Source organism: Silene latifolia, chromosome X (assembly GCF_048544455.1).
Source record: "Silene latifolia isolate original U9 population chromosome X, ASM4854445v1, whole genome shotgun sequence".
NCBI lineage: Eukaryota > Viridiplantae > Streptophyta > Magnoliopsida > Caryophyllales > Caryophyllaceae > Silene > Silene latifolia.
In genome coordinates this window covers 107,351,788-107,423,876 of record NC_133537.1, presented here as the reverse complement: position 1 = coordinate 107,423,876, position 72,089 = coordinate 107,351,788, and the positions used below count along the sequence as shown (strand labels likewise).

Genomic DNA, 72,089 nt, shown 5'->3' with positions numbered 1-72,089 from the left:
GTTCGCGAGGCGTGGCCTCGGCTGAGTGGGGTCACTTGCGGGAGTGACTTCACGCCCTAGTTTCGCCTTCTGTGGAACCCGCCACAGAAGGGATGTGCACATTAATGTACAGGGTTATCGCTCACTATGTGGAGCGGGGATTTGGTGGGTACGGCTGCGGTCCCCCATCGGGCTGGTCCGGTGGACGATCGTATTGAGATGATGGGAATTGGTTGGTTGTGAGTGTGTGTGTGTGACAGTTAAAGCTGTCTGTGTATCTTATTGTTGTTATACATATTGATTGTGTGATTAGTACTGACCCCGGTTTGTTTTGTAAACCTGCGGTGATCCATTCGGGGATGGTGAGCAGATATTGAGCAGGTATTGAGATGAGTACTGGGATAGCTGGGATGCCACGACATGATGATAGGAGTCTTCCGCTGTAGCCTTTAGTTTATCTACATTTCGATTAGAACGCAGTCATTTTGAAATAATGTATCGTACTTTTGGTTTGGTTTTGAGGATTGTAACTATTCGCTAAATTATTTATAATAAACGTTGTTTCTTTATTGTTGTTTGATTATCATTGCCTCGGGTAACCGAGATGGTAATGTCTTCATACCTAAGTGGTCCTGGTAAGGCACTTGGAGTATGGGGGTGTTACAAATGGTATCAGAGCGACGATCCTGAAACCTGTAACCAATGAACCTAATGAACATAGGGAGTCAATTAAAATGAACCCGGGGTAAAAGTTGTAGGAGCTAGTGCAAAGGCTTGGGAGACGTCCTAAAGTCGCAGGGGTCGCCCTACAACTTTGAACCGGTCACATGGGGGAAGTGTTTGTCGAGTCGTATGTGTGTTTGGTTAACTTGTGTACGGATGTGATGGAATGTGTTAATTGTTGGGTGTTGAAGTAGAAAGTTGAGAATGTGAAATAAAATGGTGATATGGGGGGAACTTGTTGATGAGATGATAACATGTTGGATGATTTACAATGTGGCATTTAATAACATGATGAAATGATCTCGTAGATAGTAGAAAAGATGCGTAGCATGTTTATTATGATATAATGTGGTTTATAAAGTTTAGCATGTTAGCATATGACGTAACATGCGGGTAGCTTTTATGAATTAGTGTTACTCGATCGAGTGGGACTGACTCGATCGGGTGGGTTTTTGCGATTTTGAGTCCGAATCGAGTTTTGGGGCACTCGATCGAGTAACTAGGGGTACTCGATCGAGTAGAAATCACTCGATCGAGTAGCCTAGATACTCGATCGAGTAGGTAAGAGATCGAAAGGTCATTATGGGTCGATGTTTGGGTACTCGATCGAGTTCGTGGGGCACTCGATCGAGTAGCCCGTTACTCGATCGAGTGTGTTTGGGAACTCGATCGAGTGGGTTCTGGGTGGCGTGTTTTCGTGTTTTGAGGTTTAGTACATATGTTCATATCTACCCTTTCTTATATATGTATAGTTTCAAGATGCCGCCCAAGAGAACTGCTTTGTATGCGAGAGCTGAGCTTATGACCGTGGATGACATCGTTAAGATGTTAGAGCACCAGGATGCTCTTACTGAGACCCTAAAGAAAGTGAATGAGGACAAGAATAAGGATAAGGAGAAGGAGGTTGATCATTCAAAAATCAGCCTTTACATTGCGAGGTTTAACCCGAAAGAATACAAGGGAGTTGGGGAACCTAACCTTCTTGATAGTTGGCTGAGAGAGATGGAGAACATATTAGATTTGGTTCACCATCACGAGGAGATGAGGTAGAACAGTGCGTTCTATCGAGGGAGGCGGCGGCAAGTGGTGGGATTCAGTGAAAGTGAGTGCTAAGGAGATATATACAAACCAAGGCTTACCTGCTATACCTTGGGAGGAGTTTCGTAGGGCTGTGAGGAAGGAGTTCGTACCGGAACATGTGAGGAGTAAGATGAGAGAAGAGTTTGATGGTTTTAAGATGACTGCTGAGATGTCTGTGGCTGAGTACTACAGGTTGTTCAATGAGAAGTCTAGGTATGCTGAGGATATGGGTTTGAGTGAGGAGAACCTGGCATTGAGGTTTGAGAGGGGGTTGACCCCTAAGATTATGGATAAGTTACCCGTGGGAATCCTTACGGATGTTAAGGAAGCTTATGAGAGGGCGGGAGAGCTGAGAGGTTGGTGGAGATGGCTCAGGAGAGGTTAGGTGGTGAGAAGAGGAAGTCTGAGAGCGAGGTTGGTGGCCAATCTAATCACAAGAAAGGCAACCACAATCGATCTAAGGGATTTTCTTCTGGGTCCGGGTTCGATCTTTGGGGCTTCCTTTGGGCGTGGCCGTGGAAGTGTGAGTAATAGTTGGGGAGTTACCTGCTATAGCTGTGGTGGTGTAGGCCACAAGAGACATGAGTGCACAAGTGCACCAGGATCTTTCCAGAGACCGGCGCAGAGCTTCGCGAGCAAATGCACCGGCTGGATCATGGCCAAACCGGGAAGTCGAGTTACAGTGGAGGCAACCGCAACGGCGGTAATTCTTATCAGAAACCACCTGCGAACAATAACAACAATCAAGGGTCGGGTGCTAAGCCGACCACATCAGCTAGTACTGTCCAGGGAGGTGGGCAGAAGACCAGTGGCAAGTTATTCATGATGGAGAAGAAAGCAGCTGAGGAAGATGCGCACGTTATCACCGGTACATTCCTTGTTAAGGGTATTCCTACCTTTGTTTTATTCGATTCGGGGGCTTCTCAGTCGTTTGTGTCTTCGAGTCATGTAAAACAGTTGGGTTTGAGAGTATATGAGTCTGTTAGTGAGCAAGTTTTCATACCTTCAGGTGAGTCTGTATCGTGTGGGAGATTGTTCAGGGATGTATCTTTGATAGTTGGGCAAGTTGATTTCCCTGTAGACTTGCTAGAGTTTCCTTTTAACGGTTTTGAGATGATAGTTGGGATGGATTGGTTAGGAAAGTATAAAGCTAGGATAGACTGTCATCAAAAGAAAGTGTCCTTAAGAGGTCCTAAGGGTGTTAGTGTGTCTTATCGTGGGTTTCTAGTCAAACCCAAAGTTAAGTTGATTGCAGATGTTACCTTGAAGTCTTATCTGAGGAAGGGATGTCCTTTGATCTTGTGCCACGTGAGAGATGACCGGATAGAGAGTCCGACAGTTGATGAGATACCAGTGGTGGGAGAGTTTGCGGATGTTTTTCCAGAGGAGATTCTGGGGTTGCCACCGAAGAGGGAGATAGATTTCACCGTTGAGTTGAAACCAGGGACGGGGCCAATCTCTAAGGCACCGTACCGTATGGGTCCTAAGGAGATGGAGGAACTTAGGAAGCAGTTGGATGATCTGATAGAGAAGGGGTACATTAGACCAAGTGTATCGCCGTGGGGAGCACCAGTTCTTTTCGTGAAGAAGAAAGATGGGAGTTTGAGGTTATGCATAGATTACAGGGAGCTGAACCGTGTGACGATAAAGAACAAGTATCCTTTGCCAAGGATAGATGACCTGTTTGATCAGTTGAGCGACGCAACAGTCTTTTCTAAGATTGATTTGAGGTCGGGGTACCATCAGGTGAAGATTAGAGAGGTGGACATACCAAAGACAGCTTTCACGTCAAGGTATGGCCATTATGAGTATGTGGTGATGTCGTTTGGGTTGTCTAATGCGCCGGCAGTGTTTATGGATTTGATGAATAGAATCTTCAGACAGTTCTTGGACCAGTTTGTAGTGGTGTTTATCGATGATATCTTAGTCTACTCTAAGACTAAGGAGGAGCATGAGGAGCATCTGAGGATCGTATTGCAGACTTTGAGGGATCATGAGTTGTATGCTAAACTGTCCAAGTGTGAGTTCTGGTTAGAGAAAGTTGCTTTTCTGGGGCATGTAATCTCTAAAGATGGGGTAGCTGTGGATCCGGCGAAGATTGAGGCAGTGACAAAGTGGGAAGCACCGAAGAATGTTCTTGAGGTTAGGAGTTTCTTGGGTTTAGCCGATACTACGGACGGTTCGTGAAAGATTTCTCCAAGATAGCTAGACCGATGACAGCGTTGATGAGGAAAGAGAACAGGTTTCGTTGGGATGAGAGTTGTGAGACGGCGTTCCAAACATTAAAGGAGCGTTTGACCACGGCTCTGTCTTAGCATTGCTGAAGGGAGCTAGAACTTTGAGGTTTATACGATGCCTCGAAGAATGGGTTTGGGATGTGTGTTGATGGAGAATGGCAAAGTGATTGCCTATGCTTCTAGGCAATTGAAGCCTTATGAGGAGAACTACCCTACTCATGATCTGGAGTTGGGTGCAGTGGTGTTTGCTCTCAAGATTTGGAGACATTACCTTTATGGAGCAATCTTTAAGGTATTTTCTAATCACAAGAGTCTTAAGTACATCTTCACGCAGAAGGAGTTGAACATGAGGCAGAGGAGGTGGATGGAGTTGATTGGCGATTACGACATGGAAATTATCTACCATGAAGGGAAGGCCAATGTTGTTGCTGATGCTTTGAGTAGGAAGAGTGTACATTCCTTGTGTACAGCTCTATCTTTGATGAGGCTGAGGGATGAGGTAGCGAGTTTTGGGATACATATGATGCAGAAAGGAGATGCCGTGGGTGATATGACAGTACATCTGGAGTTTTATGATGATATTCGGGATAAGCAGGCTTTGGATCCTAAGATAGTGGAGTGGAGAGCTGGAGTAGAGAAAGGGACAGTGTCCCGATTTTCTATTCATACAGACGGTAGTTTGAGGTTTGATGGTAGGTGGTGTGTTCCTAATGACGAGGAGTTGAAAAAGACAATCATGACAGAGGCACATTGCACACCATATTCAGTTCATCCAGGTGGAGACAAGCTATACAAGGATTTGAAGAAAACGTTTTGGTGGCCTGGGATGAAGAAAGAGACAGCTGAGTTTGTGTCCCGTTGTTTGACATGCCAGAGAGTTAAAGGGGAACAGCGACTACCACAAGGTAAGATTCAGTCTTTAAAGGTACCTGAGTGGAAGTGGGAATCCATTTCCATGGATTTCATTGTGGGTTTGCCAAAGAGTCAACAAGGTAACAACATGATTTGGGTGATAGTGGATCGTCTGACCAAGTCAGCTCACTTTGTTCCAATGAAAGATACATGGACTAAGGCACAATTGGCTATGGCCTATCGAAAGAACGTGCTTAAGTTACATGGAGTCCCTAAGGACATAGTGTCTGACAGAGATGCGAGGTTTATATCGAGGTTTTGGAAGGAGTTGTAGGAATCGTTGGGAACAACTTTGAAGATGAGTACAGCATTTCATCCCGCGACAGACGGCAGGCGATGAGAGAACAATCAAGACACTTGAGGATATGTTGCGAGCTTGTGTGATGGATTTTGGTGGTAGGCTGGGAGCAGAGGCGGACTTGATAGAATTTTCTTACAATAACGATTATCACACCAAGTATAGGTATGGCACCGTTTGAGGCTTTGTATGGGAGGAGATGTAGGAGTCCAATCTGTTGGGACGATAGTCTTTGAGGCAAAGGGTTTTAGGACCAGAGATGGTGCATGAGATGGTGGAAGTTAAGATGATCGGGGAACGGATGAGAGCGGCCCAGGATCGACAAAAGAGTTATGCAGATCTACATCGTTGGGACATAGAGTTTCAAGTTGGGGACAAGGTTCTTCTGAAAGTGTCTCCGATGCGTGGAGTTATGAGATTTGGGAAGAAAGGCAAGTTAAGTCAGAAGTTTATAGGGCCTTATGAGATCTTAGAGCGAGTTGGGGAAGTTGCTTATCGTCTGGCTTTACCAGCTGCGTTAGAGAGAGTGCATAATGTGTTTCATGTATCGCAGCTGCGGAAGTATGTGAGTGACCCGTCACATGTGTTGGAGGCAGAGAGCTTAGAGCTAGATGAGTCCTTATCATATCTTGAGGTGCCTAAGCAGATTCTAGACCGAAAGGTTAGAAAGACTAGGAGTGGTGAGACAGTTTTGCTCAAGATCCTTTGGTCTAACCACAAGACCGAGGAAGCTACATGGGAGCCAGAGGAAGCTATGAAAGAGCGTTACCCTTTCCTCTTTGATCAGGTATGTATGGTTACGGGGACGTAACCTTGTTTCTTTTAGGGGGGTAGGAGATGATCGCGAGCAGTTTTTAAGAGTTTTATACCCCTTTTATATGTTGTGTCGGGATGAGTCGGGTTAGTATCATGTTTTATGTTAAATTTTGTTTGGCTTTTGAGTCGGGAATGTTGTGGGAGTACCTTTGGTTAGTAGTGGTTCGAACTTCGGGGACGAAGTTCCTTTTAAGGAGGGAAGATTGTAATACTCCGTATTTATAAGTCTTGGGGTACTCTATCGAGTAGCCCTTACTCTGTCGAGTAAGGGTAAGTTGCGAAATAAAATAGTTTCTGACCTGTTGGGTACTCGATCGAGTAGCTGGGGCACTCGATCGAGTAAGGGGGTACTCGATCGAGTACCTTGGGTACTCGATCGAGTGTCCGGTTTTACGGGGAGTTTTCTCGGGTTTTGTTAATTATGCGATTAAGGTATTTAAGTTTCGTCGTCATTATTTTAAATCACTTTTACAAAAACTAAAACCCTGTTTAAGAGAGAAAGCAACAAGTTCATCTTCCTAATCGCATTCTTAGCAATTCCCGGAGTTCAGACGGTCAGTTCTTGTCGTTATTCGTATCGTTGAGTTCCTTGCGTCGAGGGTAAGATCTATGTACCCTTTTTATTGTTTTTCCCTTGATTTGGTTAAACCCTAATTTAGAGATTGGGGGTTTTTATGTGTAGTATGTGATTGGTAGCCTATATGTGTTGTATGATAGGAGGAGGGTTCATAGAAGAGGCTTTTTGACTCGGCGAGAGAGAGACCGTCGATTGTGTGCATACCAGTAGGATTTCCTACTCAGTATTAGTCCCATAATGGGATGATTGTTGATGTGTTGAGATTGATTGTTTGATATAGTAATTGTATTGTGATTGTGATTGTGATCGTTGTATGCGTGGTTCGCGAGGCGTGGCCTCGGGCTGAGTGGGGTCACTTGCGGGGAGTGACTTCACGCCCTAGTTTCGCCCTTCGTGGAACCCGCCACGAAAGGGATGTGCACATTAATGGACGGGGTTATCGCTCACTATGTGGAGCGGGGATTTGGTGGGTGCGGTGCGGTCCCCCAGCTGGCAGGCTGGTCCAGTGGACAGTCAGTATTGAGATGATGGGAATTGGTTGGTTGTGAGTGTGTGTGTGTGACGATTAAAGTCGCATGTATGTATCTTATTGTTGTTATACATATTGATTGTGTGATTAGTATCGACCCGGTTTGTTTTGTAAACTGCGGTGATCCATTCGGGGATGGTGAGCGGATATTGAGCAGGTATTGAGATGAGTCTTGGGATAGGCGGGATGCCACGACATGATGATAGGAGTCTTCCGCTGTAGCCTTTAGTTTATCTACATTTCAGTTAGAACAGTCATTTTGAAATAATGTATCGTACTTTTGGTTTGGTTTTGAGGATTGTAACTATTCGTTAAATTATTTATAATAAACGTTGTTTCTTTATTGTTGTTTGATTATCATTGCCTCGGGTAACCGAGATGGTAATGTCTTCATACCTAAGTGGTCCTGGTAAGGCACTTGGAGTATGGGGGTGTTACATTGTAAGGTAGGTTTGTGTTGACTTGCTCCTCAAACTCCCCATACCCCTTGTAGTCATACTCAAAAAATCTACCACATACTCAATGTGTGAAGTCTTAAGCCATCATAGCTAAGACAAGGAAACAACTACAAGCATGGAAACTACAATAAAATGGTAAGAACGAACCTTGAGGAAAAAGTTCCTCAAGGATAAAGCACAATCAAAATAGACAAACAAGTAAGAACTTAATCAAATAACACCGTCCCCGCAACGGCGCCATTTTGATGGTAGAAGCGAGTCGTTGTTCACTCCATCAAACACATTTATATTTCTCAACAAACAACTAGTTAGTGGTTAAGTCGAGGTCGATCCATGGGACGGTGTGCTTTGGGTTCTAAGTGTTGAAGATAAGAATCCGTCACATTAGCAAATCATATAATATCTTGTACATATTATCTACTTACTCTAGTTAGTTATATCTTATGCCTTAGTCAAATGTATATATCTTGTTGCCTTCTTTATCTCCTCAATTAGTGGAATTAGTTTAGCTATTCACACTGTAATCCTAGTATATAAATCCCTGTATAATCCTTTGATAATTATTCAATACAAATCATTCTCTTAATTTACATGGTATCAATTCCTCTCTCGATCCAAACCCTCATCTTCCTCGTTGTTGTACTCGGCACGACATCCATGGCCAACCACTCCAACGCCCTCATCCCGAACACGGATGAACCCAACAAACCCTTCCTCTCTGTTACCTTTCCCAACTGCACCCGCCTAACCAAAACGAACTATCGTTCATGGCGATTTCAAATAACACGATTCCTTCAAGGCCTTGGGCTCTTTGCCTTCTTTGACGGATCCTCAACTCCACCACCAAAAACCACGACACCACCAGCCACTGAAACGAAACCCAACCCGGACCCTATTCCCAACCCCGCCTACACCACGTGGTTCCGACAAGACAACCTCATACTCGGAGCTATCGCTGGCACCCTTCATGACGATGTTGCACCCATAATTCTCGATGCTAGTACCTCTCGAGAAGCATGGACCCTCCTTGAAACCACATACGCTAACCCATCACGTGGTCACATCCTTCAACTGAAGGATCGTTTCCGCAATATCCGTCATGGTGATCAATCTGTATCTGATTACCTTTTGTCCATTAAAACCTGTTCGGCTCAACTAGCCCAACTCGGCAAACCCATCGACTCTGAAGGCCTTACCCACCAAATTTTAAATGGCCTTGACCAAAACCTCTATAAATCCATTATCGATTCAGTCCGTGCCCGTGATACGCCAATCACCTTTGAAACCTTACATGAAAAATTAATTCAACATGAACTACTTGTCAAAAATCAAACCCCTGCCTCACCTTTCACACCCTCTGCTCATGCTGCTACCAACCGCACTTACCACCAACAACCACGCCACAATCAAACCCCATACCAACCTCGCGTCTAACCCAACACCCAACCAACCCAGCCACGATTCCCTGCCCAAAACCAAACCCATAACCAGGAACCGAAACCCTTTCTTGGTCGCTGTCAGTTTTGTCGATACAAAGGGCATGTGATAAGTGATTGCTCTGACTTTCGACGCGCCTATCCGACAGTATCGTTTCCGCCACCACCAACCAGACAAACCTCTCGACCCAATGCTCACACAGCCACTATACCATCCTCCTCATCCTCGTCCTTTCTTGTCGACAGTGGTGCATCCCACCATGTCGTTGATGACCTAAGCAACCTCTCGCTCCATACACCATATGACGGAGCTGATGATCTTGTTATAGGAGATGGCTCTTCCCTTCCTATCACTCATTCTGGTTCTTTCTCTTATACTACCCTTTTATTTAAAAATGTCTTAGTTGTTCCGACCATATCTCGTAAATTACTTTTCGTCTCTCAATTTTGCAAAGATAATAATGCAATTGCTATTTTCTCACCTTCTTCATTTTGTTTCAAGGACCTAGCGACGGGAACAATCCTCCTCCAGGGCCGATTTAATGACGGCACCTATGAATGGCACCCACCACCCATCCACCACGCCTATGCCGCCACATCCACAGCCTGGCACCATCGTCTTGGGCATCCTTCGGATGCAACCCTCAAGCTTTTGAATTCTACCTTTAATTTCCGTATTTCTGCTTTTCCTCATTGTACGGCTTGCTTGATGAATAAAAGTCACAAACTACCCTTTTCCGTTTCAACAATTAAATCTAGCGCTCCTCTTGATGTTGTTTTTTCTGATGTTTGGACCGCACCCCTTCTTTCTCATGATAATTTTAAATACTATATAATATTCATCGATCATTTTAGCCACTACGTTTGGATTTACCCAATTAAAAACAAGTCCGACACACATACAACCTTTCATCGCTTTAAAGCTGTCGTTGAAAAATTTTTCAACAAACCAATAAAACAATTTTATTCCGATAATGATGGGGAATACAAGAAATTAACTCCTGACCTTCTAGATGATGGAATCACTCACTTAAACTCACCACCTCATACACCCGAGCATAATGGGTTTGCGGAGCGTCGTCACCGACACATTGTCGAAACCGGACTAGCTCTTCTCACCCAAGCTCGCCTACCTACATCGTTCTGTCCCTATGCCTTCTCTACCGCAACATACCTCATTAATCGCCTTCCGACCCCGACCCTTACTAATAAATCTCCATATGAAGTTCTTCATCACCAAACACCAAACTACAATAAACTCCGTCCTTTTGGTTGCTTATGTTTCCCGTGGCTTCGACCCTACACCACCCATAAACTTGAAAGTCGCTCCACACCATGTATCTTTGTGGGATATTCGATAACCCAAAGCGCCTACTACTGCTTTGACCCGTCCCTTCGCAAGCTTTATACATCTCGCCACGTTCGTTTCGTCGAAACCGAATTTCCATATCCATCCCTCTCAAACACAAACCCCACGACTAACCCATCCCCTGATCACTAGTGCACACTAGCCCTTCCCCTACTTGATGTCCCCCTTCCCAACGTCACCCCATCCCCACGTCCTCCCTCCACGGCTACTGACCCTCCACCATCCTCCACGGCTACTGACCCTTCACCATCTTCTCCTCGACAACCCTCTCCTTCACCCCACACCCCTATCACAACAACACCCTCGGCACCCTCCACCACCGCATCCCCTTCCACCCCCTCACCACCTCCACCACCACCTTCACCACCTACTGTCCACAAATATGGTACCCGTCTATCACACAACATCGTCATGCCCAACCCCAAATATGCCAAACTAGCCCACTCGGCAGCCACCTACACCACCCCTACAACAACCAAACAAGCACTCATCGACCCACGATGGCGCGCTGCCATGGTCGACGAATACCAAGCCCTAACTAAAAACCAAACATGGATACTTGTCCCGCGATCTCAAGCACAAAACCTAATCGGTTTCAAATGGGTATATCGTGTCAAGTACAACCCCGATGGAAGTCTCAAACAACATAAGGCCCGCCTCGTTGCCAAAGGCTTTCACCAAAGACCGGGAATTGATTATTCGGAAACCTTTAGTCCTGTAATCAAACCGACTACAATTCGCCTTGTTCTACCGCTCGCGGTTACACAAGGCTGGCATCTTCATCAAATCGACATAAACAATGCCTTTCTTCAAGGGAATTTAACTGACACTGTATTTATGTCACAACCTACAGGTTTCGTTGACACAGACAAACCCGACTATGTCTGCAAACTACAAAAAGCTATCTACGGCCTAAAGCAAGCACCGAGAGCATGGTATACCGAACTCAAAACTTATCTTATTAATTTTGGGTTCAAAAATTCTATCTCTGACCCATCTTTGTTCATTCTTAATTCCACCACAATTAATTTACTAGTTTTAGTTTATGTAGATGATATAATAGTAACCGGACCAAACCACAACCACATTACTCAATTCATTACACAAATATCGACCAAATTCTCATTAAAAGACCTAGGCCCTCTTTCCTACTTCCTTGGCATAGAAGTAACCCCCGCCAAAACCGGGATTCATCTCAACCAAACCAAATATTTATCCGACCTTCTCCACAAATACAACTTCCATGAATGCAATCCCGCCACCACACCGATGCTTCCGTACCCACCTCTTCTACCTGACTCAACGAGTCCCATTGTCGATGAAGGGAACTACCGAGCTATCATTGGTAGTCTCCAATACCTCTTTTTGACACGACCCGACATTGCCTTCCCGGTCAATAAGCTAGCACAATTCCTTACCCATCCCACAACAACCCAATGGACTGCACTTAAACGGCTCCTACGTTATCTTCGTGGTACACTACACATGGGCATCCATATTTCGAAGTCATCTCCCCTATCGTTACATGCTTTTTGCGATGCCGACTTAGCTGGTGATAACTCCGACTATGTCTCCACCTCAGGCTATCTAGTATATCTAGGCTCGAACCCCATTTGCTGGTCCTCGCGCAAACAGCGAGCTGTATCTCGCTCTTCCACAGAGGCCGAATTCCGAGCTGTAGCCGATACCACAGCCGAACTTCTTTGGCTACTCTCACTACTCCATGAGCTTGGCGTCACAGTTACTAAACCACCATCTATCTATTGTGGTAATCTAAGCGCCACTAGCTACTCCGCGAATCCCGTGTTTCACTCCAAAATGAAGCATCTTGCGTTGTCCTTTCACTTTGTTAAAGAGCAAGTTCGCCTTGGGAAAATTCGAGTTCAACACATTAGCGGTGATGACCAACTTGCTGATACGCTTACCAAGCCCCTACACAAATCACGGTTCCTTGGTCTCATTCACAAGATTGGCATGCGCTCTCGCCCGTCCATCTTGAAGGGGCATGTTGAAGATAAGAATCCGTCACATTAGCAAATCATATAATATCTTGTACATATTATCTACTTACTCTAGTTAGTTATATCTTATGCCTTAGTCAAATGTATATATCTTGTTGCCTTCTTTATCTCCTCAATTAGTGGAATTATTTTAGCTATTCACACTGTAATCCTAGTATATAAATCCCTGTACAATCCTTTGATAATTATTCAATACAAATCATTCTCTTAATTTACACTAAGTCTATCTATCTCAATTTATGCTAGTGTCACAATTGATTTGGGTTTGTTGTCGTGTTCTAAACTAATGCGAGCAACAAAGTAAAACAAGCAATAAAGCAAATAAAGATGTAGGCAAATAATAGAGGATACTAGGATGTCATGGGATCATAGGGGATTCATGGGAGTTGATCATACAAACATGTTCTCAATTAGATGCAAGCACTTATTGTTGTGTTGGGATCGAGTTGGTATATAAGCTTACAATCCCTAAGAAGGTTTGGGTCCCGGAGCCGAATCGATTAGATTGTACAACACCGATAAGTTGACTTAGTCCTTCCTATTCAACTATATGCATGGTCTAATGAGGCTCGAGTTGGTGTATAAGCTTACAAGCCCCATTGAAAAGATAGGTGATGGGTAAAAAATGCAAGGATTCATAGGCTCGCATTTCATCAAACATTACATATGCATAAGTTGAAATCACAACAAGCAAGCGATTTAATTACGAAAACATATTAGATTAAGAATGAATCATTCCCCATGTTGGTTTCCCCTAATCCCCCATTAATCATAGCCAAAGAACTACTCACTCATTATCATGGGAAACATGTCATTGTAGATACCCAGTATCTGCTGAGACTCCAACAAACACCCGATGATTAACGGACTACAACATGTTTTGGAATCGCGGCGTTTGATCGACAATTTGTGTACAACTTTACGTCGGAAAACTTAAAACGATTTTGAAAATAAAACTTTTCAGAACATTTCAAAAATACCTAGAGTGTTTAATGCACGACGATGGGGTCGCAATGACACTAACAAGAGTCAAAACCGACACCGGACCAAAAACCGACTCAAAAATTCAAATCCTGACTCCAACAACGAGTCAAACCGAGTCAACCCCCAAAAACAAAACATTTCAAACCTTATACCTTAAGTTTTCCCGGATTTATGTTTGGTCAAGTACTAAACATATGACTACAAAACCTAGGATAGAACAAATCATGATTGCGTTTGTGTGAAAGCGACAACTCACCTCGAAGACCCGCGACGTGGCTCGCGCCTCTTTGAGCAGCCAAGGTGGCCACGTCGGTCAAAACTCACACAACCACTCATTTTCCTATAAATAATACCCCTCAAATGCCCCCTATTTGAGAGTTACGCGAGTGTCCGCCCCCTCTTTTCTCCCTTAAAATTCTCGACTCGACTTCTTAAGTCACAATCCGACGCGTATTTACGACCTACCGATCGTAAATACAAGCCTTACACATTATTTGGTTCCATCATCGTGCATTAAATCACTTGACCGACCACTTCGACCACTACACCGTCACTAAGCTTAAAACACTCTTTTTTACTTACCAAAACGGTTTAAAACCGAGTTTTTTCCGACCAAACGAGTTGCTACACTTACGTCGGTCACTCGCCATAACCAAACATGTAAGTATGAGGGTGTGAAAATCCTCTTTTATCATGTTTTCATTTGTTTCATGACTATAACATGCTAAAACGTGCATAACATAAACCAAAACATGGGATAAACGAGCCAAAACTGATTTTTGGCCTGAGACAGAAGCCCCTTGGTTCGCCGGCTTGCCCGCGCCTAAATGAGGTGTCCAGGTCAGAGATCAACCGTGTTTTTTCTCGTCATTTCCCTTTAATTAATTTTCATATTTGTAATCGGTTTTTACCTTTTCAAATATTTTCAAACCCTTTTTATTTTACTTCATTTGTTTTAACCATAAAACATTTTTCACCCTTGGTTCCTCATACCACGACGGTTAAATCCGTGTTTCGGTGATAATATTTGGTTAATAACATTTAAAAGGTATTTAAACCCTTTTATTTCATTTCTTTACATTTTGGGAGGTATTTTAAAGCCTTTCATCATTTCTTTACCTTTTCAAAATAAACATATTAGTCACCAACACAAAGTCATCCTTGGTTTTATATACCATGCCGGATTTTAACACGGGTACGATAACGAGTATCGACAAATTATATTCAAATGAACTTAAAACAATTAGTTCATAATCATTTTCAAAGCTATTCATGTCAAGTTTGTCAAATCGAACCCGACACCGAATATCATCAAAACAATGATGATTATTCGAGTCTAGTTCTTCAAATCAACAAATGCGGTCTAAACGACCCTTTCAAACCAAATCGGGTTCAAACACCCATTTTTACATACGTTTGATAACGTTTTCAAAAGGTCAGAACACGGCATATAACCGTAGGCCGACCCGCGCCTCAAGCAGGCCTTTTCTTTCTCATTTTCAGAACCAGGGGAGGCCCCTTTACACCGCCGGCTGGCTCGCGCCTCATGTAGCCGTCTGGTACAGGGTCTGTTCCCTTTCCAGCATTAGTCCAGGACGATCCCGACTCCGGTTAGCCCGGATATAGGACGGATCAGATGACTATTTGTTCATTCGAAATCGTATTTACAAAATGCCTTACTAAGACAAATGGATCACGTTATGCACCCTAAACCTAATATAGTAAATGGATGTTTAATTTCCGTCTTGCATGCAAATCAATCACTAATCCAACTCGACATCTTATACTTGATACTTGGATTAAATCAACCGACTTAGAAAGCTCTCACATGTTAGGTTTAAATTCTTCGATGTGCATCCATGCATTTAAACCGTTTTATCAACTTTTGCATTCAACCAACCAAGATCGATCAATAGAGGCCGCTACCGCGGGCGGGATGGGGTGTCTCACTAAAGGGCTTCCCAATACGTACCTTCATCTCTTACTAAGAACCTTTGGATAGTGGACGACCTTATCCAGGGCGTACGAGAGTCATTCTAGAGATAGGATGCTAAAGAGGGACGATTTCCTTATCTTTAGTACCTATGTCAAACGCTGCTTTGTGCTTCGATTTTACCGAGGTATAAAGTGGATTCGAACGGGTTCCAGGAATCCCACAAATGCTTGGTGGCGACTTTGAACATCTCTAATCGTTTCGAGACCCTTACCGAGACGAAACCGACCGACATAAAACGATCCGGTCGAAAGCATTTTTACGCCGCCGAGCGTGGCTTTCAAAAGACCGCTGCATGTCCACAGATTGGCCTGGCGTGCAGGTAGCCCGCGACTACGTACCGGTAGGTGGCCCCCAAATCCACAGATCGAGACGTGGCCCACGTCCACAGTTTGGCGACTCCGCTGGGAAAAACTAGGACACTTACGTCTTTGTGATCCCTTGATGGTGAGACTCGAACGAGGTCTTGGTTGGAATGCATTAATTGATATTACGGTCACGGTCGGGATCCTTGTCCGGGCCCACAACCTAACCCTTTTCGACCAATTGGCTCGTCTCGTCGGCGTGAGTTTTCTCATCCCCGCGTTTCGAATCCCGATTGAGTCAAGCATACCATTGACGTTACACATTTATGTTTCGTCAAAGACCTTTCATCACCTTCGAGCACGAAGCTAGGACTCCCTCCTCACACATTTTGTTTGGATTGGTATCCCTCTCGCAAATCGGGGTTTGACTGCTTGGTGTGTAACCCACCCTTCTAAGCCAAAACCCGTGTCAGCATAATGCATAATATAATGAACTGTGAGTGCTTATGTGCTATTTGATCATAAGTCCTTCCGTGTCATTTTCAAACTTTCAAAAACACCTTTTTGCGCCGTTATAATGGCCGTTTCAAACCTCGGTCTTTCGCCGACCGTTGCACGCCTTTCTAGGCCGTCGTAATGACGATTTTCAAACCCGGTTTTTACAACCATTTCAACACGCCTTTCTAGGCCGTCGTAATGACGATTTTCAAACCCGGTTGCACGCCTTTATATTAATATTTAACGCATTTTAAATAATTAATTATAATATAATTTATAATTGTGAATAAGATGGAATAATGAATAATATAATAAAATAACAATTAAGTCGAGAATGTGTAATGGGCTATTTGGACCTAGGGATGTGTGCTCGGAATTTCCGAGTAGTGCTAATAATAATAATAATAATAATAATAATAATAATAATAATAATAATAGTAATAGTAATAGTAATAGTAATAGTAATAGTAATAGTAATAGTAATAGTAATAGTAATAGTAATAGTAATAGTAATAGTAATAGTAATAGTAATAGTAATAGTAATAGTAATAGTAATAGTAATAGTAATAGTAATAGTAATAGTAATAGTAATAGTAATAGTAATAGTAATAGTAATAATAATAATAATAATAATAATAATTGTATTTTATAATAGAAATAGTTGCCTTAAAACGGATTTCCTAAATTGAAAAGGGATTAGCTTAACTTGTCTTATAAAAGGGAAAATAATACAACTAAATTGTCATAATAAATCGGGGATTTGAAGAGAGAATTGGGAATTTAGGGAAACGTGAAAAGAGACTCAAAATCAACAATTAACTCGAGGTGACGATTTGTGAAGAAATTATAAACGGGTCGGATTGCTTTAATTATTTGGATTGATTAAGCTGCATAATTGGAATCACTTGCCAGGTAGGAATTTCCTACTCAACTCGGTTTTATTGTTCAGTGAATGAATATTTAAATGTGACGGTCGATGAGACTAAAATTAACAATTATGATTTATTATTGGAATAGAGTATTTGAGTATGATAAATTGTTGGTTGAGCATTAAGACGGGATTGTCATTGAGTGTTTGATTGTTGGAGAGTTGATTGTTCAGTTGAGCATAACACGGAGGGTGTTACTGCCAGTTGTGCATAGCGAGCAATCGTTACTGCCAGATGAGCATAGTAAGTAATTACTACTGCCAGGTGAGCATGGTACGCAAGTACTACTGCCAGTTGAGCATAGCACGGTGTTAAGGGGGTTGTGCTACTGCCAGTAACGTAAGTGAGTTGTACGGATGAAGTGATGAGAATTTGAAGGATGTTTATTTTGGTTGGATTATTATTGTTGTTGTTTAGTTTATTCCTACTCAACCTCGCGGTTGACTGTGTATTCGTGAACACCTGCGGTGAACCGTTTTATGGGGAGCAGATTTGACAGGTACCAAAGTTTAGCTGACTTGGGAGCATTGAGATGAGAGCCAAACTTGGAACCGTAGATGAAGTCCAGATCACATATATAGTTATATCACTTATTTATTTTCCGCTGCGAGTTGTATTTATTTTTATATTAAGTTTTAGTTAATTAAGATTGTAAAACTTATGTAATCATTAAAGTTTTTATTTAAAGTACTTTGGTGAGTTGGACTTTGTTATCTACTACCTCGGGAAACCGAGATGGTAACAGTCATATTTATTTGGGAATGTCTAGCTAAAGGCTCCCGAATAAATGGGGGTGTTACAGGTCAAATACCAAACATATGACTACAAAACCTAGGATAGAACAAATCATGATTGCGTTTGTGTGAAAGCGACAACTCACCTCGAAGACCCGCGACGTGGCTCGCGCCTCTTTGAGCAGCCCAGGTGGCCACGTCGCTCAAAACTCACACAACCACTCATTTTCCTATAAATACCCCTCAAATGCCCCCCATTTGAGAGTTACGCGAGTGTCCGCCCCCTCTTTTCTCCCTTAAAATTCTCGACTCGACTTCTTAAGTCACAATCCGACGCGTATTTACGACCTACCGATCGTAAATACAAGCCTTACACATTGTTTGGTACCGTCATCGTGCATTAAATCACTTGACCGACCACTTCGACCACTACACCGTCACTAAACTTAAAACACTCTTTTTTACTTACCAAAACGGTTTTAAACCGAGTTTTTTCCGACCAAACGAGTTGTTACACTTACGTCGGTCACTCGCCATAACCAAGCATGTAAGTATGAGGGTGTGAAAATCCTCTTTTATCATGTTTTCATTTGTTTCATGACTATAACATGCTAAAACGTGCATAACATGAACCAAAACATGGGATAAACGAGCCAAAACTGATTTTTGGCCTGAGACAGAAGCCCCTTGGTTCGTCGGCTTGCCCGCACCTAAATGGGGTGTCCAGGTCAGAGATCAACCGTGTTTGTTCTCGTCATTTCCCTTTAATTCATTTTCATATTTGTAATCGGTTTTTACCATTTCAAATATTTTCAAACCCTTTTTATTTTACTTCATTTGTTTTAACCATAAAACATTTTTCACCCTTGGTTCCTCATACCACAACGGTTAAATCCGTGTTTCGGTGATAATATTTGGTTAATAATATTTAAAAGGTATTTAAACCCTTTTATTTCATTTCTTTACATTTTGGGAGGTATTTTAAAGCCTTTCATCATTTCTTTACCTTTTCAAAATAAACATATTAGTCACCAACACAAAGTCATCCTTAGTTCTATATACCATGCCGGATTTTAACCCGGGTACGATGACGAGTATCGACCTAATTATATTCAAATGAACTTAAAACAATTATTTCATAATCATTTTCAAAGCTATTCATGTCAAGTTTGTCAAATCGAACCTGACACCGAATATCATCAAAACAATGATGATTATTCGAGTCGAGTTCTTCAAATCAACAAATGCGGTCGAAACGACCCTTTCAAACCAAATCGGGTTCAAACACCTATTTTTCAATACGTTTGATAACGTTTTCAAAAGGTCAGAACACGGCATATAACCGTAAGCCGACCCGCGCCTCAAGCAGGCCTTTTCTTTCTCATTTTCAGAACCAGGGGAGGCTCCTTTACACCGCCGGCTGGCTCGCGCCTCATGTAGCCGTCTGGTACAGGGCCTGTTCCCTTTCCAGCATTAGTCCAGGACGATCCCGGCTCCGGTTAGCCCGGATATAGGACGGATCAGATGACTATTTGTTCATTCGAAATCGTATTTGCAAAATGCCTTACTAAGACAAATTGATCACGTTATGCACCCTAAACCTAATATGGTAAATGGATGTTTAATTTCCGTCTTGCATGCAAATTAATCACTAATCCAACTCGACATCTTATACTTGATACTTGGATTATATCAACCGACTTAGAAAGCTCTCACATGTTAGGTTTAAATTATTGGATGCGCATTCATGCATTTAAACTGTTTTATCAACTTTTGCATTCAATCAACCAAGATCGATCAGTAGAGGCCGCTACCGCGGGCGGGATTGGGTGTCTGACTAAAGGGCTTCCCAATACGTACCTTCGCCTCTTACTCAGAACCTTTGGATAGTGGACGAACTTATCCAGGGCGTACGAGAGTCATTCTAGAGATAGGATGCTAAAGAGGGACGAGTTCCTTCAAATGCTGCTTTGTGCTTCGATTTGACCGAGGTATAAAGTGGAATTCGAATGGGTTCCAGGCATCCCACAAATGCTTGGCTGCGACTCCGAACATCTCTAATCGTTTCGAGACCCTTACCGAGACGAAACCGACCGACATAAAATGATCCGGTCGAAAGCATTTTTGCGCCGCCGAGCGTGGCTTTCAAAAGACCGCTTCATGTCCACAGATTGGCCTGGCGTGCAGGTGGCCCGCGACTACGGACCGGTAGGTGGCCCCCAAATCCACAGACCGAGACGTGGCCCACGTCCACAGTCATTAATGATGTCAATCATCACAACAAGTATAAACATGATAAGAGAATGAGGAAATACACAATAAAGAGTAAAGAGTAAAGTGATTATACCAAACTTAAGATGAATAAATGGAGAGGAAAAGAATAATAGAAGAGAACTTGATTGATTCATGAAGAGTTGTCAATTCTACAATAATAACCCAATAATATTCAATTACCCAATAATAATAAACTTGAACAATAATTAAGGAAAGATTAATGTGGAATGGTTGAGATTAATCTATTCTAATCTACTCCTAATCTAATCTAAGAGGATTTTCTCTTATGGGATTCTCTCCCTTGATTATTACAAATGGAGTATATAGTAGTACATCATTAGGTTAAGCAAGGGTGGATTAGTAAATAACAATGCTAAGTTTTAAATAGGGAATTGCAAGTCCCGAGGGAGATGCGCATTTTGGACTGTTACTCCTAACACGATCCGCTCAAATCAGCTTGAAGCACGGTCGATTCTGCCAAGGGATCCGCCCATCTTGCAGGGAAGACGCTTGGATCAAAGATCCTGGATCCGCTCGTCTCATGCTCGGGCTGCTCGGATCTGGACAAGGGAATCCGTTCGTCTTGTGCTTAGGACGCACGGATCTTCATACAGTTTTCCACCTCTTGCTTTAGAAACCTATGATCTACGTATACTCTTTATTCTTGATTCATTGGTCATCGTTCTTGTCTCCTCTTCATACTAGTCCATCTAAGATCGTCAACAAGCTTCCGAATATGCGCGAGAGACGGGAATTCCGCCTCATTATCTCCTTTTCTATAAGACATATGAAATGCACTAGGAAAGTAAAATAGGAAGGAATTGACGGATAAAATGGTCATGAAATGCTATATTAGTATGCAAATGGGTTCAATTAGGGGACTAAATGTGTGCAATTAAGAGTCAAATCAGTTGCGACAGCCGTGTCAACTGACCATACAAACAGGATTTGGTACGGACATTTATCATACAGACACTGGCCTAAAACAATGAACTGGGGGTTATCTGCCACCTACCGAACTAAGAACGCCCTACCCTTCCAACCGGAAAAGAAAAGAAGCAACATGGAAAACAAAGGAGTAACAGCGGAAACAGAGGTGGTTACCATGGCGGTAATACCTCGTTCCTACTCCATGAAAAAAAGGAAAACAATGCCTAGCAGACTTCGGACGACATGACAATCAGGAATTGTGACTCAGTGCATCGCCCCGACGTTAACCCCCAATTGTCGGAATTCGGCGATGAGAAGGAGCCATGACATAGGGCGCTACCCCGATGTTGAACCCCAATCATCAGAATTCAACAACGATCGAAGACGGTAACGTAGAACAATGCACCCGTCCTGACCCCCAATCATCAGACGTCTGAACCTCTGCAGACAACAGCCAGTGATCGATACCCGATCACAAGCCGGACAAAGGCCACCAGGGAGAAACACAACCAAGCTTGTAACAAAAAACAGTCGTCTCTCCTCCTCCAGGGTCATCCTCGTCCTCCAAGGTCTCGGCAACGGACCCGGTAGGCCCCGAACATTCCCCTGCAATCGGGACAAAACAAAAACGTCAGCCGAAAGTTCGGCATTACGACGGCACAAAATGGACAAATCCAAAAAACAAAAACCTGCAAAACATAACAAGGGCAATCCCGCCCAAACCCAACCAACAAAAAAAAACAAAAAAAAAAACAAAACACTTCACAAAAACGCACAAGAACGACTCGCCCTTCTTTTCAAGCAAAAGACGAGACAAAACAACAACGAAATTTTCAAAAAAAAACACCCAACATCTCAAGGCCCACACAAGGCCCCCAAAACAAACAGCAAAAATCCCCGACACAACTGGGTATTTTTTTCAGAGCTCAAAAAGGCAATTTTACGCTAATTCGAGCACAGACAGGTCAAAAAAATTCAAAATACGACCACCACGAAACGACGTGATCTAATCACGTCCCCAAAGCGACCTAAACTACCAATAAGGTCCATTTCAAGACAAACTGACTCAATGGCTCAAGCAGACGCTCATTTCGACAGACATAAGACCGTCACAAAAGGTAAAAATTCCAATTTTGCCCACAACACCCAACGAAGGTTCAATATGGCAAACACCGCCTTCCCCAACTACAATACAACCTAGTGGGGCACACAACTCAAGCAAACAAACTTGGCATTGTGAAATAAGACGGTTTTCGCGTCTCATTCACGTTTTTCGAGCATAGGGAGTGAGAACAGGGACCAAAATGCAAACTAAAAGCACCCCTATACTCCTAAACAGGTTTCTAACCTACTGTAATCATCAATTTCACTCGAAAATGGGCTAATAAAAAACGCCCAATTCAATTTTCGAAAATCTAGGGTTTCGCCCTAATTCAATAAACAACAAAAACAAACAAATTCAAATGGATTCAAGAGGATTTACATACCTTGAGATGACATGATGATAAGAGCACAAAGACAAGCAAGGAACGAGATCAAAAAACGGCGATTTATCGATTTTTTGGTTTGTTTATCGAAGAAGACGAAGTGAAGAGGAGTCGACCTGTTTCTCGCGTCTTTTCTACAAAAATAGGGGAGCTCCCTTCCTTCGCAGCTATGCTCGCGCCTCAATGAGGCGCTCCCTGATTCATTCAGCGATATTTTGGGCTTTGGCCCAAATTTCCCACACAAACTTCAATTATTCAACGACGGCAATAAAAACCGTCATTTTACAAAAATAGTTAAATTCAAATTCGTTATTTTCTCGAATTTTCAACAACGGCAATAAAAACCGTCATTTTACAAAAATAGTGAAAGTCAAATTCGCTATTTTCTCAAGTTTTCAACGACGGCAATGAAAACCGTCACTTTTCAAAAATAATAGCGAAATTCAAAATTCGCTATTTCCACGATTTTCAAAATTTCAACGGCGGCAATAAAAACCGTCATTTTTCAAAGATAATAGCGAAATTCGAAATCCGCTATTTTCAAAATTTCAACAACGGCATTAAAAGTCGTCGTTTCTCAAATACAAAAGCAAGATAGCGAAATTCAAATCCGCTATTTTCACAAACTTTCAACGACGGCATTAAAAGCCGCCATCTGTAAAAAAAAACAAAATCAATAGCGGAATTCAAATCCACTATTCTCACAAAATTTTCAACAAACATTCACAAATCTCAAACGAACGGCATTAAAAACCGTCAAGCCTTCAAAAGGGGACAGTGAAGTTCGCTACCCTTCACGAATCTCAAATCATGGGAAGGCGAAATTAAATCGTCCTCCCTAAGCACCCACCAGATGACAGAGTACACATCTGTCCTTTTCCTACAAAACAAACGACAAAAAACCGCTATCTCTCTTAGAGACTCAAAATCATCGCCGACCACGAGGGCCAGGCTCACAAACCTATCCCTTTCCGGCACCACAAACATTCAACACAAACACCGAAATTCTCCAACGGGATATCGGAGGCTACCTCACGGAGCCCGCTAGTTCAGATAACTTCTCAAAATAGACCCATCTAACGCAGCTATTTCCCACAGTCAATCCATTAACATGGCTGGCGAGCCTCACAACGCACATTCAACATGATGCCAAGCCTCACTACGCACATTTGTCATGGCTGGCGAGCCTCACAACGCACATTCGACATGGCTGGGGAACCTCACAACGCACATTCGACATGGCTGGCGAGCCTCACAACGCACATTCGATATGGCTGGCGAGCCTCACTACGCACATTAGACATGGCTGGCGAGCCTCACAACGCACATTCGACGTGGCTGGCGAGCCTCAAAATGCATCACATTCGCCGCGGCCGGCGAGCCCCTTTCATATACGCACCGCGACTGGTGAGCTCCTTTCATATACGCACCGCGGCTGGCGAGCCCCTTTTATATACGCACCGCGGCTGGCAAGCCCCTTTCATATACGCACCGCGGCTGGCAAGCTCTTTCATATACGCACCGCGGCTGGCGAGCCCCTAATATACGCACCGCGGCTGGCGAGCCCCTCATATACGCACCACGGCTGGCGAGCTTTTGTCCGCAAATAAGAAACGACTCAAGGACATATCCCGAAGATGCCTCAGGTATGACTCCCTCTTCTGGCTGGCGAGCCTTCTTACGTAGTCTAACGGACTTTAAACGACCCGCACAGACAGTCGACAGACTCTAAACTGTTCCCGACGATAGGTCCTTGGCTTGTACCCTTGAGACGCCTTGGCGTCGCCCTTCCCGACGGCAGGTCCTTGGCCCGAATCCTTTCGAGCCGCCTCGACGTTGCTTAGGTCTCCAGGTTGTAATCTTCGATTGACCTGGGGGTTATACTTTGACTTTCGCTCTGTCCAAGCCTCAGTCAAAGTGGGGGCTCTATAGATACCCAGTATATGTCGAGTCTCCAACAAACACCCGATGATTATCGGACTACAACATGCTTAGGAATCGCAGCGTTTGATCGACAGTTTTATACAACTATACGTCGGAAAACTTGAAACGATTTCGAAAATAAAACAATTCAAAACTTTTCAAAAGTACCTGGAGTGTTTAATGCATGACGACGGGGTCACAATGACACTAATTAAAGTTAAAACCGACACCAGACAAAAAACCGACTCAAAAATTCAAATCCCGACTCCAACAACGAGTCAAACCGAGCCAAACACAAAAAAAACAAACCTTTCAAAGACTTCCATGTTAAGGTTTCCCGAAATCCTTAATGGTCAAGTACAAATCAAGTTCATTCAAAACCTAGGATAGAAGAAATCATGATTACACTTGCGTGATAGTGACAAAAAACCTCGAAGACCCGCGAAATGGCTCGCACCTCTTCGAGCAGCCCATGCGGCCACATCGCTCAAAACGCACACAACCACCCATTTTCCTATAAATACCCCTCAAATGCACCCATTTGAGAGTGACGCGAGTGTCCGCCCCCTCATTTCTCCCTTAAAATTCTAGATTCGACATCTCAAGTCACAAACCAACACGTGTTTTCGACCTACCGATCGAAAACACAAGTCTTACACATTGTTTGGTACCGTCATCGTGCATTAAATCACTTGACCGACCATCTCGACCATTACACCATCACTAAACTTAAAACACTCTTTTTACATTGCTAAAACGGTTTTCAAACCGAGTTTTCCGACCAAACAAGTTGATACAATGTCGTCGATTTCTCGTCTCAAGCCTAGCATGTAAGTATCAGGGTGTAAAAATCCTCTTCTATCATGTTTTTCATTTGTTTCATGACTATCACATGCTAAAACGTGCATAACATGGTCCAAATATGGGATAAATGAGCCAAAACCGAATTTTTGTTGAGGTAGGGGCTGCTTGTATAGCAACCAGGCTCGTGCCTAAAGCCCCCTCAGCCTAAATCCAACCGTGTTTGGTCTCTTCTTCCCCTTTTGTTTTTATTTCATATTTGTAATCGGTTTTTACCATTTCAAATATTTTAAAACTTTTTTATGACAAACTTTTAACCATGAAACATTTTTCACCCTTGGTTCCTAATACCATGACGGTTTAATCCATGTTTTGGTGATAATATTTGGTTAATTACATTTTAAAAGGTATTTTAGAACCTTTTATTTTATTTCTTTACATTTTCAAAACAAATGTATTAGTCATAAACATAAAATCATCCTTGGTTCTACATACCATGTCGGATTTTAACCCGAGTACGTTGATAAGCATTGACTAATTACAAACAAATGAACTTAAAACTGTTAGTTCATAATCATTTTCAAAACTATTTATGTCAAGCTTGCAAAACCGAACCCGACATCGAATATTGTCAAAAACATGACGATTATTCAAGTCTCGTTCTTCATATCAACACAAAAGTCGCCTAAACAGCCTTTTGAAATCAAGACGGGTTCAACACCCTCTTTTCAATCCATTTTACGAACTTTTTCAATGGTCAGAAGACGTTCTTCCATCGTCTGCTGACCCGCGCCTAAACAGGCCACTCTTTTTTCCATTTTCAAACCAGGACAGGCCTGCTTGCATCGCCAGATGGCTCGGCCTATATTGGCTGCCTGATGCAGGGTCCGTTTCCTTCCAGCATTTGTCTAGGACGATCCCGACTTCGGTTAACCCGAATACAGGATGGATCAGATGACAAATCTGCCCATTTTACATCATATTTGCAAAACGCCTTACAAAGACAAATGGATCACGTTATGCACCATAAACCTAACTCGGTAAATGGATGTTTAATTTCCGTCTTTCATGCAAATCAACATTAAATCCAACTTGACATCAAATACTTGATACTTGTATTAAACAAACCGACATAGAAAGCTCAAATGTTAGGTTCAAATTCGTGGATGCGCATTCATGCATTTACCCGTTTTATCAACTTTTGCATTTAACCAACCAAGATCGATTAGTAGAGGCCGCCGCGGGCGGGATTGGGTGTTCGATTAAAGGGCTTCCCAATATGTACCTTCACCTCTTACTCAGAAACTTTGGATAGTGGACGACCTTATCCAGGACGCACGAGAGTCATTCTAGAGATAGGATGCTAAAGAGGGACGATTCCTTATCTTTAGTACCTATGTCAAACACCGCTTTTTGCCTTAGTTGACCTAGGTATAAAGTGGATTCGAACGGGTTCCAAGCATCCCACAAATGCTTGGTCATGACTCCGAACATCTCTTGCATCGTTTCGAGACCCTTGCCGAGACGAAACCGATCGATCTAAAACGATCCGGTCGAAAGCATTTTTACGCCGCCGAGCATGGCTTTCAAAAGACCGCTATACGTCCACATATTGGCTTGGCGTGTAGGTGGCTATGTCCACACATTGCAGCCTACTACCCCTTTTCGTCTCATTAGAAAACAAAATTTTATTAAAATCTCCAAAACATAACCAAGGTTCCTGCGGCTGAGACGCAAGAATCCGTAATAGTTGCCAAGAAAGATATTTATCCTAAACAGCAGGCCACTCGTATAACCCTGTAATTCTTATAATCGAGCCTCCAAGATCAACACCCATATCCATGTAATGCAGTGATGCTGACCGAAGAGTACAACCCACCTCCCTACGCCAAAGAAATGCTAGTCCACCTGACCTGCCCTCGCTATCCACTGCCAGACACTCATATCCCTCAAACTGTTTCGCAATTTTAATCATATCACGACTACTCAATTTAGTTTCACACAAGAACATCAAGTCGGGGCCTCCCGTAGGATAAGGTTCCGAAGACCGCCTACTACATAGGGGTTGCCCAGCCCCCTGCAGTTAAGGCTCAAACAATTCATTGGGTCATGCAGGGTTGAGACAAGTCAACCTCTGCCTCAGATATATACACTGTAATTCCACGGTTTTCTGATCCTAGTTTACTCAGCCGAATAGGGGGAACTCGGCCGAGTAGGTTATAGTGTGACTTCTGGCCAGGCTACTGCCCAGGAGCACTCGACCGAGTAGTGAGTTACTCGGCCGATTAGGTCGTACTCGGCCGAGTACCCCAAGTACTCGACAGAGTATCCGGTCTGTCGGGATTAATTTCCGCGGTTTTGATTAAGGTGATTAGATATTATAAATTACGTTTTAACGGTTTACAAATCATTTTTACAAAACTTAACGACGTTTATCATTTCTCTAATCACCCTAATCACTGCAAAAGCTAATTGATCGATCGTGAGTCTTTCATTCGTCTTTTCCATATCGGTTTCGTTGGTAAGTCACTGGTACTTTGTTAATTAGTTATGTTTATCTTTTAGGGTTTTGCCCTTATGGTTTAGATTGGGAAAAGTGTGGATTGGTATGATTGTGATATAGTATTGTTATGATTATTGTTAGGTGAAGGATTCCTAGAGGAACAGTTCTTGCTTCCGCTGATTGCTTGTGATTTTGGATTCACAATAAGGTAGGATTTCCCTACTCGGTTGCCTATGTAATTGATTTAAGATGATAATGATTGATGTACTGGCATGATTAGTATTGTTATTAAAATTGTATTTCTTGGATGTTTGGCTTGGTTGTTGTTTGTCTATGGTTCTCGAGGTGCGCCCTCGGCTGAGTGGAGTCATCATCGAGAATGGTTTCACACCGTTGATTCGCCCCTTGTGGTTCCCGTCACAAGGGGGATGTGCACATTAATCGACATGGGTTATTTGCTCGTTGCGATAAGCGGGGCTTAGGTGGGCAAGGCTGCGGTCCCCCACAGGCGGTGAGGGTTACCTGTTGCGATGGGTAACCTGGTAGGGCTACACACTTAGGTGTGTAGTCGGTTACTGGTTATGAATGGAGTTTAGAGGATGGTACTACAATTGGATTGGATTGTATTGATTGTGTTTGTGATTTCTTATCTTGATTATGCAATGAACTGACCCCGTTTATGTTTTACAAAGCTGTGGTGATCCATTCGGGGATGCTAAGCAGTTGATTGACAGGTGATAATTTATGATAGCAGTGGGATCGAGGAAGGGAGTATCATCACCTAGAGTCTTAGCTTCCGCTGTCATGAGTCTTTTGATACTTTTTCGGTTGTAGTTGGTTCACTTTTCTTTATACTTTGGATTTGGTTTTGAAACATTTAATAAGTTAACTTTATACTTTAATAATCATTATTTGATGGTCACTGGTTATATACTTGCCTCAGGTAACCGAGATGGTAGCACCATTATATGCTAGGGTGGTCCTTGGTAAGGTACCTTGGTATATATGGGTGTTACAAAGTGGTATCAGAGAGACGATTTTGGAACCTAAAACCAATGAACAAGATGAACATAGGGTGTCTAATTAAAATGAACCCAGTGAGGAGTTGTTTGGAGCTACCGCAAATGCTTGGGAGACATCCTAAAGCCGCATCTTGGACCTTACAACTTTGAGCCGGTCACTATGGGGTGTCTTAGGGAAGTCGTTACGTGTGTTATATATGTTCTTGTGAAATTGTTGGAATGGATTGAAAGTATATAATCGCATAAATAAAGATTATTGTGGATTATATAAAGCATGTTGAATGTTATTACTTGGCTTTTGATTGATATAACATGTTTAAGAGTAATATATGTATGGATACATAAGTTTTAAGTCCAAGGGTAGATCGTTTGGCATGATTCGGCCAAGCAGGGCAGGTACTCGACCAAGTAGGAGATACTCGGCCGAGTAACCAGGCACTCGATCGAGTGTGGGTACGTAGATTTTGAACAGTAGCTACTGGTCATGACCACTCGGTCGAGTAAGAGGGGCACTCGACCGAGTGGGGCGTAGTCGATCGAGTACCTTGATTACTCGATCGAGTATGCTTTATGTGTTTTGGAGGTCAGCTACTGGAGTAGGATACTCGGCCGAGTAGTCTCAGTACTCGACCGAGTAGTCCTTACTCGACCGAGTACTTCCAGGTACTCGGTAGAGTACTTCTTTGGCGGGTTTTTTGTTTATTTTGAGATGTATGCTATGTGCTTACGTTTATCCTAGTTCTATTAGCTTAAAATGCCGCTAAAGAGATCAGCCGCGTACATTCAGGCATCAGAGATGACTCTGGATGAGGTTGCCAGAATGATTCAGCAGCAAGACGCGCTCATGGAGGCACTCAAGAACGTGGGGAAAGGGGAAGATAAATCGGTGGATGCATCCCGGCTGAGCACCACCATTTCTCGCTTCAATCCCACTACTTATGAGGGCACTGGTGAGCCAAAGCTGCTTGATAATTGGCATCGGGAGATGGAGAGTGTGTTAGAAGTAGTTAAGTGTCCGGAAGAGATGATGGTAGAGCAAGCTGTGTTCTACCTAAAGGGTGATGCCGGGGTCTTTGGTGGCAGGATGAGAGGGAAGAGGCTCGTGCTTACTACAGGAACTTGGGTCAGACTGCTATTCCAACGGCAGGATTCAAGAGTGATATGAGAGATCACTTTGTGCCGGAGCACATTCGCCATAAGTTGAGAGCCGAATTTGATTCCTTTTCTATGGCTGATAGTATGACTGTCATCGAGTACTATCACCGGTTTATCGAGCTGTCGCGGTACGCGGAGGATATGCAATTGAGTCAACAGAGCTTGGCTCTTCGCTTTGAGAAGGGGTTAGCACCGAGGATCATGGATAGGCTACTAGTTGGGGTACTCACGGATCTGAAAGAGGTTTATGCAAGGGCGGGGCACGTTGAGAGACTAGTGGACTTCGCCAAGGAGGCTAAGGAAAAGGATGCTGAAAAGAGGAAGGCTGAGAGTGAGGGTGGAAATCATTCGGGTCACAAGAGGAGCAACTATAATCAAGCTAGGACCTTTTCTGGAGGCTCTAACTATGGAGGGGGATCTCGAACTTGGGAAAGAGGAGGCGGTCGGAGTACTAGTGATAACTCCAATCTTACATGTTTCAACTGCGGTGGTACGGGTTACAAGAGGTATGAGTGTACGAGCGCTACAAGAGGAGGAGGAAGTTTTCTGAGGTCATACCAAGGGAACTTTTCGCATGCTCCAAGTTAGAGTTTGGTTAGTAATAGGCCAGTTGGGTCATGGAGTAACCATGGAGGCCAAAGCAACAACAATGGCGGCCACAACCGCAATAACGGAGGGTCCTACCAGCGTCCAAACAACAGTGTAACGCAGAACTCGGCTGCCAAGCCTACCACTTCAGCAACTACGGTCCAAGGTGGAGGCCATAAGAATAGCGAGACGCTTTTTATGATGGGCAAGCAGGAAGCTGAGGATGATGCTCATGTCGTTACTTGTACTTTCCTTGGGCATAACATGCCGTCTTTTGTTCTGTTTGATTCAGGGGCAACCCACTCTTTTGTGTCTAGGAGTCATGCCTTAGCTATGGGTTTGGGAGAGTATGAGTTGGTAAAAGATAACGTGTTTATACCTTCGGAAGACTCAGTGTCATGTTCTAAGTTATTTAGAGGGGTGTCCATGATGGTTGGGCAAGTAGATTTACCGGTCAATCTGTTAAAGTTTCTTATGGATGGGTTTCAAGTCATAGTCGAGATGGACTGATTGGGCAAGTATGAGGCTAAGATATATTGTCGGCAAAAGAGAGTGTCTTTAAAAGGGCCTAAGGGGGTCAAGGTGACATATATGGGTTTCGTGGTAAAGCCTAAGATGAATTTGATCACGGTAATGACTTTAAAGCCATGTTTGAGGAAGAAGTGTCCTCTAATCCTTTGTCATGTGAGGGATATGCGAGTACAGGAGCCAACATCATCTGACATACCGGTGGTTGGGGAGTTCAGTGATGTTTTTCGAGATGAGATACCGGGGTTACCTCCTAAGAGGGACATCGACTTTAGTGTTGAACTCAAACCAGGGACGGGACCTATATCTAAAGCACCATACCGGATGGGACCTAAAGAGTTGGAAGAGTTGAAGAAGCAGTTGAATGAGTTGCTAGACAAGGGGTACATTCGACCTAGTGTATCACCTTGGGGTGCGCCAGTTTTGTTTGTGAAAAAGAAATATGGGAGTATCAGGCTGTGCATCGACTATAAAGAGTTAAACCATGTCACCAAGAAGAAGAGGTATCCTTTGCCAAGGATTGATGATCTTTTCGACCAGCTGAGTGGCGCAGGAGTGTTTTCTAAGTTCGATTTGAGGTCGGGTTATCACCAGTTGAGGATACCAGATGAGGATATTCCAAAGACAACTTTTTGGTTGCGGTATGGTCACTATGAGTATGTAGTGATGCCATTTAGGTTGACTAATGCACCAGCGGTATTCATGGATCTTATGAACTGGATCTTCAGCCCGTTCTTAGATAGGTTTGTGGTCGTCTTTATTGATGACATCTTGGTCTACTCTAAGGCTAAGGAGGAGTATGAGGAGCACCTAAGGTTAGTACTACAGACCTTGCGAGATAATCAGTTGTATGTCAAGCTATCTAAGTGCGAGTTCTGGTTAGAGAAAGTGGCTTTTCTGGGCCATGTGATCTCGAGAGATGGAGTGTCTGTGGATCCTAGTAAGATTGAGGCGGTGTCAAACTGGGAAGCACCAAAGAATGTTGCTGAGATTCAGAGTTTCTTGGGTTTAGCTGGCTACTACAGGAGGTTTGTGAAAGACTTCTCGAAGATTTCTAGGCCTATGACAGCTTTGATGAGGGAAGAGACCAGATTCCGTTGGGAGGAGAGTTGTGAACGGGGTTCCAAACCTTGAAGGAGCGTTTGACCATAGCTCCCATTCTAGCTCTACCTGAGGAAAGTCAGAACTTTGAGGTATATAGTGATGCTTCAAAGAATGGGTTAGGTTGTGTCTTGATGTAGAATGGGAAAGTTATCGCTTATGCTTCGAGGCAGCTGAAACTGTACGAGGAGAACTATCCTACTCACGATTTGGAACTGGGTGCCGTGGTTTTTTCTCTAAAGATTTGGAGGCGCTATCTTTATGGGGCGACCTTTAAGGTATTTTCGGATCATAAGAGCTTGAAGTACATCTATACACAGAATGAGTTGAACATGCGACAGAGGCGAGGAATGGAGTTGATTGGAGACTACGATATGGAGATCATCTATCATGAGGGGAAGGCTAATGTGGTGGTAGGTGCTTTGAGTAGAAAGAGTGTGCATTCGTTATGCACTGTTATGTCTTTGATGAAGCTGAGGGATGAGATGACTAAGATGGGGGTCCATATGATTCGAAAGGGTGATGCCATCGGTGACTTGACTATCGAGCCTGACTTGTATGGTGACATAAAGAGGAAACAGGAACTTGATCCCGAGATTTAAGAGTGGAAGTCAAGTGTTGAGAGTGGCACAGTTTCAAGGTTTTCTATCCACACAGATGGGAGATGGTGCGTACCTAGTGACGTGGACTTGAAAAAGTTGATCATGATAAAGGCTCATTTCACTCCTTATTCAGTACATCCGGGCGGTGACAAGCTCTATAAGGACTTAATGACGTTTTGGTGCCCTAATATGAAGAAAGATGTTGCTGAGTTCTTGGCTATGTGTTTAACTTGTCAAAGGGTAAAGAGGGAATAACGGAGACCACAATGTAAGATTCAGTCACTTAAGGTGCCGGAATGGAAATGGGAGTCGATCTCTATGGACTTCATACTGGGGTTACCAAGGACTCAACAACGTAACAATATGATTTGGGTGATCGTCGACCATTTAACAAAGTCAGCTCACTTTATTCCAACGAAAGACACTTGGAATAAGATTCAACTAGCTTTGGGATACAAGAAGCATGTGGTTCGGTTACATGGGTGCCAAATGATATATTATCGGATCGAGATGCGAGGTTCGTATCACGGTTTTGGCAAGAGTTGCAGGAACTGATGGGAACTACCTTAAAGATTAGTACAACATTTCATCCTGCGACAAATGGTCAGACTAAAAGGACTATCAAGAACCTAAAGGATATGTTACGAGCTGGTGCTATGGAATTCTGTGGAAGTTGGGAGGATAGGCTGGACTTGATCGAGTTTTCATACAACAACAGCTATCACTCTAGCATTAGGATGACACCTTTTGAGGCTTTGTATGGCAGGAAGTGCAGAAGTCCAGTGTGTTGGGATGATAGTGCTGAGGCTGTGGTTTTGGGGCCACAAATGGTCCAAGACATGATTGAGCAAGTACACTTGATTCGCCAGAAGATGAAAGCAGCTCAAGATAGGCAAAAGAGTTACGCGGACTTGCATCGTAGGGACATCGAGTTTGCGGTAGGTGACAAGGTTCTCTTGAAAGTGTCACCTATGCGTGGAGTGATGAGGTTTGGTAAGCGAGGAAAGTTGAGTCAGAAGTTCATCAGTCCTTAAGAGATTTTAGACCGGATAGGTAAATTAGCCTATCGGCTAGCTTTACCACCATCGCTTGATCGGGTTCATAATGTGTTTCATGTATCACAACTCCGGAAGTATGTGAGTGATCCGTCACATGTGCTTGAGGTTGAGAATAGCGAGTTAGATGAGTCTCTAACTTATGCAGAGGTTCCTAAGGAGATCTTGGATCGCAAGGTACGCAAGGTACGCAATGGCGAGACCGTCTTACTTAAGGTGCTATGGTCTAATCGCAATGTGGAAGAGGCCACTTGGGAACCGGAGGAGTCTATGAGAGAGCTCTTTTCTCACCTTTTTGACCAGGTATGTGTGGTTACGGGGACGTAACCGTTGTCTTTTAAGTGGGGTAGGAGATGGTCGTATGTTTGTTTTAGGTTAGTTTGAGGTCGAGATGGTTGTGTTGTTTATATCTTTGAGCTATAGTTGGGTTGTTTTGTTGGTCATAGTTGGTGTTGTTGGTACCTTTGAGTAGTTGTTGTTGCCTTTGAGTGGTTAGTGTTGCTTTTTTTTTGGTATGGTGTGAACTTTGGGGACGAAATTCGTTTTAAGGAGGGAAGAATGTAATACCACGGTTTTCTGATCATAGTCTACTCGGCCGAATAGGGGGAACTCGGCCGAGTAGGTTTTCGTGTGACTTCTGATCAGGCTACTGCCCAGGAGCACTCGGTCGAGTAGTGAGTTACTCGGCCGAGTAGGTCGTACTCGGCCGAGTATCCCAAGTATTCGACCGAGTATCAGGTCTGCAGGATTAATTTCCACGGTTTTGATTAAGGTGATTAGAGATTATAAATTACATTTTAACAGTTTACAAATCATTTTTACAAAACCTAACGACGTTCATCATCTCTCTAATCACCCTAATCACTCCAAAGGCTAATTGATCGATCGCGAGTCTTCCATTCGTCTTTTCCATATCGGTTTCGTTGGTAAGTCACTAGTACTTTGTTAATTAGTTACTTTGTCTTTTAGGGTTTTGGCCTTATGGTTTAGATTGGGAAAAGAGTGGATTGGTATGGATTGTGATATAGTATTATTGTGATTACTGTTAGGTGAAGGATTCGTAAAGGAACAGATCTAGCTTCCGGTGATTGCTTGTGATTTCGGATTCATAATAAGGTATGGTTTCTCTACTCAGTTGCCTGTGTAATTGACTTAAGACGGTGATGATTGATGTACTGGCATGATTAGTATTGTTATTAAAATTGTAATTCTTGGATGTTTGGCTTGGTTGTTGTTTGTCTATGGTTCTCGAGGTGCGCCCTCGACTGAGTGGAGTCATCATCGGGAATGGCTTCACGCCCTTGCTTCGCCCCTTGTGGTTCCCGTCACAAGGGGGATGTGCACATTAATCGACATGGATTATTTGCTCGTTGCGATGAGCGGGGCTTAGGTGGGCAAGGGTGCGGCCCCCACTGGTGGTGAGGGTTACCTGTTGCGATGGGTAACCTGGCAGGGGTACACACTTAGGTGTGTAGTCGGTTACTTGTTAAAAATGAAGTTTGGAGATGGTATTACGATTGGATTGTATTGGTTGTGTTTGTGATTTCTTATCTTGATTATACAGTGAACTGACCCCGTTTATATTTTACAAAACTGTGGTGATCCATTCGGGGATGGTGAGCAGTTGATTGACAGGTGATGATTTATGATAGCTGCGGGATTGAGGAAGGGAGTGTCATCACCTAGAGTCTTAGCTTCCGCTGTCATGAGTCTTTTGATACTTTTTCAGTTTTAGTTGGTTCACTTTTCTTTATACTTTGGATTTGGTTTTGAAACATGTAATAAGTTAACTTTTAATAATCGTTCTTTGATGGTCACTGTTGATATACTTGCCTCGGGTAACCGAGATGGTAGCACCATTATATGCTAGGGTGGTCCTTGGTAAGGCACCTTGTTATATGGGGGTGTTACATACACATCCCTGTAAATTAGAGCCTTCTTCGTATTAAGAATCATATCATCATCTCCATCCTCCCCGCTCCTCTTAGAATTCTCACCGAAATTTACAGCCCTCTCAATTTGACCCGTATCCACCTTTGTCACCAATCGTCTCCATTTTCGACCCTCCTTGAAGATTAAATTCTCGAATGCAGTCCCAGCCTCACTTTCCTCCACACACCTTACTTCAGCCACGGTCTTCTCCACCTCCATGCTATTTAATCCCCTCGAACTCGGAGGTATACATCCAGCCACCACACTCCTCCTATGTAACACCCCGGCCCAAACCTAGGGTCGGGAGTGGTCACTCACGATAGCTTGTCAGGCTGTGTACATGGCCCACAGATCAACACAGGTCCTTTCCAGCGCATTTTCTCCTCACTCATGCGCATATTGGGAACCTTCCCATGAGGTCACCCATCATAAGACTACTCTCAGCCAAACATGCTTAACTGTGGAGTTCTTTTGCATGGATAACCAGAAAAGAAAGTGCACTTTATAGATATGAGTAGTACTTTCAATCCCTTTAAGTACTAGTCAGATTTTAAGTCTATCAGTGGATCTCTTCAAGGGGTTACCCCACCCGAATGACGTTTTCCGTTCAGTGGAGTATTACATCCTACCCTCTTCCTCCCTCCTCTCATCTGGCATCACCACCATCACCTGCGAGTCACCCCTCACACCTGTATTCCTCTCCAGACCCGCACATTAGCCTTCTTCGTCAATTTATTAGTTATGGCAATAACTTGCAATCTCGCTATCATCTTCTCCACCTCATCGTCCTCCCTCTTCTAATATTCATCCCCAACCCTTCTTCTATCGTCTGCTTTCGTACAATCCCTCTCCATATACACTCGCGCCACTCGTCTTGGTGGAGCCCGTAAATCATCTCCATAAAGTAGCTCTCCTGAATCATAGGGACCGCCATCACAATCTTTCTCTCCATGGCCTAGTACCCCACAACCATAATAATACGTTGACAACCTCTCATACTTCACTTTGAACGTCAAAACACGATCATTTGGTTCAACAGATTTTTTCAAAAGGCTTTCGAACATCATGAAGGACTCGAAAGCCCACTGCCCTTTCTAGCTCCGGCAGTGGCGCCTCATCAACGCGAACAAAACCTCCCAGCTGTGCACCAATTCTCCTTAGGTAGCTATGCATATTTGGGAATAAACTCGATAAGTTTGACCCGACTCGAATGTTTATTGTTTCACACTGTAACACTAACTAGTATCCATATTCAATAAATAATTTGATAAAACTGACTTGAAAATGACCCGAACCCGAAATTACCCGACCTTACTCGACGTCATGCAAACCCGGAACTGACCCAACCCGGTTGACCTGTTTGTCAGGTCTACTAGGAATATGGATGACAATGTGTCAAATAACGAGCCTGCCTTGGGTCACTCGAATCTTCCGGGGCAATTTTGGTTTCATTTATTCGTGTTGAGACGGGTTTGGCTTGCTATTTGAGTTTGAACACCGATATTCATGAATATATTTTTCATTAGATAATTATTAGGATTAAGGTTGAAGTTCCATAAGCAATAGTAGCATTATACATATACCACGTTTATTCATTTTTCTAAACACCATATTTTCTCAAATGAAGTGAAAAAATTGTCTAATTTGATTGATAATGTAACGTATAGAGTCTGAGCCGGGTCTGAACAATAAAAAAAATAATACTCCTTCCATTCAACTCCAAATACAACATTTCTTGTGTTGACATTATTCATAAACTAGTATAGATCCCGCGCGAATGCGCGGTATTTTAGATAAAAACATTAAAGGAAATAATAATAAAACTAATATTTAACTCAATTAAAAATTTAATTGTAATTTTATTATTATTATTATTATTAATATTTTGTATTAACGGTGGAAAAAGAAAAGTTCGGTATAATCCAAATGTAAATATAATATAATGAAAGCCCAATAACAGATATAATATAATAAAAGGTCAATTACAGATATGGTATAATAAAAGCCCAATTACAGCCAAATTCATTTAGGCGAGAAAAATTTGGAGAAGTCTTATTCTTTTAGTATAAGGAGGATGAAGAGAATCTTTACGATTCCTTGCGATTTATAAGAAAAAATATGGACATGTGTAATCTTGTTTGATTCATCTTTAAGAGGAATACGAAATTTTTATATTTTTCACAATGTAAATGTTACGTTACAAATCGTGCATTGGCAAACGTGTAAAAGGAAAATGTTGTATTTGTTGTTAAACAGAGGGAGTAAAAGTTAGTGAAAATATGGCAGTCTTGCAGAATCGCCCTACGTCGGTAATCGGTACGAGGGAATGAGATGAGAGGATAGACATTATTTATTTGAGAGAGAAGGGGAAAGGACAAAATGTATACTCGTGTTTTAATTTCTCAAGCTATGCCTTCAACTTTTGATTTTAATGAAAGTAAAAGGGAAAAATATGCACTTATATCTAGAATTCATAAGAAAAAAGTTTGAATGCACAATTTTGTTCATATATTTTGAAAGATTTTGCAAAAATTGATATTATGAAACAGGGTATTTTACTAAATTTGCTCTCTAGTTTCTATTACATTAGGTAATAGGATCCTCCCTCCCCATTTCCTTTCCTAAAAGAAAGGGAGAGGAACCTTTCTTCTCTCAAGCAATTATTTAAATAAACACTAAAACTTAGGAGAGACGGTCTTTCACTGAGTTATTGAGAGACCAATCTTTCGTACCCTTTTATTTGTATTTCGTACCCTTTTTTTTACCATGAAATTAGATCCGTTAGATCTTTGCAGAATTCGGATCTCGTCATAAACTAGCGTGCTTGTAACTGGGCCTCATAATTAGTGTGTGCATGATACCTACAGACTACAGCAACCCATAACTCTTCAATTGATGTTATCTAGTTCAAACTAGGTTACACGACTAAATTACAGCTCCAGTACAAAGAATCGATTATCCCCAATCAAACCTCTCAAACGAAAAATTAATGTACACACACAAGACGACAACCTCGTAACTGCTAAGCTTCCCCCAGCCCAAAACAACAAAAAAACACTATTCAAGCACAACCCACAAGGGAGGTAATCGATACACTTTCCACTCAGAGTAAAAGTGTTGAGAAAATGAAGATGTTGCTACATTGTTTCCGCATACCCGATGGTAAATATACACACAAACTACTCATAACTACACTAACATACTCCATAATATATAACCACCAAACGTACTACTATCCCCTGAAGTCAGACAGTAAAGCCAGTACCTCAGGATCATTGAAGCTTACTTCTTTTGCAATATCAAGCGCATTCTTGCCTTCACGGTTCATGGCTAATGGATCCGCTCCCCTGAGGTTAGTATCAATAAATTATCAGCAAGACTTATTTATTGCTGTAGTTACAGGCCCGGGTAAATTCACTCAACCACCACAATATTATCGGAGTGCCTCAAGGCCTCTCCCGCTTGAGCCAAAGAATTCCCCTCACACGAAAAATAAAATAAAATGATACCCTATTTTTTGCTAGAAATTTTGCTTTGGCTAGTGGTAAAGTGTCTCAAATAACAAATTGCCTCTTGGCAAAGGCTCAGCTACAGGCATAGAAATCTTCACAAATTCTCAAATGAGATGGTCCTTGCAATTACTCAAATGAGATGGTTATTATTATCATGAGATTGACCCATATAAAAACTAAATGAGGTGGTTATTATCTTAAATTCTTAATCAGTGGGTAATGGGTAATGGGTAATGGGTAATGGGTAATGGGTAACGGGTAGTGTTTATATTATTAGACAAGTTGGTCTTACATTATATCAATATGAGACCCTCTTTCAAGAAACTAATCCCTTGATTCCCTGACATCGACTTGATAAAGAATTTAAAAGTACCTAGAGAGAAAGCTCACCAAGGTAGGTGACAGCAAAAAAGTAAATTTTAACATCAACAAGAACTAAAAATTGAAGATCACCTGGTGAGAAGCAATCTTGCTGCTATTGGTTTTCCTTTGAGAATACATCGATGAAGTGGTGAGTGACCTCTGGAATCGGACGCATTAACATTTGCACCATATTGCAGAAGCAGCTCCAACATGCCTATGTCAGCAAACTCACAGGCAAGGTGGAGCAAGTGGCAACCTTCTAGATCTTCCATGCTTGGGATTTCATTTTCAGCAGACAAATTAGAGCTCTCCGAGGATTTGGAAGACAAATCTCCAGTCCATTCATTGGTATTTTGGCCATGGCTTGTCTGCTCTGGTAACAGCATTACTTTGGCAAGAGTTACAGAAGAGTTTGAGGATGAAATCTCATATATGGCATTAACATCTGCTTCAAAGTTAACAATGCACCGATACACTGCTTTCTTATCATTTGTACGGACACCTTCCCATATTTGTTGTGACAATGACCGTAGATGTTGCGTGTCTTTTGGCTTCCGAACAAAAAGCTTTTCTGCATACTGTTTGATCAATAAGACATACAGTTACTAAATACTAAGCAATAAAGTATCACAGCTTTATCCAAAATGAGTAAAGCGTACAGAAAGAAAAATAATCAAATTTTCGCAAGTATTTCTACTTGAGATCTATAAGTCCTTAATAAGATCAAAATATTACGAGTAACATTTTATAAAATTGAACGAGCATAAGAAATTTAATGTGATTTTAATAGTTGTTTTAATATACTTGTGAATCACTAATATGATATGAAATATCAATTCTGTATATAAATTTAAATATGAGTTAATAATAAAATAATTACTAATGGCTCCCGCAAATTGCGGGGTAAGGGGGGTCGGATGTACGCAACCTTACCCTTGTGTTAGCAAGTAGCAACACAAAGCGGCTGTTTCCGAATGACCCATGATGAAAATTGCGTCGAGAACTACATCGAAGGACCACTACTTCACAAGAAAAAGAAGCGCATCCACTTTAGTGAGCCATTTTGCTTTATTCCAACATAATCCAGAACCAAAGAGTAATGAATCTTTTGCTCCATTGGAAATATGGAATCATAAGATATAATACAATAGTAAAAAAAAAAAATTTATGGAAAATGGTAAATAAAAAGGTGTAAGAAAATGTTTTTAACCTATAATATGACCTTGATCCAACTTAAACATGTATTGACCATTAGACCCGAGTCACCCAATCCGACCCCAACCAGTTTGACAGGTCTACAACTAAGGTATAGAGTACCTGCTCCTAATATGCACAATAGTACAATTGCTCTGTATCAGTAATTCATGGAGAACCGACAATTTTTCTGTAACACACTCAAATAAGACTATTGTTGTATGGTGGCTACAACGGCACCAACCCATATTATGCACCTCATTTAATGATGTCAATAATAATTATGTTGAAATCATAATTCATACAACATACTTACTTACACACACCTTCTTTAACGATTGTGTAATAGAAACAGGAAAAGAAATGTTAAAAGAGTGCACCTTTGCATGGATGAACTTTTCCTTTATGGCTATTGAATCAGCAGCACTAGGTTTGCTAATAAAAATCTGGTGGGACTTATCAGCCTTCAATGAGCTTAACAGTCAAACAAGAAGACACCCCAATCAGTACGAATATAATAAAATAAATACATCCTAAACTTGGTACAACCCAGGGAAATATTTACCTTGAAGGTGGAAGATCAACATGAAAAGCACCTTTTGACCGCAACAACTCTTCCCATATCGAATTCGCATAAGCATTGCCCAGAGATTGAAACAATGAGATAACAGAGGGCTCCCACACTTTAACATCAAGTGTCAGTGATCTAACCTACAGATTTATAAGCCACTGTCAGTTTACAAAGGGTAAAAAAAGGGTGAGACTTGAGAGTTTAGCTGCCTCTTGGGTCTGTGTGTGTTACCACGTGTTACCACACAAACTAACCATAAAAGCAAAATATAGGCATTTTATTCAAAAGCAAATCTGCATGATAAGAGGATATGTTTACAAATTTTTCAAGGCTCATACCATGTCAACTAACTAGAAGTCGAAATAAAAATATTAAAAGCAAATAATTAAATCAAATCTTGTGAAAATTAGGAAAATCTCTGAAAGAAAAAATAGTTTGAATTTTCTGTACTCAAATGGATTCACGTCTTAGACCTTAAATAGAAGATAATGAACCTATGTAGTTCCCAATTTGTTACGCATTAGTTCCTAGGGTTTATGCATGAGTATGTTCTAGGCAAGTCTTTGATTCATGCACCTAAACGATACATTTTATTTAATAACGCTCTAGAAATACTCGTTCTTAGAGAAGGCAAGGCCTAGCTTAGCTTCTGAGCTCGGCCTGAACATCACACCAATATGTGTATTACCCTTTAAATATCTCAATGCTGTATTTGTCATCGCCATGTAATAGTGCTTGGTTCAAGCACTAACGTAGAAAAGCTAAGTTTGTGGTATACATATTCCTTAATAAGCAACCTTAGAAGACTTGACAATTCTAAAAATCACTGGAGATTTTTGTTTTTGACCAATAGCATTCTCATCAGAAGGTGTGTGAATTTGACTCAGAGGCTCAACTTGAGGAGAAGGTAATTGGCTCAATGCAACCTCATCTAAAGCTACTCATACTCACAGCAATGAATTGAGTTCTAGAAGCGTGATGTACATCCTCTAAACCCTTTCTTAACACAATTCCATGAAGCATATTCATCTAACTTGAAGGGGAGCTGAAATTCTTTCCAACATTTATATTGTACGCTCAATAGCTGCAGCCTAGAAAAATCCCCCTTATTTTGATACATTTTACTTGGCTTTCTTTTGAGAGGGAACATGCACATAACATACCAACCAAAAATTTAGAGGTGCTTACCTTACGGTTTGTGTTTAGGAATGAGTTTGAGTTCGAGTTCGCAAAATGCTACCTACCTTCACGTGTAGAAATGTAAACAGCTTTGGCAGCCTAATTCCCAAACGAGCTCTGTTCCAGTGCCGACAATTCTATTCGAAGTTCAGTCGACTGAAACAGAACGATGCAACCTTGGCTTTGAATCAACTCCAAAACCCTGATACGAAGTCTATCCTGATTAGCATTCTAGTTGAATTTGCTTCTGTTCGCCAACTATGGACTCCAGTCTCTTTTCACTTGTTTTGCATATTTTCAAATCTAGTCTTCATCAATCACACTAAAGCAGAGTACTCAACTATGGAACCTTTCGCCAAGAATTTAGGCAATTATTTCTGCCATGAACATAAGAATCCAGGTTCTGCTTCTGCTCCTGCAAATAGCTTGTATATGTTTGCTTTTTGCACAAATTTTTAGGAGAGGCCAAAACAGGTGGGATAGAGAGATAAGATTACATTTATACCCCTCAAACTACGTTATCCCCAACCACTAAAACGCTGTCCCCATCTTGTCACCTTTACCTTAAACCACCCTGTCCACAAAGGCTTAAAAATCCTTGCAGATGTGAGACACTTCACACTTTATCTCATTAGAACATATGCATCACACTGTAAACAAGATAAAATACTCATTTCACATGTAGATAAACATTAGTATACACCAGTTTCTTTGCTTGGTTTCTCTTCTCCATAAGCTGACAATTGGATATAAATCGGAACCCCCGAAATTAAGTCACAAATAGAGTTGAATCCTTGCTGACCCATCATGCAAAAAGCCACCATTCATTTATGTTAGTAATGGAGCACTACTTGTTTCCCGTTATGATTAAAAAAAAATTAAAGGCACCACGGGCTATAAATTAAACGCCGTATTGTTTCAATAGCAATGATCTCTCTTTATTCTTACCACACTACAGGCTATAAATTAAACGCCGAGTCTGAGGAACCAAACCACAAAAGAGGTTCCATCTCATCCCTATTTACCAAATTGTAGGAGATTAAGTAACAAATGTGGCAATAAAGCGATAAGACTCCCATCGGTATCCGGTTCATAAACAACTGGAGTCGGTGTTGCTTGAAATTACTCTGAAGGATTTGTACTATTGCACATTTTTTTTGGTGAATTACTATTGTGCATATTAAGAAAGAGAGAATAACTATCTACCTTCTCCTTTCTACCTTCTCCTCTCACAACCGGTTAAAATATCATATATTTTGCTTCATCCAACTTCCTTCCGACCCCACACGATATATACTAGTTTAATCGATTGTGAGAGGAGAAAGGGAGAAGGTTGAAAGGAGAAGGTGGATAGACATCCTCTAAGAAAGATTCTTCATGCTTTCATCCACTTTAACCTCCCAAGATTTGTTAGCATTGGTTAGGATGGAGAGACTTGAGGGAGGGAGAAAGGCGAAAGGAGGGAAGGATCTATTTTTCTTCCTACAAGCCACATTTGAATCCCATCAAATATAATGAAAGGCTTAAAAGGAAAACATGGGGACTCCCTCCACCCTCCCTTTCTCTACACACTTCATCTACCTTGACACCCATTCCCTACTACCTTTGATACATACAAGGTCTGGGGTTTTCTTCAATTTACCAAACCTTATAACTCACTTTACATATTCCCTCTCTAGAAGATGATCTAAGCCTCGGTTGTAGCAGCTTTGATAATTTTCCAAGAGAATGAAATAGCAACATATATGTTCTTAGGTAAGAGGTATTATTAATAAAGGAACACCTTATCTATATATATGGGAGTGATAAATAACCTATACATCTCTAGTTTCATAACCCTTTGGGTTTTCAGGAATACCCCACCACCTCCTTTGTTGGTTCAAAACTTGTTTTCCTGATTTCCTTTAGATCATTACTCGCAGTTTTCTCCTGCTACGTGACAGGGATAAAAATTAGATTTGAAGTCATAGCTCCACGGATTCTGGTGGATAAATTGGTTTCTGAATAATTTATTTACAACGAGTTCATCTCCGCAACCTTACATAGAATCACGATTCACAAACCTCTCATTCACAGGATCATGTATCTATTCCTAAGAATCACACATGAGGGCGCTCTAGATTTAATCTAGATGATTCACACCCTAGATGTACTCTGTATATAGATGACCATGAACTGCTGGTCCTAGAATTCATGTAAAAATCCGTAGGACTCGTCCATGAGTATATTCTTGACTAGTCAACATGATTAAGAACCTACAGCTGGAAACTTGACCCGACCTGAAAACGTAGAAACCCGAAACTGAACTGACCCGACTCGTTTGGGACCGAAACCTGATACAACCCTGTGATAGTGATCCGATTATCCGAACCCAAACCTATACGGATCCGATAAGATTGATGACCCCGACAAGGTGACAAGTATTAAGCCTAATATTGATCCAAATGAAAACGATTTAGTGTTTAGCTTGATACGCTTGACTTAATAATAAAGTAACCAAACCTAATAATGCCCGAAAACTAAAATTATAGGTAAAAGAATGAAGTAATGCGATAAAAAAAAGTTGACGATAACCACACCTGATAATGACCCAATCCGAGCCCGACCCGACACATCAATTGACCCGAAAGGGTATGTTCACCTGCTATGACCTGAACCCGATATAACCCAACTTATTTCTAGAAAAGGAGAAAATATGAAATTTATTTTCCAGTAAAAGCTTCTAGCCTCTTAAGAGCATATAGAATAATCAAAATTAAGAGCACATGGCTTGCTCTCCATTTACACTCACTCGCTTTCGGGCCAGTATTATGAAGTTATTTAGGCTCAGTTATTATGAAAGTTGAAAAAAAAAAAAACGGATCGGACAGTTCAGATTCTGGTCACTTTCGGGTCCGTTAATTATGAAGTTATTTAGGAATAATGAAAAGTGTGCAACAATAAACATTTGGGTGGGTTATGGATCAACCTCGGGTCCTCAGATCGGGTATCGGGGCGGGTTACTCGGATCGGGTCATTCGAGCTGTGTCAATTTTGTCAGGTCTAATTATGACCCAATCTTGACAGCAAGCTCTTCAAGTACCCTTGAGTGCTCTTGGGGGAGAGCATAAGGAGAGCTACAGCTACTGTAAACTCTTATTACTTTTTCAATGGAGCGCTACTGTATGTTTCCTTCTCAATGAAGAAGCTACTGTAAGAATCTTTTTCATTGAAGAGCCTCTATTGTGGGCAAAAAAACATTCTATTTTGCTCTTCAACAATTGAGACTACCTTAGAGAGCACTTAGTGAACACCTTGTAGAGGACCTATTGATTTACACGCTCTTGGGGCAAAATATCAAAAGTATTTAGAAGAACTGGAAGTTCCTAGCAGTCTTTAACAAGTTCCTATTTTGAGATGGTGCAACTAAAGGGAATAAAAAAATCAATTCTCCACTATGTATAGCTACTTAACCTGCGACAGATCTAAATTCCCAAACAAATATAGCCATGGCCAAAAAAACTGACTGACAAACTAGCACAACGATACAAAATCAAACAGCGATCACAACAAAGTAAATAGATAGAACACAATATACCAGGGAAGCACGGAGCTAACCTTTGATATGTGGACACCAAGGTTACGATGAACACCTGAACATTCAATGCAGACTAAGACCCCAAGATTTAAGGATGCCCAGTCGGGCTCAGGAGCTCCACAATCAGCACACTTATCATTCCCACTCACCCGTCGCAGCACATCCATCGTTTTTTCCGCCTTACAGTAAGAACGTTGTTGTAGTGAACTTCTCAATGGCCTATCAGGATACATTGATGTGAGGCACCTTTCAGAAGTGCTTTCTTCATTTACATTATGGTCAAAATCGGAACTTTCAACAGAACTACTCTCACTGGCTGATCGATGAAGACATCCCATGGGAGTAGACATACACTGATCATAAATGGCTATCAAAATTAGCATTATACATCAAGGAAGAAACACAACCGCTCAAGAATTTCATGCAATGCTTACCCTTTCAGGGGTTTGAGAACTAAGTAAGGAAGCAATGACGCCTGTTATTTTCTCAATCCAATCCATTTGGTCCAAAGCACTTTCTGCCTGTACCAGAAAGCAGATAATTTATACAAACGAGTTAGTCCTATGGCTTTTAATTAACCATTAACTTGGGCGTATTGCAAAAAATCTCTTGCTAAACAAAGTTGAAATCAAATATTAACTGGCCTGTAAAGTGTAATTTTTCGTTGGTGAGATGATCCGGAAGCAAAAGCGTAAATCAGACTGGTCTGCATCAACTTTAATCGTTGCAGTAAGTAGATTGACAGTATGATGAGCAACTGATTTTTCATCATGCATGCCACCATGGTAATGTGAAGAGAGCCAACGACTTAGCAATCCAGATCCAAGTTCCGAACCATTCCTCTGACCTGAATTACGAGGTCCAGAGCTCTGTATAACAGATCCATCAAAATAATTAGTACAAGGAAATAGAACTCATACAAGTGCCTAAGAATATAAATAGGGGAAAAAGCACTTGTTTAAAAACAATTTCACCAGAAATAAGGACTTGCATGTGGACCTGTCATTAATCGACCTGATTTTTTGCTGTCTTAAAGCCAGATGTTCAACTACTAACCCCAGATAAGCAAAGAAACCAGCACCAAAACAGGTAATGGTTAGAGCCAGCCTGTTCGGTCATTTCAGAACTTACATTTCCAGAACAAGTACAGTAGTAAATTGATTAAAGTGTCCCAGACTCAATTCTCACATAAAATCTGTAGTCACTTCTCAATATCCACAAACACCGTATAGGAACACTTAACTTTCAAACAACAAACAAACAGCAACAGTAAACAATAGTCTCAAAACCATTTAGGCATGCGTCCAACGATGTGGAAAAATAAAAGAAACTTTTAAGGGGATGACAAAACAAAAAGTAAATGAAATAAAATAAAGATAAACGAAAAACTCCCTCCTATTCACTCTTTCCTTCCCCTTTCCTTTTCGCACAAGAAATAAGAAAGTGAATTTGGAGCACCCAAAGCTTCCCGAAAAAGGAAATAGGGAAGAAAAGATGTATCAAGCCAAAACGAAAATAGGGAAGAAAAGACTGCATAGGAGGGAGTATGTTGTAAGATAAAAACAAAGTAAGAAAATGTGAAAGACCAAATTCAAGTGGCAAAAAGGTTTGTAAAACAATCAAAAATAGAACACGTCAAAAACTTAATTTTCGTATATATTTATTACGTAAAACTATTGAAATCAATTCGTTAAAAGGCGTTGAACGATCCATATTTTGACCCTAACCGAACTTGTATACAACTTGAATCCGAAGAACACTCGGGTCGCATTCAATCCGAAATTAAGTGCGTCTGTCCAACAGCGTGACATGTGTACTAGCATGCCTTAAAGTAAACTAATTGCCCTTTAAAGTGAATAGTACTTACGGAAGGTTTGCTGATGTCCTTTCTGTAGTAGTAAAGCATTCCTCTACTGTCGAGGACAAAAAACCTCCTTTTCCAGTCACCTCTCAAGTTAGATGAACGTTTCGACAGGTAACCCTGTCGTATGGTTTGAACCTAAATAGTAGAAGTTGAATAACTTTTGAGAAACAAACAAAACAGAAAATGGAGAAAAAAAATCCAACAAAGTCAAAAACATGAAGGCGGCAATAAAAAAGACAGTAAATAGGAAACCAAAAATTGCAAGGAGACGGAACTGAACCTTTCCCTTCGCAGCAGATTGCATAACTGCATCAATAGTTTTATGAGAACTTCTACCAATTGCTTGCATACCATCACCATTAGGGGAGTCATTAGATCCATTAGAACACCACCTACTTTCACGGTCAATCTGTCTTTTATACTCCTGCATCCTCTCGTTAAGAGCTGCTTGCTCATAATTAGACCTTTCTCTTGATTGCTGAGCATAAGTCAAGACCTACAGCAATTGCTTACAGTCAGGTGAGGATAACATGTGTATGCATGCAGTCAGTAGAACAACTGACTTTAGCGAAAGAGTCTGAAACACCATATCCCAATTACGAGATTCTAGGTTAAATCAATGTTCAAGTCACTTCAAACTTTCAAAGTTCAAGTCACTGAGTATGAGATTAGTAATACGTAGGTAACTCAATATCCAAGGTGCCCCAATCTACCCATTCAGCCTCCCAGACAAGAAAGTACTATATAGTCCAGAACCAATGTTCCCGCCTCCCAAATAAAGAGGTTACAACTTCCATAACTAAACTGGTAACTTTTTTTATTGTTGAATGTAAAAGGAATGATCAAGGGCCAATATTCTCTTTCCCCCACCCCGTAAAAAAACGAGGAAAAGACAAAGGAAGAAAAGGTTGCGATTTATCACTAGTAATTACCCTATAAAGCATCTCCTAAACAAGGCAGCAATCGAAGTCCTGCAATCAACAAGGTTTTCTCACACAAACCAAACTGAAAGCAGTGACGCAATGGAGAATGCTGGGAGGAGACAAGATGGCTACGATTTACCAGTGGTTACCCAACAAAGCAATCTGAAAGCAGTGACACATGGTAAAGGGGAATGCTGAGAAGAGATAAGCATCCCCAAAAATGTTGAGGCTTTGACAACAAAGACAAGGTTCTGAAACTTCCCCTTCGTTTAGGTGGAGGGATTTGAAGGGAAAGGGACAGGAACAGTTTTTTTGTTTGAAGAGTAAGTTGGATTGGAGTGAAATGGGAGAGGGAGATGAGGGGATCCATTTCCAAGCCTACCATCCAAATTAATCTTCATAACATAGTGAAGATCTTGAAACTTGAAAGAGAACACCATAGTCCATTGTCTCTCTCCCTCCCTTTCCCTCTAACTATTGTATCCAAACAAACTTTCACGAATTGCGCAAAGTTCTTATTTTTAGGCGAAGTGAGCAGTTGATAAGATATCACACGGAAAAAAAAGTCACCCTCTAAAAAAATATAGTTATTAGTGGCATCTTCAACTTCAGAGAACTTTGAAGAAAATTACATCTATGTTTCTACACAACATCAAAGATGCAATTTCAGAAGAGGGTCAAACCTGATTTATATAAGGTTCCATCTGATGCAAGAGCTCATACCCCTACAAGGTGTACATTCACAGTAAGTGAAACAAACAACCAGTTCTAACGAAAACCTTTACAGCTAAAAATGGTGGGTAGTCGGATGGAGGGGTTTAAAAATTAAAAGGAAGCTATAAGTCCAAGAACCTGCTTGAAATATCGAAGATGTGCATCCATCGTCCCGCTAACTGCTTCCAGAAATTCAAATCTTTTTTTTGCTTCTATGTTAGAAAGAGTGGTCACCTGGTGATGGAAATGATACTCGGAAAATTTAAGATTATAAAAGCAACACTTGACAAACACATTGGTAATGCAAAGAAAAGACAAAGATGATAGTAGCACACTTCATACCAGATTAAAACGAGCTTGCTCAAATGTAGACCTTGCCTGATGGAGCTCCTATTTCCGAGAAAAATTGAAAACCAAGGTAAGATGACCAAAACTAGATGACCATACAGCATATAGTGAAAATAAGGCCACAAATAAATATCGACTGATACCTCCTCCACATGCGTAGCAACATCACTTTTTGTTCCCTTCCTCAGGGACAGGAACTTCTCACGAGCCTGGTCCAATCATATATTTTCAATCAATTTAATTCAAACTCAAGTGACCTCAAAGTAATAACCATAGTCCCTATGTAGCAAGAAGCTTCAAGTCCCAAACAATAACAACATCCATAACTTCAGAAACTACTTTAGCACTAACATGTTCCCTATCCATAAGGCTCAATGGAAATGATATGGAGCATAGGCAACAGTTCCCTAGCTTAGGTAAGAAATTTGAAGTTGTGAGAGAGTTATTACTCTTCTAGTAACTGATAGAATTAATTATGCTTGATGAACAAGACAAAGGATCGTCTTAAAAGCTTGAACTAAAAAAATCCAAGAAAGACCAGCGATATATCAGTGTTAGAGCATCACTAGTCACGTGTCAAAAGACATAGGAAGAGACTGTTAAGGTGTCTCAAATGCCTCATCCCTAATTAATTGTCCTTGAAGATGTAAATGGTAAGTGATGGAAACCGAGCCTGGTAAAAAAATGATGTACCATTTATGTGATCAGGGGAAATAATCACATGAGAGAGGTTTGTGTACCTGTAAATATATCTCACTATCGGGATTGTCTAGCTATACCAATCTACCAAAGTGAAAGACAAACACAAATATTATACTGAACTTGGAACATGGGCATGTATCAAACACCATATGATAATATTGAAACTTAGAACTGTACAATTTAACTATTCCTCTTTTTACACGATTATTTGTCATTTCTATTATCACCCCTTTCCCCCCAAAAGAAGACACTGTTTGATGATTACCCTGATTTCAAACATTTAGAAGACATGATATGAACCATCAACAAATTTCAATCCTATGATTTATTCATAAAATGTTTGAGAAAAACCTGATCATATGCAAGACATGCCTTGTCAAAACGTTTACGTGCTTCCTGCAGTAAAACAAAAATTTTAATAACAAAACAAAGAAATGTAGGATTAATAACAACGATTACTCTCTGCTACAAATTCAATGACTGGAAGCACTAAAATCATGATTCATAATTAAGTGATAGCCGCAAAAAAAAAAAAGTGAGTAACACAGAACCTTTTATCCATGACAGTGTGTAATTACTTCAAAAATCAATCTAATGCACTATCTGAAAATCTCCAATTTCAACACTAAACTACGGATTTGTTTATGCAAGAAAGCCAGGCATATAATTGTATGAAATGTGTAAACAGCATACCTTCACATCATGCAAATCAATGTTGACAAACTGCAACAACCTATCATTCAGTATGTGCTCAACCTGGAAAGCCAAGGATCTCAAGCAAATCAGTGCAAAAGCTATAAATGCCAAAAAGGTATAGCGGAAGCTGGCTCTACCAAGGCTTGATGGTATCCTTTACAAACCACCTTCAAGGATCACTGAGAGAAACTACGAAAAATTTACTAAGGAGCACCACACAAACTCGATAGTTCTCGTATACAAACAGTTTGAAAAATTGAAGATTTGTAGACTTAAAAGTACAGAACCTGACTTCCAATCTGCAATGGAAGATAAGCGTCAGGCCTAAACAACACCGTTGGTCAAGAAGTAGCAAAAAGGACAACAAGATAAAACGATTTTCTGTTGGCAGACTGTAGAAGATAGACAATGGAACTCTGAACAGAAAGTATTTCTCGCAAGTCGCAACACCATGTAGTTCCACTCCTACATTTAAATTTTCTCGGACAACTAGTACTCTAGTAGTGTCTGAAAATATGATTGATAAATTACTAGAATTCCATTTGGACATTAACGTCCAATCCCAAAATGTGTCTAGTGTCTAGACATGAACAGCGATCAGCAATAATAAAGAGGATAACGACATGGAACAGGTAAACAGGTTTTGATAGGCAGAGTGGCAGACAGAAAGGTAAACAAATAAATGGAAAAAAGAAAGAAAGAAAACTTGCGAAGCACAACCAGAGGTTTCATAGGAACCATAGCAACAGTCAAGGCCCAGCATTACTACAGGTCAACTACAGTAAGAAAGGTACAACTTTGACGAGCGATGTCTACCTGAGATCGAAGTACTTCCTTGTAGGTTCCAATCTCTCTTAACGCAATGGTAAATTTTGTCATGACAGGACCTGAATACAATTATGTTCCCATCAATACTATAAAGAAAACGGGTCAAAATTCACTCAGACACAATACAAGTGAGGTATTACTAGCAAAATTAAAACAAGAGAAAGAACAGGCAACATAAATTCGAACATCAGCAAGAGCCTCGATGTGACCAGTAAACAAATGCACTAGTCCACAACACGACATGAGAAATTCATAAATACTCCAAAAGAAACATATGAAACACCTTTCGCGTACCTCCAAAAGCAACACTTATCGGGTCATTATGCCCTCCCCCAAATGCTTCTAAAGCACTTGCAAATGCTATATCACCATCATATGCCTCGCCAAGCCCTTCACTGAAAAGGTGTAATCGGAACGGAAGGTTAAGTAAACAAGATCCACTGTCATTGTTAAAACTGGAAATGGAAGACCGTGAAAAGGGAGAAAGGGACTCTGGGTCCCTGCCACCAGTAGTCATAATGAAGACAACGACAATCTAACGTCAAGCAATAAATTGAAGGAGTTCAGCTAACAAAAAATAATCAAAGATCATTTCAACCAAATTGTGAGCTCAAATCATATATTACTGATAGATGGTGAAAATAAGTATTGACAAGCTTACATGAGTCGAATGCTCACTATAAGGTAGAACAGATGAATTCTTGGTACTTAATCCCTCTTTCACAAAACGAAAATAAATAGCATATAAGCATCTCCAATAACCAATGGTACAATTTTAGACTGAGAGCTGTTCACATCATGGTGAACATGAACTTGATAGACTGATTCAGATATAGCACTTCCAATACCCATTGATTAATCATCTTCGTTGTAGTAGTATATACAAAGTGGTCAAGGCAACAACTCAACAATGACATAAAAAAAATTTGGATATCAGCATTTCCTTATTACAAGGTCCTCACTCAATTTCCTTGCATAGCTTCTGGCCTACAGACTTCCTAGCATAAGAAGAAAAAACACATATTCCTTAAACTTATTTGCTAAATCCCGCACACAATTTTATTATATCCTACACATTGTCTCTTTTTTTTCCATCACTATCCTTAATCATAAAAAAAATTAACTTAAAAAAAAATATTTAAAACAAACCCAATCCCTCCTCCTCACCATCCCTGACCACCCACCCCAGCCCCTGACCACCCATCCCCAGCACCGACCACCCATCCCTCAGCACCGACGACCAGACCTGCAGTCAACCACCCTACCTACCACCCTACCTGCGGCGACGACCAACCCCGCGTGCGACGCATCCTTCCCCATCTCCCTTTCCCCAACACCGACGACCAACCCAACGCCATCGACGAACCCTGCCGTCGTCCGTCCTGCGGCGTCGAATACCCCGTGTGTGACCCATCCTTCCCCTAACTCCTCTCCGTCGTAGGTCAGTTTATAGGGTGGCTGATGGGGCGGCAGGTAGGGCTTCTATGGAAGTTTTTTTTGGGGATTTCTAGGGTTTTTTATTAATAATTAGTCCTTTCTTTGTGTTAGAAATGAGAGGGGTAAAGTCGAAACAAGGAGGAGGATTTATCATTTTCGGTGTTGGATTTAGCATGTCCCTTCTTGAATACCCCTTGATTGATTAGCTTGAGTTAAGAGCTTAAGATCTCATGGACGCTACATATTTCTTCCAAGTATCGTAGACATCTAAAAATATGTGTAGTAAGGACAAAATGCATGCTGGTAAGCTGAGTTGCGGGCTTGAAAAATAAGTAGGTACATTCAAAATTTTGGCCCTCATTAAAATGGGTAATCCAACGAAGAATTTCAGACATACGTGTATTTTCGACTTCCCTTGTAAAACTTCTGGCATCTCTCCCTTAATGATTCAGCACTTTCCTCCAAGCCCTGAAGCTGCATCACAAAATAAAGGTATTAACATAGTCAAAATAGATGTAAAAGAATCTCCAGCTATTAACACTAACAAGTTCATGGACCGCAGCAAACTAGAAGCATGCTTATATTCCATGAATATAAGAGATGAGTAAGAGGACCAGTTGGGGTGGGGGAGAGAGCAGTGATAGACTATAACTCAATAGGCAGGCACGCAGCAGACTGGTGCATGGGGTGCCAAGATAGCCCATTACAACAGTATGTAGAGGTTCAAACATTAAAAATGTAATCCACAAGCAATTGTTTGTCTGGACACTTAACATGCAGCCTTGAAGGGAGAAGAAAGAAGAAAGAAGAAAGAAGAATATGCAAGGGAGGAGAAATTCAGAGTTCAGACGGCCATGGAAGACCCAGGAGGGAATCAGTGGTGGTCTATGTTACTTGAACTTGGGTACTAGTGTCATACACGGATACGTATCAAAGTGTTGTACTTGTCCTAACTCAAATTTTGAGACATGATGACTATATTCGAAATGAGGGGCCAAGTCTTCAAGATAGATTTTTATTTGAAAGTTTGAACTACTAACTACGAGTGATATCTATGAGTGATATAGAGAGATATTGAGGCACAACTATTAAAATCAAAAGAAGTATACTAAAGGTTTCATAAACTAATCTTTTCCTCTACTTTTGTTGTGTGAACCTCCAGTTATGTCCCTGCTACAAAAGGTGTTAAATTAGTAAGGTCGTAACGGTCGAGTACTGATTTCGCACCTATATCCTCAAGTGTCGGGTTGGAAAAGTGAAGAGTCAAAACTAAGGCAAATAACATAGTGGAGATGAGAATAGGAAAAGGAAGAATAAAAAGGGAAGGGGTTCAAAGCATCATGAGGAAAGTTATTTCCACACAGTAGGAGGTTGGGGCAGTGCATCGTCAACGAAGGCATTTGTTGGCCTTAGTCATATTTTAGTGAGGCCTCTTAAAAAACAGACTTGATTCTTGAGGGATAATCATTAACCCTGAACGTCAAGGGTCTTAACCAATACTTTGTCTCCAGCAGCACAACTCGCCCAATTTAAATTCATAAAACATAGGACAAAGCCAATGGATCTTCATCTCATACCATGTGAAATTCCACATAAAACAGGTCAAGGTCACAGCCATAATGAAGAAAGAGAGTGCATTTCATAAATCCAAAGGATGTTCATCCTAAAACCAACGGAAAATGAGCGGAGTAACTCCCTACTTTTATTCATAAAATGGTCAATACTCTCGTCTATTACCAAACATGTGAGTAAACATATCCTAATTGAAGCCTCTTCAACATGCTGCCATATACGTAAAGGACTAAGCTAGAGGTAGATCATCTATCAAAAAGTTTCTAAAGATGTATCCACCATAAACCGCAGCGACCTACATTATTTTCTAAATCTAGACCCTCATATATATGGTCATAAGAAACAAAAAAAAATCCCCCCGCACTCACAAAACCTTCTATTTATTTAATTTGCAGAGGAACCAACATAAGCAAGCACACTGGTATTAACTGAGAGGCAAACATGTTTAGTTCAAAAACATTAGTTGCAGACGATTAAGCATTTATAATATAAGACGGTCTTATAGGTGTACGAGCATTGCTGAAAACTGCTGCACAAATTAATATAGGACGGTCTTACAGGTGCGACCAACGCATTAACCTTGCAATTAAACGACGAATACAGGACAAATTAATGTATGACCGTCTCACACAAGACTCGAGATAAAAAGAGCAGATCAGATATGTGCATTATCAAATTCAATAACTGAGAATCAACAAACCGGAAGTACGTCGCAAATTAAACAGTCAAATAAGTAAGCGAAAGAAACCTGTTGGCGGAACATAGGAGAATCATCAAGCTTTCCGAAATGCATGTTTACGACTTCGAAATCCCTAGAATTAGCTCAAAAAAAAAAACAAGTACAGCTACTAATTACACTCCATAATCAACATACGAGATCTTTGTTTGAATTCCTTGGTTACTTATCATCTCCAAATTGGAAACCCTAGAAATTGAAAACTGCAATTATACAAGTGGTGGTGTGGTGTACTGTGTACTACTCCAAGTAAGAACACAAGTGGTGAGAAAAATGATTATGCTTGGGGAAAAATGTTGGTATTTTAATGAATAGAGTTTTCAAAGGAGGTGAGAAAAAGGAAAATAAAGTGAGTGAGTGATGTTAGACAGTGAAGAAAGAAGACAATTTTATTAAAAAAAATTAACGAAGAGAGAGTAAGAGTGTTAAAAAGCAAGGAGACAGATTGAAAGAGACATCCAGACATTTTTCGCATTTTAATATTGGATTTTCGACCTTCTTTTATTCAATCAAACTTACTTTAATCCTACTTTCCTAAATCAAACTCCGACTTGTACTCCTTGTTTAATATTACGGTTTTTTATTTTCTTCACAAAAAATACATTTAATATTTTCCTATTTTAGCTTCTTATCCTATGCCTAGTGGGCATAGGATATGCCTAGTGGGCATAGGATAGAAAAACCCTTAATATTAATAGGTCTTGGTATAGACGGGTGGGGCGAACAGACGGGTAAAGACCTCTAATAAAATGGGTAGGGGGGACAACGTAGGGCACCCCCATGTGCTTCCCACTTTATGGCGAAATGGGTATTTTGTGAGGAAAAATGGTATCCGTCTATACATATAGACGGATAGTGTCCTATTGGAGGATATTTTATAGTATCGTAATATTAGGTGTATTATATGGTGTATCATATTGATTTATCTCGTATACTTTTAGTTATTTAGTTACCTAAATAATAGGAACTAATTAGGGAAGATATGCCTTAGGAGATTTGCCCTATTGTATATATGCATGGCTGTTGTACGGTTTACATTCATTGAATAATACACAAAAACTTCTCCCACTGTTTCTCTTCTTAATCGTTTTTCATGGCATCAGAGTAACATCTCGATCCTGGTGTTTTTCTCATATCAATTCAATCATGACGATTAAGGCAGATGGGAGCAAGAAAACTGACAACAAAATAGAGCAAATCCCTTCATCTTCACCGTTATTCCTACACCCATCGGATAGTCCGAATTTGATGCTAACTCAGACTATCTTCGATGGCGAGAATTATGAATTGTGGGCTGACGCAGTGAAGAATGGTCTCGACGCCAAGAACAAATTGGGGTTCGTCGAAGGAAAAGTGAAGAAACCGGTTGTCAATGAAGGAGAAGATGAGACTCTTGAAGCCGTAGCCTGGAGGCAATGCAACGCGATGGTAAAATCGTGGTTGCGAAACGTTATCAATCCAAAATTACACCCTAATGTCACGTTTTCCGGGACAGTAATGGATATTTGGAATGAATTGCAAGAACGATTCGCATCTGGAAACGCACCACGAGTGCATCAACTCAAAAGCGATTTGAATGATTGCAAGCAAGGAAAGAATCAGTCCGTGGTTGAATACTATACGCAGTTGAAATCAATTTGGGACGAATTGGCAAATTACAGCCGAGTCCCTCAATGTACTTGTGGAGCAGCAGCAGCTTTGACGAAAGAGCGCGAGGAAGAGAATGTGCACCAATTTCTTATGGGACTCGACAACGTCCTCTATGGCCATATTCGTTCGAACCTGTTGATGGAAGATGACATAACCTCTTTAAGCAGAGCTTATGCTCTCATTCTTCGAGAAGAGAGACACAGAGCAATAACGAAGTCTAAAGAGGAAGCATTGGAAATTGCAATGGCTGCAAAAACCGTCAACAATAGAGGACAAGGTCGCGGGGTTAGTGCTAGCAAAGACCAAGCAGACACGGGACCGGTCCAATGTATGCATTGTAAGAAGTACTTCCATACAGAGGAAAATTGTTGGGAAAAACATGGGTACCAGCCTAGAGGTCGAGGACGCGGACGCCGTGGAGCGCGAGGTTATGGAAGAGGAGGTCGAGGTCGTGGTGACAACTTCCAGGTCGCTAATGCTGCATCAACAAGTGAAGTGGAATCACAAAAGAATGATTTAACAGCAGATGAGATAGAACGAGTAAGAAATTTGCTGAGCACAAAGACATGAGGTAAAACGAATGCACAAGGTACGAATAAAATTTGTGTTGTTGATTGGCTACTCGATAGTGGCGCGTCGCATCACATGACTGGCCGACGCGAACTACTCGAGCAAGTATGGAGTGATAAACCTTCAACAGTTGGTCTGCCGAATGGAACCCATATAGTTGCACAGGAACATGGTCGAGTAGTACTTGGCGAAAATTTCGTTCTTAAAGACGTGTTATATGTCCCTTCTTTAAATTGTGATTTAATTTCTATACAACAATTGATTAGGGAAAATAATTGCGTTGTGACATTTTATCCCGACCATTGTGTTATACAGGACCAATCTACGAGGATGAAGATTGGACGGGGTGAGCATAAGGATGGGGTCTATTTGCTAAAGCCTGGTCGTGAACAGTTCGTGGGAAGAGCTAAAACTAGTAGTGACACACGGCTATGGCACAGGAGACTCGGGCATCCATCAAGTAGTATTTTACCTTCTTTTTCTAATTTAGTTGGGTGTGATTTATTTTGGAATTCTAGTGATGTTTGCAATCCTTGTTGTCGAGCAAAACAAACTCGGTCTGTTTTTAAGCCTAATAATAAAAGAAGTGATGATTTATTTACATTGATTCATTGTGATATTTGGGGACCTTATCATGCTAAAAGTATATCCGGGGCACACTATTTTTTGACCATCGTAGATGACCGAAGTAGGGGAGTTTGGGTTTACCTAATGAGAGACAAAGGCGAAGTAAGTCAATTAATGATAAGTTTTTGTAAAATGACGGTAACCCAGTTTGGAAAACAGGTCAAAATAGTGCAAAGCGATAATGGGACTGAATTTCTCTCGGGTACGATGAAAGAGTATTACAATGACAATGGGATTATTTTTCAGACCAGTAATGTCGACACCCCACAGCAAAACGGGAGGGTAGAAAGGAAACATCGACATATATTAGAAAAAGCCAGAGCCCTTCGTTTCCAAGCAAACCTTCCAATTGAGTTTTGGGGAGAGTGTGCACTCACTGCTGCGTACTTAATAAATCGAACACCCACACGTATACTATGAGGCCTGACCCCTTATGAAGTTCTTTATGGAGAAAAGCCGAGTCTTGATCAACTCAAAGTTTTTGGTAGTCTTTGTTATGCACACAACAAAGACAAACCACGAGATAAATTTCATGAAAGAGATAAGCGTTGTGTGTTTATTGGGTATTCACAAGGAAAGAAGGGATGGAAGGTATATGATCTTAAGAAACGAATTTCTTTCGTTTCTAGAGATGTCATGTTTTATGAGCACATTTTCCCATATGGTGATATAAATGATACTGCTAAACAAGAGCAAGTGCTCAATCAGGGACCTTCCACTAACGAAAATGTTCAATTAATGGAACCATTATATACTGAATTGGAAAACAACGCGGATGACGAGTCAATTGATGGGAACGAAAATATAGAAAGTGAAGTAGAGGATGTGATACAAGTAGAAAATGACGAGGTGCAAGAACAAGGTGGACGTGGTGCACGTGAAAAATTTGAGCCATATTGGAAGAAAGATTACATTTGCAAATCGACACGAATTATAGACCCATCCACGACAAATGCTCACTCGGTTCAGTCGACATCCACAAAGAAAGGTACTCGTTATCCTATGGCTAATTATGTCACTACCAATTGTTTTTCTCAATCTTACAGGAATTTCTTAGCAATTGTTGATGTGACTCAAGAACCAAATAATTATTTCGAAGCAGCTAAGAAATCCGAATGGAGAGAAGCCATGGCCAAGGAAATTAGTGCGCTCGAAATGAATGGGACCTGGAAAGTAGTAGATTTACCAAATGGGAAGCGACCCATTGGATGTAGATGGGTTTATAAAGTGAAGTACAAGGCAGATGGAACAATCGAAAGGTACAAAGCAAGACTAGTGGCACAAGGTTATACACAAATAGAGGGCGTTGATTACCACGAGACGTTCGCACCAGTGGCGAAAATGACGAGTGTAAGGTGCCTCTTAGCCGTGGCAGTTGCAAAGGGTTGGTCGATAGCTCAGTTAGATGTCAACAATGCCTTCCTCCACGGGGATTTGAGTGAGGAAGTATACATGAGGATGCCCCCGGGTTATGGAGCGCACGGGTCAAGTAAGGTATGTCGCCTATTAAAATCGTTGTATGGTTTAAAACAAGCCTCATGGAATTGGTTTGCAAAATTGACTAATTCTTTGACAAAATATGGTTTCATACAATCACTAGCGGATTATTCGTTATTCACCTATAACAAAGACGATATTTTTCTTGGGATATTAGTATATGTTGATGATATGATTGTGGTGAGTAACAATGACGAAGCTAGTACACGGCTAAAAGCGTTCCTTGATCAAAGTTTCGGTATCAAAGACCTTGGGAGGCTAAAGTACTTCTTAGGTATCGAAGTTGCAAGCGGTCCTAAAGGATTGTTTCTTAATTAGCGAAAGTATGCATTGGAAATAATTATGGAAGCGGGAATGGAAGGAGCAAAACCGGTAAGTACTCCTATGCAACCGAACCATAAGTTGGCTTTGGCAGAAGGATACATTTTGAAGGACCCAATGAAATATAGAAGATTAGTTGGGCGCTTGATATACTTGACTATTACGCGGCCAGACTTATTGTATGTCGTACATATTTTGTCACAGTTTGTTCATGCCCCAAGAAAGGAGCATTTGGAAGCCGTTTTCCGAGTAATTCGGTACATTAAGGGAAGCCCAGGAAAAGGAATAGTAATTGATAAGAACTGTAACCTATCCTTACACGGATATTCGGATTCAGATTATGCTAGTTGCCCTTTGTCAAGGAGATCATTAACCGGATATTTTGTAGCTTTGGGTAATAGTCTGGTTTCATGGAAGGTGCGGAAGCAAACCACTGTTGCAAAATCTACCGCAGAAGCCGAGTATAGAGCCTTGGCAGCCGTGACTAGCGAGTTAATATGGTTGAAATCATTTCTCTCGTCATTAGGAATAAATCATATTCGGCCTATGGAAATCCGTTGCGATAATAAAGTTGCGCTACACATTGCAAGGAATCCCGTTTTTCATGATCGAACTAAACACATCGAGATTGATTGTCATTTTATTCGTCATCATCTTATTAATGGAACCGTGTCTACCTCGCACGTACGAAGTAAGGAGCAAATTGCAGATCTTTTTACTAAGGCACTCGGAAGAGAAGCGTTCGTTTACCTTCAATCTAAGTTGGGCATTGTCTTACCAAGTGCTCCAACTTGAGGGGGAGTATTGGAGGATATTTTGTAGTATCGTAATATTAGGTGTATTATATGGTGTATCATATTGATTTATCTCGTATACTTTTAGTTATTTAGTTACCTAAATAATAGGAACTAATTAGGGAAGATATGCCTTAGGAGATTTGCCCTATTGTATATATGCATGGCTGTTGTACGATTTACATTCATTGAATAATACACAAAAACTTCTCCCACTGTTTCTCTTCTTAATCGTTTTTCATGTCCGTCTATAATGAGAATTTGTGGTTTAATATTTACTCCCTTGTTTGCTTGGGATATTCCTACTTTGTTGTCTTGGATTTTTATGTTGTTTTTTATTTCCTTTTGTTCTAGTGAAGAAAAATGGAGGGCATGAGATACCATAAAAGGTATTTGTAAATCATTTTTTATTAATTTATTGTAAAATTATTTTTTAAGTTATCAGGATCAATATATAAAAATTCTTGGTAATTCTTATAAAATATGGTTAATTAAAGGTACACCGAGATAGTTCATCGGTATTCAAATTGTTTAGAATTCTTGTGTGTCGATTGTTTAGTGTCTCATCGAGTTGATAATCATGTTGTTAGGTTCGATCCAGTGACAATTTTAGAGTTTGTTCACCAAAGGTGCGAGGATGAACCAATCTACAAGATAATAGGATTTACATTATAGATTATACTCTCTAATTAATTCTAATTGGAGAAACTAGTATAACCGGTTCAGATCACAAGGAGGCGAAAGGTCACTACTAATTACTAAGACTACTCTAAGCTATCTGAATTATTCCTTTGCTTTACAATTTACAAGACTAAAATTGATTACAAAATAACAATGGATACTAGCTGATTTCTTTTCAACTTGGTTGCTAGCCCTAAACCAACCCAAACAGGAAATAACAGCATAAAACAAACTATAACTTGCCGATAGTAGAAAAAATGACCGCCACAATTTAGTGGGTAACAACTCGAACGTTGATAGTAGGGCCTCCTAACCCTAATACCTCTGTGGAAAACTCGTTTGTGTTAGTTGAGGATGAAACTGACGATTCTGTACCATCGAATCTGTTGTTGAAAAATTACTTAAATGTGACGCTAGGATCCGTTAAGGCACAATCATCTAGAAATCCGTCTGGTTATGGGTCAAAGAAGGATGTTGATGTGGGTCCTAGTTCGAAAACTCACTCTCAGGTTTTGAAGAGTTCCTCGAAAGGTATGAATCTCTCTTTTGTCCGAGTTGTGGATACTTCCGTCAATATTGAGGAATATGATATCGCTAAGGAGGTTGAATATTGGCAAACGACTCTTGTTGGTACTGTTATGGGTAAGCAATCGACTCTGGTTCAAATTGAGAGCCTAGTTTCAAAGTATTGGACTCACATCACCACCCCTGATCCTGTATGTTGCTAAAGGCTAGTATTAGTTTTGTTTCGCCAGTGCTGGGGACATGGAGAATATTAGGTCTGATACTTGGAATGTTAATGGTTTCCCATTAATCTTTAGGTCTTGGAGTCCTACTGTAGTGGATGAACTTAATGTAACACATGTTTCTGTGTGGGTTATTTTCCCTAACCTCGACCCCTAATTTTTGTCTAAAGTTGGGGTGAGCAGGGTTGTTAGTGCTGTAGGGAACCCAATATGTGCAGATGAGTACACTACTAACAAGAGCAAGCTTGCTTTTGCATGAAATTTGGTTGACGTAGATCTTTCTAAAGAATTACCAAAGGCTATCAAGATCTATTCTCCTCTATCGACTCTGGTTCTGTAATACCCCGTAATTTGATAAGTATTTATGAGAATAATTTATGTAATTCAAATAATTAATTACTGGCATTTATAATGATAATGACATTTATAATAATAATCGCAAATAAGACGGCAATTAAATAATAAAATAAATAAGCAAGTCGGGAATTGGACTGAAAGGTAGTTGAGCTTTGGGTCGTGTGCCATATGTGTATGTGGCCCAATTTCTATTGGCCTAGTATGAGTGTTGGTCGGGAATTGTATCGGGATTTAATAATAATAATAATAATATTAATAATAATAGTAATAGTAATTACAATAATACTAATAATACTCGTATTTGTATAATAGTAATAATATGATAATTACATAGTTTCCTAATTGCTTCCTTATACCCTATGACCTAGCTATATAAATAGACTTTATTCATCATAAAACACAAATAATTCACATAAGAGAAAAGAGAACGAAGAACTAGCTAGAAGATCATCACAAGGTAATTTTCTAATCGTCTCGTAACATACTCACCTTAAGATTGATATAACTAATTAATTAGACCGTCGTTTACTGACCCGAGACCATGACCATAACCGGGAAACATCAGGGAGTAGCCGGACCTCCATTTGACCACCATTGACTGACGGGAAAGGGGTGTTCAAAGGGTGTTTTCGAGGGTGGTTTGATGGGGTTGTAATATGGGTTTACACGGGTTTAACCCTTATTCGTGACTAGTCTTAACTCAAACCTGGGTTGGGTTGACTTGGGGTGATGGGTCGACCATGGTGGGTGGTCATGGGTGGTGTTTGGTACGGTGGTTGGCCGGAATTATGAGCTAGGGCAGAATTGTTGTTTAAGCACGATGGAACCATTTAATACTCGTTGCCTTGACCTGGTTATGGCGGGGATGGAAGCTAGTGGTGTAGTCGACCTCAGGGGTGTTGTCGTGGTGGCCGTAGGTGGTGGTTTGAGGTGATGGTGACCGGAATTTCGCAAAATAGAGGAAGGGTTGTTTGTTGTTGTGCTGTAGGTGATGGGTGGTGGTTGTGGTGTTGCAGATGGGTCGAGAGGAGGTAGGACCACCCATGGAGCCACCGTTGGTTAGTGGTGATGGCGGTGGTGGCCAGAGGTAGAGTGGTGTTATGTTAGTGTTGGGTCAAGTTTTTGTGTCGGGTTTGAGGGGGGTTGTTTAGGGCGTGAAATTGTGGGATGATGGTGGTGGTATGGCTGGTGGTTAGGGCGTGTGTGAGTGTGTCAGGTAGCGGGCTGGTAGTGACGGGGTTGGGTGGTGAGTGGTGGTCTAGTGGTATCGGTATGGACGGGTTAAGTGGGATGGTGGAACACGGTTTTCAAACCGTGTTTGAGTTGTGACGTGGGTTTGTTGTGACGGGGTTAACACAAGTTTAATGGGTGGACGGGTTTGTTTATTAAAACAGAATTTATAATTATACGAGATTATAATTAACGTAATTAATTAATTAATTAATTTATAATTGATGGTATTATTTGAATAAAGTAAATAATTAAGTAATTGTATAATTATTAAATACGGAGTATTACAACAAGATACTCTTCATTTCTTGCTGACAAATAAGGTGGATTGTGGGGCTATAATATAAACTCATGTAAAAAACAATGCCCTTAAGATACTAGTGCTGTTTTCTCTGGTTTTCAATTAGTGAATAATAATGATGCTCACTATAATGGTCGTATATGGGCATTTTGGAAACTTGATGTTATTTCTCTTACTGTCTTACATAAATCAGCTCAGCATATACACTGTTCTTTGCTTCATTTTGCTTCTCAAAGGCATATTGAGGTGACCTTTGTATATGCCTTTAATGCAAAAGTGGAAGAGAGAGAGCTCAGGAATCAACTTCAGAGTATTTCTTCTCAGGTATCTTTACCTTGGATTTGTTTAAGAGACTTTAATGTGGTGCTTAGAATGGAGGAAAGGTTGGCAATGCCCATTTGCAGTTAGCAGATATGAATGAGTTTAGTCAATGTCTTGATGCTTATGGGTTGGCTGATCTTCATGCCACAGGATGCCATTTTAGTTGGAATAACAAGTAGGGAGATGGGCTCAGATGGGCAAAGTTAGATAGGATATTAGCTACTCAACAGTGGCTTGCTAAATATTACTTCCCCTGTCGCTTTTCTGAATGCTGGGATCTCAGACCATTCCCCGTGACTGGTTAACATTGCAAATATGTACACCCCTTGTAGGTTATCTTTTAAATACCTAAATGGCTAGGTTATGTCCCCTCTTTTTCAGGAATATGTGAAAGAGGGATGAACTCAGAACAACTATGAAAGTAACATTGTTTCTCTATTTCAGAAATTGAAAAGGCTTAGAGGTACCTCTTCATTTACTAACCTCTCTAATAGGGTAGCTTCAGTTAAACAGAGTCTTAATGCTTGTCAAAACAACTCAATTGCTCCCCCTTAGGCTCCTCACTTATTAGTGAGGAAAAGACTTTGCTTCAAGAGTACTTAATGGTAAAGAGGACTGAAATGCAAGCACTTTCTCAAAGAGCTAAAATCCAGGACCTTCAATTAAATGATCTTAGTACAAGGTTCTTCTATTCCAGGCTAGCTTTTAGAAAGGCCAGAAATAGTATAGGAAGTGTAATGGATGATTATAGGAAGCCGTATACAGGAACTCGGAAAGTTGTACATGATTTTATCTCACATTATATGACTATGTTGGGTACTTCCACTCTTGTCAAGCCACTGCCTACTTACCTTTTTCAACAGGATATTGTTCCCTCTGACAGTTGTGACCCTCTTATGCAGCCAATAAGGGTACATGAAATTCTTGATGCTCTAAGGTCCATTGATAGAAATAAAAGTCCGGGCGTTGATGGTTATTCCTCAGGATTCTTCTTAGATGCTTGGAATGTGGTTGGGCATGATTTCAAGGAAGCATTGGTTGAATTTTTTTCCAGAAGTGTACACTGCCTAAAGCTGCAAATGCTACTTTGCTGGTCTTGATCCCTAAGATGGAGACTTCTATCACTGTTAAAGACTTTAGGATTAGAACTTGTTACACCACCTTTTATAAGGTGGTGAGTAAAATCCTAGCTAATAGGTTAAAGCAAGTTCCAGACTCCATCATTGGCCCTAAACAAGATGCTTTTGTGGCTGACAAGGATATCTTTGATCATACTATGTTGACTCATGAGTTGGTTGCTAAATATGACTGTGCTTATCTCACCCTTAGATGCCTTTTAAAGGTTAATATAAGGAAAGCTTTCGACTCGGTGCATTGAAGATTCTTCAAGAATAGTATGCTATCTAGGCTCCCCCGGAAGACTTCCTATAGTTGATAACTTCTCTTATCATCTTAACTAAGTGTGTTTAATTGAACCTTACCCATCTTGTTTTTGCTGACGACTTTCTAGTCTTTACTAGAGGGGACTTGCCATCTGTTAAAGTTGTTACAAAATTTTGTATCTTTTTAGTGAAATATCAGGATTACATGCTAATCCAGCTAAGACTAACTTATATTTTGGTGGAGTTGCTAATGAAATTAGGGCTCTCATTTTGGAGGAAACTAGGTTCAATGTTGGTGAATTCGCTTTCAGGTACTTGGGGTTGCCCTTATTCAATGCTAGAATTACCAAAGACATGTATCAACTCTTCCTGGATAAAATTAAGGATAGAATCACGCATTGGGCAAACAAAAGCCTGAGTTATGTAGGTAAAAAATTGCTTGTTAATTATGTTATATTTGGTTTAAATAAGTTTTGAGGAGCAAGTGTTTTGCTTCCTAAGGGCATTGCAAAGAGAATCAGTAAGATGTGTAAGGATTTTGTCTGGGTATTGAGGAAGGCTGTAGGAAGCATGTTTTTATGAAATGGAAGTTACTATGCTCTCCAAAACTTGAAGGGGGAATTGGCATTAATGAGGTTCTAAGTTGGAATAGCACACAAATGATCAAATGAGCGTGAAAACTATTTTATAGACCTGATTGTATATTGTCTAGATGGATACATACTTATGTGCTGAAAGGTAGTTATATTTGGCTGTCTACTCCAAATATTACACACTCTTGTGTAACACCCCCAATAATTAGAAAACCTTTAGCAAAGCCTTCCTAGCCAATGGAGGTGCTACACATCTCGGTTTTTCGAGGAAATGTGTATGAGACAACAAATTAGGAAAGCAATACTTTAATTAAATTTAAACATTTAGGAAATTATAAATACAAGTCTCCAAAATCCAAAATCAAATGTTAAATTATACAAACCATCTACTCATAAGTGGGACTAATGTCTCAGGACCACTATAAACAAAGGAAGACTCTTAGTGAATGACCGCTCCATATCTCCAACCCGCTACTCAAGCACAAAAGCTAACATGTCAATCCACTGCTCCCCATATGATCGGAAATATCATATGGATCACTACAGATTTTGAAAACATTAAAGGTCAGTCTCAATAATACAAGTGCTCACTATAAAATATGGATGTAAAGACGATATGAAATGTAATAATGACAAGTAAGAATGAAGTGTAAGAGTCACAACCATCTCCAATCACCACTCACCTCCAACTCAAACCTTGTGACGGCATCGCAACACCGCCACAAGTCCGAAAAGGTACCCGTGACACAGACGTAATGCCGATCCCAGGTGCTAACTAGACCCCTGCCAGATTTGTGACGCCACACGAATCTGTAAATACCTCATTTCTGCACCTCCCGCCAAACACCCACTGATGATTGGACCGCATGTTTAACATATGGAGCGATTGATGACATTTCGTAAGTTCGTCGACATGTGGTAGCTCAAACTGTCATGTCAACCCCTTGGTCGTCATCTGCGTATCGATACGGTCGTTTTGGTAGTAATTAGAGTATATTTGGAGTCTGGGTCAAAAACAGTCATCATTTTCTAAAACCGTCTTAGTCCGAGTCGGAATATTCCAGAAATTATTCCTAAAAATTATCTTTAGTATTTTTGAATTCTAAAAATTTCTTGCCTTGCGAACTAAGGAAGTCCGTATCTTCCCTATTTCCTATTTCAAATCGCGGAAATCTTTCTTGATGAGGGAAAACGCCCAGGAAAGAACGCAGTAGGTGTTGCGCCTCTTGGAAAGGTCGCAGTGCCTACTGCGCCTCTTTCTGGGCTGATTTTCGCCAGTTTCCAGAATATTTCCGGATTCATTCTGATTTCTATCTTTTCCTAAACTTACACCTCGTGATTAGTATAAATAGAGGCCTCCGCCTCACATATTCTTCACGCGAGTGTCCTCCCCTTCTCTTCTCCCTTTGTATTCTAAGACCTTTGCTATTGCCTTTGACGCCTACGTGCTTGATCACTCGACCACGTAAGCCCAAATCCTTTTGGGTACAAGTCTCGTTGCATGACCGACCAATTTGACCAACTCCACCTCAATCAATCTAATTAATTTGTTTCTAAATTCCTTTTTAAGGCACCTTTTGTTTGCATTAAATCAAGTCAAGCAACCACTAAACGACAACTTAGTTAATCTTGCTTCGTTAAACATGTAAGTCCGAGGGTGTAAATTCACCTTAATCTTGTTTTATTTTTGTATTATAATCTTTGTAAGAATCTATATTATAAGCATGCTCAAAACCGTTTTCAAAATCATGTTTTGAAACCTTTTCTAACGAAACAGCAACGAAAGACCGTCGAGAAGAAACACATCAACTGACGCGCCTTCTGGAACAGTCGCAGCTTCTGCTGCACCTCTTCCATAGGCTGCTTGTCAGCTGCTGCTCTTCTTCTTTTTCCTCGAGTATTTGCTATTTCGTTCTTTTTTTCTTTCTTTATTTCTTCAATCCTTTGTAAATTACAAGTTTCTTATCTTGTTTTATCAAATCATTTTTTAAAATAATGCTAAAAAATAAAATAATTATCGTTTTGGGTCAGAATAAAAGTTAATTGTCTAAATGGTGTCCATCTAGGATAGGAACACCCAAACCTAAAAAAAAAATTAACCCCAACCATATTCCCCCATATCCATCACCATTTTCACCCAACTTCATTCTAACCCCACCATTACCATTACCACCACCACCACCACCACCACAATCCCCAAACCCCAACTGAGAACTCTTTCGCGACGACCACCACGCAACAAGCAGGCCTTAACAAGCGCAAGAGAGGCCTAGGGGAGGTGAACGACGTCACCGACGATATCTGGGATAAACGACGACATCGATTGAGTGTAGCGACCGAGATAAGAGAGTTTGGCGTGGGTGACATGTGATTTCGGAACGTGGGGCTGGAGCGTTGGGAGGATACATGGAAGTGGCGGTAGCATTGGTGGGGTGGATGCCGGAGGTGGTCTGATGTTTGGAATAGTGGGTGCGGGGGTGTTCCGGTGACTGGGGTGCGACAATGGATGAGTGGGGTCAGTGGGTGAAGGCGTGTGGTATTACGGGGTGGTAGGTGCGGTGGGGTTTGTGGTGGTGGTAATGGTGGGGTTAGAATGAAGTTGGGTGAAAATGGTGATGGATATGGGGGCATATGGTTGAGGTTAATTATTTTTAGGTTTGGGTGTTCCTATCCTAGGTGGACACCATTTCGACAATTAACTTTTTTCTCGACCCAAAACGATAATTATTTTATTTTTCAGCATTATTTTAAAAATGATTAATTAATTTTTGACTTAAATCCCTCATAATCAATTTTTGAAGGTTTTCGTCATTAATTCAAACTCGGATTTTAGAGATTCGATTTCTTCATATCAAGTCGCTTGAGTTCGTCTTTTGTACATAATTTTGGTTTGTTTTCCAGTCTTAAATCTTTTGGTTTTAACCCTTTGGTTTCATTTATAGCACGAATCTCATGTTTACAGTTTATTTCCGAACCTGACTTTGTAAATCATCATCAAAATCCGCTATATAATTTGTATTAAATCTGCCTTAACTGACTTATATGATTTCCAGTACATCTTAACATGCCTAAATCACTTCCGTCGGTTATATATCAATAATCAATCTAAACTAACCAAAGAGCATTAACAACTCACGGGCCTGACTTTCACAGTCAGAACCTATTATCACTATATTTCGACATATTTCAATTTCTTTTATTTTATTTCTTTTCTTTGAAGGAAAAGAGTGAGATTTTTTTTTTTTTTTTTTTTTGAAAATTTCGACATGGCTTTGCCTACAGAAGGTGATACAAAGATAATACAAGGCCAAAAATATATACAAGTATTATAACGGTATGCCTTCCATCAAAGGCATCATGTTTTTATACAAGTCTATGCAAGGGCACCGTGGTGGGGCGCTCCACCGTGTCCTTACCCCACCACGGGTTGGGCACCGTCCACAGCACACCGAGGAGCTGGAATTCTTGGGCCTCGCCCCCAAGATTTTATTGCTCAAAGTCCGCAAACGGGAATGCCTCAGGGCGCCTTGGTACCTACTGACATCGTCGCAACGATGCAAACTCTGTCCCTACAACAATCGGATGAAAACTGGTATTTGGATACGGGCGCATCCTCTCACATGACGTCGAATGAGGGTACCCTTTTCTCTTATTTTAATTTGAGCAATAATCGTACAATTATCGTAGGTAATGGCAATGAAATCCCAATTCGTGGTACTGGTGCAAAAAAACTACAGCCTCCCTTTCCCCCTCTTTTGCTCAAAAATGTCCTCCATGCCCCAAACATAATCAAAAATCTTGTTTTCGTCTGTAAATTAACCACCGATAATAATGTTTCTGTCGAATTTGATCCGTTTGATTCATCTCTAAAAAAGCACAACCTTTTCAAAATGTAAAATGTAATTTTTTTTAGGCCCAAATAGCTTAAATCGAACTAGACTAAGTCAAAACTTTGTCGAATTTTACAATCCATTTCCATTCATTTTTGGGTCCTCGAGCCAAAGTCTTAGGCGTCACGCCGTCATTTTGAACACTCGAGTCAAAAACATTTCGAGTCGGCACACCTACAATCACACACAATTATTGGCTAGGTACCACATTTCAAAATCAATTTCAAAATATGTCTTTTCTACACCGTTTACACGAGACCTCGAGCACATACTTTGCTTAATCTATGTCAAATCTATGTCGAGTCATCTTTTGTATGCGAGTCTTTGTGTTTTCTTTTGGTAAGTGTGCAAACGTAGTCGGATGCGTATTGATTCGCCGCCGATTTCTTCTCAGTTCAAGATGCCCGAAAGTCACGCAAGCGTCAATGGTCAGACCCAACCCAACAATGGCATGAATGAAATCTTGGTTACCCTTATTTGTCTCCAAACCATTCAGGACGTCGCTTATACTCGCCTGCAGACAATTGAAGACCGCATTATCGCGGTAGAAACCCGACTTCCTCTTGCGGATATTCGTATTCATGAGAATCCACCCATTCCTAGGAATCCACCACATAGGCCACCTGAACCTAAAGACACTACTGAAACTCATCCTCTTGTGCCCACTGAAGCGGAGAAGCGTCTTCGCTACCTGGAAGAACAACTCATGTACCTCAAAAGGGATGATATTTATAGAGAGAATAGTTAGAAATATGAAGCCGTGAATGCACATTTGCCTATCAACATCACTATGACTGACATTCCAAAGTTTAAGGGGCACGAAAATCCTCTAAATCATATTTGTACGTTAAATCATATTCATGCGTTTAAGGATTAAATGTCCATCAAAGGCATAAAACCTGAGATGTTCCTAAGGATCTTTCCTTGATCTCTCTATACAATCCCTAAGCAATGGTTTTATTCTCTAGACCACAGAAAAGATCGCTACCTGGATGATGTTGCAATTGAATTCACCGAGCAGTATGCGGATAATGCTGAAATCCAAGTCAATATGCACACTCTGGAGGTCCTAACTCAGAATGACAAAGAAGGCTTCACCGATTTCCTAAATAGGTGGCGGATGACTAGTATCCA

The 72,089-nt window shown here is 40.9% G+C and overlaps 3 protein-coding genes across 4 annotated transcripts; 2 read left to right on the top strand and 1 right to left on the bottom strand.

Annotated features, from left to right (window-relative positions):
• The first annotated feature begins 31,152 nt into the window (after window positions 1–31,152).
• Window positions 31,153–34,911, top strand: LOC141618036 (uncharacterized). The gene is made up of 7 exons (XM_074435159.1): window positions 31,153–31,472; window positions 31,818–31,904; window positions 32,115–32,209; window positions 32,848–33,032; window positions 33,401–33,730; window positions 33,956–34,150; window positions 34,897–34,911. The coding sequence occupies exons 1-7, from the start codon at window positions 31,153–31,155 to the stop codon at window positions 34,909–34,911; spliced, it is 1,227 nt and encodes a 408-aa protein (XP_074291260.1).
• Window positions 34,912–38,648: 3,737 nt separating this feature from the next.
• On the bottom strand, window positions 38,649–56,491 carry LOC141623514 (ADP-ribosylation factor GTPase-activating protein AGD3). 2 transcript variants are annotated; one of them, XM_074439620.1, is made up of 19 exons: window positions 56,008–56,491; window positions 54,085–54,161; window positions 52,545–52,645; window positions 52,239–52,309; window positions 51,420–51,482; window positions 51,078–51,122; window positions 50,168–50,233; window positions 50,019–50,066; window positions 49,815–49,910; window positions 49,646–49,687; window positions 48,320–48,535; window positions 48,043–48,174; window positions 46,820–47,044; window positions 46,610–46,696; window positions 46,196–46,528; window positions 41,414–41,559; window positions 41,229–41,322; window positions 39,745–40,232; window positions 38,649–39,126 (listed from the first exon to the last, which is right to left on the bottom strand). In XM_074439620.1, exons 1-19 carry the CDS (start codon window positions 56,050–56,052, stop codon window positions 39,012–39,014), a joined length of 2,490 nt encoding a protein of 829 aa, XP_074295721.1. In that variant the 5' UTR covers window positions 56,053–56,491; the 3' UTR covers window positions 38,649–39,011. The 2 variants fall into 2 exon arrangements, with proteins under 2 accessions (XP_074295721.1, XP_074295719.1); XM_074439618.1 differs by having other exon boundaries at window positions 46,610–46,692; window positions 46,816–47,044; window positions 56,008–56,380.
• Window positions 56,492–57,141: 650 nt separating this feature from the next.
• Window positions 57,142–58,215, top strand: LOC141618035 (uncharacterized). Its single transcript, XM_074435158.1, has one exon. It carries the CDS (start codon window positions 57,142–57,144, stop codon window positions 58,213–58,215), a length of 1,074 nt encoding a protein of 357 aa, XP_074291259.1.
• The last annotated feature ends 13,874 nt before the right edge of the window (window positions 58,216–72,089 follow it).

What these genes read in the sequence shown, in the direction of transcription:
- LOC141618035 (XM_074435158.1), top strand. Translation starts at nt 57,142, where the DNA reads ATGACGATTAAGGCAGATGGGAGCAAGAAAACTGACAACAAAATAGAG.
- LOC141623514 (XM_074439620.1), bottom strand. Translation starts at nt 56,052, where the DNA reads ATGCATTTCGGAAAGCTTGATGATTCTCCTATGTTCCGCCAACAG. An exon ending in TTGCTACGCATGTGGAGGAG is followed by an intron (nt 50,067 to 50,167) that starts GTATCAGTCGAT and finishes TCTCGGAAATAG; the next exon opens with GAGCTCCATCAGGCAAGGTC. An exon ending in AATCTGCTGCGAAGGGAAAG is followed by an intron (nt 48,175 to 48,319) that starts GTTCAGTTCCGT and finishes TCTACTATTTAG; the next exon opens with GTTCAAACCATACGACAGGG.
- LOC141618036 (XM_074435159.1), top strand. Translation starts at nt 31,153, where the DNA reads ATGGGTTTCGTGGTAAAGCCTAAGATGAATTTGATCACGGTAATGACT. An exon ending in GAGTATGAGGAGCACCTAAG is followed by an intron (nt 31,905 to 32,114) that starts GTTAGTACTACA and finishes TGGCTACTACAG; the next exon opens with GAGGTTTGTGAAAGACTTCT. An exon ending in TGTGTTTAACTTGTCAAAGG is followed by an intron (nt 33,033 to 33,400) that starts GTAAAGAGGGAA and finishes ACAAATGGTCAG; the next exon opens with ACTAAAAGGACTATCAAGAA.